This window comes from Equus quagga, chromosome 14 (genome assembly GCF_021613505.1).
Source record: "Equus quagga isolate Etosha38 chromosome 14, UCLA_HA_Equagga_1.0, whole genome shotgun sequence".
Classification (NCBI taxonomy): domain Eukaryota; kingdom Metazoa; phylum Chordata; class Mammalia; order Perissodactyla; family Equidae; genus Equus; species Equus quagga.
The window spans coordinates 29,247,399-29,317,175 of NC_060280.1; the positions used below are offsets into that span (position 1 = coordinate 29,247,399).

The 69,777-nt window shown below is 52.0% G+C and overlaps 1 protein-coding gene and 2 long non-coding RNA genes across 5 annotated transcripts; 2 read left to right on the top strand and 1 right to left on the bottom strand.

Annotated features, from left to right (window-relative positions):
- Nucleotides 1-25,937: 25,937 nt before the first annotated feature.
- CHRDL2 (chordin like 2) lies at nt 25,938-55,708 on the bottom strand. 3 transcript variants are annotated; one of them, XM_046685558.1, is made up of 12 exons: nt 55,085-55,708; nt 45,919-46,031; nt 41,981-42,074; nt 39,957-40,099; nt 37,605-37,698; nt 35,825-35,880; nt 33,870-34,038; nt 32,704-32,898; nt 30,342-30,515; nt 29,453-29,507; nt 26,772-26,864; nt 25,938-26,082 (listed from the first exon to the last, which is right to left on the bottom strand). In XM_046685558.1, exons 1-12 carry the CDS (start codon nt 55,164-55,166, stop codon nt 25,992-25,994), a joined length of 1,359 nt encoding a protein of 452 aa, XP_046541514.1. In that variant the 5' UTR covers nt 55,167-55,708; the 3' UTR covers nt 25,938-25,991. The 3 variants fall into 3 exon arrangements, with proteins under 3 accessions (XP_046541514.1, XP_046541516.1, XP_046541513.1); XM_046685560.1 differs by lacking the exon at nt 29,453-29,507; XM_046685557.1 differs by lacking the exon at nt 25,938-26,082 and having other exon boundaries at nt 26,164-26,864.
- Nucleotides 29,752-34,018, top strand: LOC124252282 (uncharacterized). Its single transcript, XR_006891940.1, has 3 exons — nt 29,752-29,858; nt 30,025-30,157; nt 33,892-34,018. It is a non-coding gene; the product is annotated as an uncharacterized LOC124252282 (long non-coding RNA).
- LOC124252281 (uncharacterized) lies at nt 34,038-39,527 on the top strand. The gene is made up of 4 exons (XR_006891939.1): nt 34,038-34,145; nt 37,957-38,095; nt 38,198-38,281; nt 38,610-39,527. It is a non-coding gene; the product is annotated as an uncharacterized LOC124252281 (long non-coding RNA).
- Nucleotides 55,709-69,777: the final 14,069 nt, after the last annotated feature.

A 69,777-nucleotide genomic window follows, 5' to 3' on the forward strand; every position in this document is an offset into this window, starting at 1 on the left:
TGGCCAATAAACACAGGAAAAAATGCTCAGCATCATTAGTCATTAGGGAAATGCAAATCAGAATTACAGTGAGAAACACTTTACAGCCACTGGAATGGCTGTAATAAAAAGGACAATAACAAGTGTTGGTGAGGATGTAGATAAATTGGAATCTTCATACCTTGTTGGCAGGAGTGTAAGATGGTGCAGCCATCTTGCAAAACTTTTTGGTAGTTGCTCAAAATGTTAAACATATAGTTACCATATGACCCAGAAATTCTACTCCTAGGTATATACCCAAAAGAAATAAAGCATATGCCCACAAAAACTTGTACACAAATGTTCATAGAAGCATTATTTATAATAGCCAAATGTATAAACAACCCAAATGTCCATGAACTGATGGACAGATAAATAAAATATGGTATGTCCATATTGTGGAATATTATTCAGCCATATAAAGGGATAAAGTACTGATACCTGCCACAACACAGGTGAATTTTATAAACATACAAAGTGAGAGAAGCCAGACACACAAGATTACATATTATGTAACAATGGGATGCAGAGTAGACTGGAGAGGTCTACATACAATCAGTATTTCCTGGATGAATAAATTAACTAAGTAAAATACCCAAGACCTGGCCAACTGGATTTAGAAGGTGAAAAAGAAATGAAACTAAGGTAATCCTGTTTTCTAAGCTGGGCAAGTGAGGGGCGGGTGGGAGCATTAAAGAGGCCTGGAAAGGCAAGGTAGGATCTGAAGCTCTCAGGTCCCAGAGGGAAGCACAGATTTAAGAGACATTGGCTCGGAGGTGATAGTCAAGGTGAGGCGATGGTTAAGTTCACTAAAGGAAAATTCAGAAATAAAAAGAGCAGGGGGGTTGGGCGCTGAGCCTGCTGCCTTTTCTTGTTCTTGGAAGAGGGTGTCTCAGACTGTGGGATTCAAGAGACATGAGGGGTGTTTTGTGCAGGAGAAAGAACTGAGGACTTGAGTCAGAGGACCCAGCTTCTTTGTTTTGGCTCCATCTTGTTGTGTGACCTTGGGCAGCTGATCTTACTGTGTGAGGCTCAGATTCCTCACCTGTAATCAGGGACGATAATGCCAGCCTGCTCTCTTTCCCCAAGCTGTCACATGGACCAAAAGGGAGAATACACAAGAAAGTGCTTTGTACACTGTGAAAGACTCATCAAATGTAAGGGATTATTATTATTGCAGTGGGAGATGCAGAAGGCCAATAAAATGGATTTGGTTGCAGTAAGCACAGGGGCTACTTTCTGTTTCTTAAAAAAAAAGAGAAAGAAAGAAAAACCAGCAGCAGCAAGTACTGCCAGGTGCACAGCGTGGTTTTTCCAACTTTGGGAAGCAAATAACAGAAAGGGGCCAACTGGCTCATCCCAGGAGGCCTGTCTTCACCAATTGAATCTGAAATCATGGCCTAGGGAATGGCTGCAGGCATGGACCCAGGACACAGGCCCTGTCCTGATGGGGTGGGACCCAGGAGCGTGGGGCCAACAGAGGTGGTCCATATGGGCAGAGACCTGGTCCCTGGGCCCCTGTGGCTTTGAGCTTCCTTCAGGCCCTGCCCAGCCAGATGTACTCCTTAGAGTCCCAGGTGGCCCATGAAGGATGCTGCTCAGCCCCCAGGCCACGTTCAGGAGCATCACCTCAGAGTTAGGCAGAGCAGTGACCATGGCTTCACCACAAAATAGGCCAGGCTGGGTTTCTATGGCTCCCCAGGTGGCCAGCCTCATTAGAGCTGAGGGCAGCATTGGGTTTGCCAGAACTGTGGGACAAGGTCCAGCGCAGGAGGCTTGGGCAAGCTACTTCCAGCTTTTTCCAAGTCAGAGACACATCTCCCCAATGCCTGGCTAGATGTGAGCCCCTGCCATTTGTGTGCCAGCCTAGAGACAGTCCTCTCAAAAGGCACCTTTTAGGCAGCCACACTCTTCTCAAATCTTGGCCAGGGCTAGAGAGGACCTCAGTGACCACCTAGTCCAGCCCACCTGTCCCCATTTTCAGTTGAAGAACCTGAGGCCCAGAGAGGCAGGAACTTGCTGAAAGGTCAGATCAGGGGAGCTTCTCTGAGGCTGCACAATGGTGCTTAGAGCAGAAATCAGGTCCCGGCCTCCCAGCTGTCCACCACCCCACTCCCGTCCTTCTCTCCTCATTACTGGTGTTTTCCAGGCTCTTGCCCTTGGGACTACAGTCCTCCCACCTCTCTGAGCTTCCTGGCCAGCCCTACAGGCCCGAGGTCTCCACCTGAGGCTAAGATCCTGCTTCCCCGCCTCTGCTCAGCACTGACCAGCTCCAAGAGCTTGCTGGCTGCCCTGAGCTGCCTTAGAGATGCCCCCTGGGCAGTGGGGCTGGGGCAGGGGGAGATCAAGGCGAGGTCAGGGGCTGCAACACCAGGTCCAGTTCTGCCACTAATGGGTGTAAGTGGGCATAGAGAGAATGTCAGCTTTTGAAAAATGACTCTTCCACTGAGACCATATTGCAACTTCTCCTATCCTTCCTTATGCTGCCTCCCCCACCATTGGTTTTTCCCTTCGACACTCATTCTTCATTCCCTGAAACCCTGCTGAGGAATTAGACTCAGTGCCCTGCCTTGTGCCCGGCGCCAGGACCAAATAGTACTTACCAACTCAGCCCTGCCCTCAGTGCTCCAAGTCTGGTGGAGGAGACATCAGAGTTGGCACTGGTATGATCAGCATATGATAGAGGGAAGCACAGGGGACTCTAGAGGCCCAGAGGATGCCCCCTCTACCCCAGCCTGGGTTCGTCAGAGAAGGCCTGGAGCTCAAAGGGAGCCCGAGGAGACATTTCCTGGGCACACAAGGTGGGGAAAGGCATCTGGGGATGCCCACACTGAGGTGAGGAGGTGAGAGGGATGACAGGGCACAGTGCTGGATTTCGTGTGGCTTAAACCACAGACTCTGCAGGGCTGAGGGTGGGTGAGGCTGAGAGGTTGGCGGAGGCCACATGTGACAGGTGCTGAAGGCAGGTCTGATTCTGACATCACTGTCTTCCTGGAGATAGCATCAGATCCCACAGGTCAAGTGCTCAGTCCCACAAGACTGCCCCTGCCTGTGCTTCTGACCAATTGGCTATAAATTGGAGCTTCCCCTCACCTCCTCCTCAGGTTCCATTAATTTGCTAGAGCAGCTCACAGAACTCAGAGAAGTACTTACATTTACCAGTTTGGTATAAAGGGTATCATAAAGGATACAGATGAACAGCTAGATGAAGAGATACAAAAAGCGGTGTCAAGTCCAACCCTCCCTTTTGCCTCATGTCCTGGGCCTCCTGGAAAGGTGCTGGGGTGGGTCCAACCAGCCCACGTCCTTTGTGCAGTGCCAGGCCAGGTATTTCTTCTCCTTACTGAGCCTTAGGCTTCCCATCCAGCAACAGGAAGGATGAAACCCAATCACATCTCAGGAGATTTCACCTCTAGATGAATCAGAATCAACCATGGAACATTCTAAATGACAAACACGTGGCCCCATCCCAAGCTTACTAAAGTATCCCTTCATTCCACAGATAGTTGTTGAGCACATACCACGTGCTGGACACAGCTCTAGGCAGTGGGGATCCAGCCATGGGCAAGGTCCCTGCCCTGTGCTCATGAGCTGACACCCTTCTCTGGGGAAGGGCCCAGACATCTGTATTTGGAAAAGCTCCACAGTGATTCCAAAGCCCAGTGTTGTGGGCTGGATTGTGTCCCCCTCAAAATTCGTATGTCGAAGTCCCACCGCCAGTACCTCAGAATGTGACTGTGTTTGGAGATAGGGTCTTTACAGAGGTAAATTGAACGAGGTCATTGGGACAGGCCTAATCCAATAAGAGGAGGAGATTAGGATGCAGCCAGAGAGGGAAGACCGTGTTAAGACACAGCAAGAAGGTGGCCATCGACAAGCCAAAGAGAGAGGCCTCAGAAGAAACCAACCCTGCCAACACCTTGATCTTGGACTCCAACCTCCTGAATTGTGAGAAAATAAATTTCTGTTGCTTAAGCCACCCAGTCCGTGGTACTTAGTAATGGCAGCCCTAGAAAACTAATACACCCAGCCTCGCCCAGGAACCACTGCTTGAAAGAACTGGCCGAAGATGCAGAACACAAATGGGAAGCATGTCTAAGCAGTGTGAGCTAGGTAAGTCAAAGCTGAGAGTTAGCTCTGTAGGTCTGACCCCGGCAGAAGCCAGTGAGCTTCACATGCTTCCCAGAGGCATGACTCTCCGGGAAGCGTGGATGCTTCCGAGCGGCCTACTGCTGGAGCCCTGCCTCAAACCCTGATAGGCCTGGCATAGGCTCCTGCTTAGCCACAAAGAGCCACATCCACAGGAATGACCAGAGAGCCCCAGGTTCTTGCCCTCCACAAGGAGGCTCCAGTGGGACTAGGCCTTGGGAATAGCACCAAGTTACCCATGCTGTCCAGAGAGAACCAGAATGCGCAAGGACCTGGCCTGAGGTCACACAGCATGATGGATGGCAGCCAAGCTGAAATCTCACCCCCTGCTGGTCCCAGCTGCTGTCTCCTCCAGCCCCGGCACCTTGCCCAAACCTGCTGCCACCCACTCTGATTTCCCACCCTCTCCTCCCCACCTCTCTGGCTCTGACTAAGGCCAGGAGCATGATTTCAGAATGATGAAACCCATCTCCTGAGGTCACGCCGGCCTCTTTGCAGTGGCTGTGATTTTGCATGGCCCTGTCCCCTCCAGGAGGCTGGGGAAGCTGCCAGGCCTTTGGCACATGTCTAGGGGGAATGTGAGGATGAGACAACCAGAAGGGATCACTTGAAGCCAGGTCAAGAGGAATTGTATGTTACAGATCTCCTGACCCAGTCCTGGTCTGGGGACACACAGACCGATAATACAACTTTATGCTCACATCGTGCCTCTGCGCGTCATCCCACTTAATCCTCATAGCATCCCCTTTACACTCAGGCTTTCTAAGTCAACACCACCAGGCTGCTTGTACCTCTGTGCCCCACGCCATGCTGATTCACATCTCTGGGGTCTTCCTCTGTCTGAATTGTTCTTTCCTCCTCCTTCCCTACCCTCCTTTGCCTGGCTAACTCCTACTCATCTTTAAGGACCAGCTCTGGTGTTACCTTTTCCAGGAAGCCTTCCCTGACCATCCCCCCAGCAGGTGGGCCTATAGATTTGACAAATAAAAATGGCATTCAATAGGATATATTGGAAAATATGAGGAAGCCATTTGGTATAAACCTAATTCGGCCTGACCTTGTCTTTCCAAAAGGGCCTGACCGAGGCCGTTGAGCATGCATTGTATATCTGCTTTAGAGATTCCCTATGGCAAGAGCAAAGGCCCTTGAGATAAAGATGCAACTTCCCTCCTTGGCATTTCTTTAAGGATTAAGCTCTTTCCTTAGGCTAGAAACTGATTGCTGCGCTCACCTGTGACCACCCAGCTCAAGACAATAGACTTGCCTCCTGCTACGCCCTCTGAGAGAGCAGACCCACTACCTGCTGGCTGTGTCCATCAAGTGCTGTGCTGACAGGGCAATCTTATGACTATTGTGGGAGGGACATTTCAATCACATGTGAAACGTCCTGTATGGGGGTATATAACCACTCTGTATACCTCACTTCTTTGGTGCCCTTTCTTCCTTTGGGAAGAAAGGCCCCGGGCCATGCTCCTCAGATTTCAGCTCAGAATAAACTCACCCAAATTTTCATTTATAGATTGGTTATGGATTATTTTCGTCGACAGATTTCTCTCTGTATACTCATAAAATCTATCCTTGTGTTCATCACATTCTATTTTAATTACCTGCTTACACGTCGGTCTGTTTCCCTGTCCAGAATGGAAGCTTCTGAAGAGCAGGGATGGGGTTGAGACTAGGTCTGTTTCATCTTGGTGTCCCAGCCCCCAGCACAGAGCACAGCCTAGAATGAGTCACTGAATGTTGGACAAGCCCCCCGATCCGCCAAAAAGATGGATGAGGCAGGGAGTGTTAGCTCCCATTTTACAGAGAGAAAATTGAGGCCCAAGAGGAGTTACCTGACGTGTTCGAGGCCCCAGGGTGAGTTAATATCAGAGCAAGGTCTAGAATCCAGCTCTCCTGAAGCTTAGAATAGCTCTCTTACACTCCAAGGACAGCATTCGTGGAGCAGCCAGCCAGAAAGACCCACTGAGCCACACTGGGCGTATTAGTCTCCTATTGCAGCTTCAAAAAATCACCACAAACTTAGTGGCTTAAAACAACACCTGTTTATGATCTTTTAGTCCTAGAGGTCAGAAGTTCAAAACGGGTCTCACTGGGCTAAAATCAAGGCATCAGCAGGTCTGCATCCCTTTCTGGAAGCTCTAGGGGAGAATCTATTTTCTTACCTTTTCCAGCTTCTAGAGGCTGCCCACATTCCTTGGCTCATGGCCCCCTCCCATCTTCAAAGCCAGCAACGTCTAGTCAAGTCTTTCTTACACTGTGTCCCTCTGACACTCCGTCTTCAATGTATTAGGATCCTTGTCATTACACTAGGCTCACCCAGATAATCCAGGATAATCTCCCCATCTCAAGGTCAGTTGATCTGCAACCTTAATTCCTTTTGCCATGTAATCTATGTAATCTAACATGTCCTCAGGCTCCAGGGACTAGGAAGTGGCCATCTTTGAGGGGGGCATTATTCTGCCTACCACACTGGTGGGCAAGGAGGTAAGGGATCAGTCGAGAGTGGAATGACCAGACTTCCCAGTGAGCCCAGAATTGTCTTCGCTTAAACCTGTCATCCTGAAGTAATTATGGATAGCATCCGCTTTCACTCTCAGAAGTATTCTGGTTTGAAGGATTAATGATATGGTTACTATAATCACAGACTATTTGAGCAGGAAGTCCAAGCTTACCTTATTGCAGATGAGGAAACTGAGGCACAGAGAAGGGAAGGAACTTGTCCTCCTTGTCACACAGTTAGTGACAGAGTTGAGACTAGAATCCTGATCTTTTGCCAGGAGGAACAGGCCAGCCTGATGCCCAAGTCAGACTGAAGTATTTCTTTCATCAAGTCAAGGTTTCCTACAGGAAGTGGTAGGCAGCCATCGATGATGATAATGAGAATGATGATGATGACGATGACAATTTATTAAATACTTCCTATATTCCAGGCACTGTTAATTAATGCTGAATGCTTTATATGTATTATCTCATTTGATCCACAGGAAAATCTTGGATCATTGTACAAACAGGGAAACTGAGATTTAGAGTAGTTAAGTGACCAACTGGTAGGCGTGGAAGCTAAGTTTCAGACCCATGTCTTTCTTATAAATCTAATGTCTTTCCTTGCCACTTGGAGGGTTACTGGGCTTGAGGAACTAGGACTGGAAGCTTTGCTTTGGAGAAGCATCAGCTTCAGAGTAGAGATGGAGAGGGTCAGAGGGGCCAGGGATTCACCGAGCCTGTGAATCGAAGAGGAAAAGGGTCTAAGGATGAGGTGGCTCGAAGAGTTGTGTTTAATTTCCACTGAAGATCAAAATTATCGTCATAGCAGGAGGAATTTATCTATTTATTTTAAGATGTTTAGTTACTTTTTCCATATCTGCTCACATAGAACATTTGGAAAATACCAAAGTGAAAAGAAGATAATAACAATCATGATAATTCCATGCTCCCAAGGAACCGCTGTTAAGGTTTTGGCAAATTTCCTTACAGGGATATTTTTCAACATATGAAAAAGTATAAGAATAATATTATCAAACACCCACGTAGCCACCCTCCCCTTAAGAAATAAGTAATTACATACATAATTGAAGTGTGGTGCACCTGTTTTCATTGTATTCCCTCCCTCCCTGACAAGAGATCCTTCCAGGCTTTTCTCTATACATATTGCTTTTACTTAGTTGATGTCACTGTGATTTTACAATTTTGTACCAGAAGAGTTCAGGAGAGACATCAGAGGGTCCCCAACCCTCCCACAGTTAGTGGTTCCAAATATTTTTCTCATGAAAAACAGCAAGCAGCTTTGGACTGGTTCCAACTTTCACGATCTGGCTCTTGGTGGCCCAGCGATGTCACTCCACCCTTGGCAGTTGCTGGTCCAGGTGTGCAGCTGTGGACCTGGTTCAGCGTGGCCTCTCCCTGCCCACCCCCCGCCCCACCTGTCTGACCTGTGTGCTCTCCAGTCTCCCTCTCCGTTGCAGCCTCTCCCTTTTCTCCCATTTCAGCCTCACTGCCTTCTCCTGCCAGTCCTTTCCCTCGTCATTCCCGTCTCCTCTCGGGCCCTCTCCCTTCCTCTAAGTGTTGCTCAGCCAGGCCAAGCAGCTGCCCCGGGTGGGGAGAGCAGCTCTGCTTCCTGTCCTAAGGCCCTGATGCCCAAGGCTTATAAAGCTCCCCCCCATCTTCCCCGCTGCCGATGGATGCATAGAATTCCTCCATTTCAGCTAACTCCTTGATATCAGGACTGGAAGCACACTTAGAGACTATCTAGCAGGCCCCCCCCCCCCCACCACCACCATTTTACAGCAGAGGAAATACGCTGAGAGAGAGGGTTTATCTGCTTGATGTCACTCGGCAGAGTGGACGACAGAGCAGAACCAGACCCTGGGGTCCTGCCTCTTATTCCACTGCTCTTGAGACCCTGCCCACTGGATAGCCCCTGCCAGGGCTGGATCCTTCCTGAAGCCTGCTTCCAGAAGCCTGGTGTGTGGTGTGGTGTGTTGGGTGGGTGGGTAGGGTGTTTGTCACTGCCACTGTCCCATCTGGAGCAAGGGAGATCTGCTGGAGGGACATGGGTGGGGTGGTGAAGGCCTGGCAGCAGCGTCCACTCAGGGGAGATGCTGGCCTCTTTTCCTGAGTTCATGTGTCCCCTCTGTCTTGTTTGCTGAGACACCTTGCTCTCCTCCCTCCCTCCCCTCCTAACTCTCCTCCTCCTTACTCCCCTCCTCCTTACTCGCCCCTCTTTCTGTGCTGGAGTTCCTCCAGATGGAGAGGAGTGGGGCGGGGAGGGGGGCAGCTCCAGCTGGTGAAGGGCGTGAACAGTGGTGGGAAGGAGCAGGCCTGCTCGGGTACAGTGGGGAGGGAGGCTGGTCTGGTCGATGGTTGGAGGTCATCCTGCAAAGTCTTGAATGCCAGGTGAAGAATTTGATCTTTACTCAAAAGGCTGTATGGAGTCAGGAGGCGGGATCGAGGCCCAGCTCCATCATTTGCTAGTTGTGTGACCTTGGGCAAGTCGCTAAACTACTCTGAGCCTCCATATCCTCATCTGTAAAACTGGATAATAACATTTAATGTGCAGATTAAATAAGGTGACTCAGGGCGAGCACCCAGCCGAGAGTCTGGGGCACACATTTAACTACGGCAAATGGCCACTGTGTGACTCCTGCAGACGTCCTGGGCTCACACTGGGCTGCTGTTGCTAAGACCCTGAGCTGTACCCAATTCCTTAAACCCCGAGGGCCTGAGCGCATGGAGGGTCAAAGGTGAGGGGGATTCCTTCCTCCAGCCTGTCGACCATAGAGCTCACGGTCTTTCTGAGGAGCTAGTGATGTGTACACACAGGAGCTGCAGCTTTCACTGGGGAGGGGCCAGATGTGCTAGGGTAGTGGCGGGTGTGCTGGGAGGGCCACCGGCAGATATGGGGCTGAGAGGCAGTTCTGGCCACACCACGTGTTTTTCAGCTCAAGATTCTGCCCTGGATGCCAGTGCCCAGCACTGGCCAGGCCAGCACAGACTTCAGGGAGAGACAGGGGGCAGTCCCTCTGAGTACATCCAGACCCCTGTCAACAGCCTCCACAGGCTGCCAGGGATGTTGCAAAGACCACAGGCCTCAGAGGCAGCTTCTGGGTTCTAGCCCAGCTTCACCACCACTAACAGTGCAACATTGGACAAGCCTCCCCAGCAGCCTCCTGGAATCTCAGGTCCCTTATCTGTAGACCCAGGATAATACTCTCCCACCTCCATGGGTCCCCTATTCAGTGGAACCATGCAGAGGGCACACCACACACTGCTGGTGTAGAGTAGGTGCTCTGGTGGTGATTATGTGTTGTGTGAATCCCATCTTCCCCGACAGACTGTGAGCCCTCGGAGGGCTGTGTGGGGCTCTTGAGCCCCCCAAGACCCAGATGGTGCCAGGCACCCAAGGGAGGCTTTTTCTGGATCCATTGACCGAAGGAGTGAACACTCTGCTAACCTGAAGGGAGGGAAGAAGGTGAGGATTTGCCATTTGGTGTTTTCACGCTGGTGAGGTCATAAATGATGAATCACGTGTAATTGGATGCCGAGTCTCCGTGTGGTTTCCAATTTGTGATCTCATTTTATTCGCACAACCCCCGCCCCCTGCTAACATCATGTCTTGTGGGAGGATATGGAGAAACTGGGATTGGTCTCCCCAATTTTCAGATAGGAAAATTGAGCTTAGGAGAGGTTGAGTGACTTATCTGGGTCACCTGGCAGTAATGCCATGGTTGGGGCTTCTCCCTTCCAGGCCAAGAGTGTTTGCAGGAGGCCAGCAGTCTATCTGGGTTGCTCAGGTTGCAAGGAACAGAGACCCACTGAGGTACTATGGGGATGTGCGGGACGGGATGGTGAGAGAGCACAGGACTTCCCAGGCGGCACAGCCTTTGTGATATCTGTGTCTAAAGTGCAGCTCTGCTGGCCCTGCGGCCCCTCCAGCGCCCTCCAGGGGCACATCCTCTGCTCCACTCTTAGCCTCCCCTTCCCACGACTCAGCCTCCTCTGCTTCTCTTTCCTGCCCACTCTCTGGGCCTCCCGTTTAAGCCCATAAGAGACAGAATCTATTAGCTGGACCAGTGTTTTGGTTGCAAGGAGCACAGGCTCTCTCAGGCCATCTTAGGGATCCGTTTTGGGTCTTGGGGAGGGGTACTGGGGGTGGTGGGAGGAGGACACATGACCTGGAACTGGGAAGGGCTCAGACAGCAAGGCAGCCCCCTGCATGCTCCATCCTCCTCCACTTTCGTCTGCCCACTCCTCTGGTCACCCCAGTCCAGATCCCTGAAGGCTAGCTATTCACCCCTGGTGAGCTAATCTCCTCACTGGGCAAACTTTTCCCAGAGGCCCCCGGGAGCATCCAGGGAACCTGTGAGCTGGTGCCCTCCCCAACTCTGGTCCCATCAGTGACCTTCCCTGGGCAAACGCCTGCCTAGCACTGCATCCTCGAGAGAGGGTGGGGTAGCATAGCTGTATGACTAGAAGAAGACGTTGGACAGGGAAGGCAGGGCTGCAAACATCCTTAGCGCCTTCAGATTGTGTTTGCCTCTACTTACCCTGGAGTGCCCCTAAGGGGCAGTATTCTGGAGCCAGGCCCCCTCATAGAGCACTAGTCAGTGTCTCTTAGATCCAGCCTAGAGATGGGTGCCTTTGCCTTAGGTGTGGCTTGGGTGGAAGGGGCATATAACTCAAAAGTGGCAATTTATGTGTCCAGAGTGGCCATTTTCATCAGAAGGCGCTGTGCTGGTAGCAAGTTCTCCAGGCAGGGGATCCCAGAGTCTGTGAGCAGAGTGGGACAGCCAGGTACTCCCCAGGCCCACGGTCAGGGCCCTGTGAGCCTACCAGTTGTGTGATAGATGGGGACTCAAGGCAACATTGCATCATGGTGATCTGGAAAGTTCTAGGAAGCAAGTGGGGAGGTGTACATGTGGTGAGGTGCCCCTGCAGGTGTGGGGGAATGGCTGGGGACAATGTGCAGGCCCCAGATCAGCTCACCTGGAATGAGCCCACTGCACAGTAGAATTCACTGCATCAAAAGAGGAAGAAATGGTGCGCAGGTCCCCACCCAGGGTGAGCCTGGGGATCTAGAGGCCACGGAGGGGCAACGCCCAGGGGCTGCTGTGAGGGAGCCAGCACAGCCAGGTCCCCTCGAGGGAGGTCACGTGTGTTCACATCGGCTGACCACCACTTCCCCTGCCCCGCTACAGAACCTGACTGGGCCTGGGAGACTGCAGCTCTCACTTCCTGTCCCGTTCCAGGAATGAGCGTTTGTGTCTGGTCGGATTGATCCATTTGGAGGACTAGGGAGAGCAGGGTATGGAGCAGCCCGGCTTCCCATGAGTTCTCCAAGGACCGGGGTCCACCCACGTCGTGTGTCCAGGGGATGCCACGGGATCTAACCGACAGTGAGGCCCTGCCGGGCAATGGGCGTTTCTGGTCATGGGGCCTCCCAGTGCCCTCTTAGCTCTCATCCATGGGGGCATCCAGAACAGAAGGCTTCCCCAAGGAGCAAGTGACTGGCCTCCTACAAGCCATCCCCACTGACAGAAGGAACCCAAGCCCTCCTGAGGCAACATGGGGGAGGCTCCAGTCCCAGCTTTACTGGGTGACCACAGACCAGTTGTTAACTTCCCAGCCTCCGTTTCCTCAACTGTAACCGGGAAACACAATATGTATTCTGTCTTGTGAGTTTATGTGAAAGCACCGTGACCACAGCAGAGCTCTGTGCACACCTGAGCAGTTCTTGCCATTAGACTGTAATGGAACATACCAGAAATTAGGAGCCTGCCTGTCCGGTTCACCTTTGTGTACTCAGCATCTGACACACAATAGGTGCTCAGTAAATCTTTTCTAAATAAACCAACGATGGAAAAGGAGCATTCTGAGACTCATTATTAATGATGGCCATTCCATCAGCCAGCGGGGAGGGAGACCGAGGGGCCTGCTGGAAAGGGCATCGGGTCAGCAGACCGGAGTTCCACCCAGTCCTGCCACTGGCCTGCTGAGGGACCTGGGACAGGTCACATCATCATGTGGGCCTTAGTTTCCTTGTTGAATGAAAGGGTTGGACAAGACGAGCTCTCAGGTTGCTTCTTGGCTCTGATGTCCTAAGCATTTGCTGGGGGATGACCATGTGCCCACCCCCATCTGGGCCCATGATGACCATGGCACCACTCTCCTGGCTCTGCCCTCCTCGCCTCGGGTTTCTTTCTTCATCTTCTTTGAGTTTTTCAATCTGATCGGGCTATTTTTATTTGCAGGAGGTTAAACCCTGCTCTGGTCTTTTTGTACATATGTGTTCCCCCCGCCCCCATTTGGGGGGCTCCCTTGGACAACTGTCTCCCCCACCCACCATATAGGCAAGGCTGTCTTCCCCCTCATCCTGCACATCCCCACCCCTCTTCGGATTGAGACAAACCTCATCTTCTCACTGGGTCTCCTCCCTGGATGGGACCCAGGGCTGTGGCTGCCCTCACCACGGGTAGGGGGAGGGCAGAGTGACACGCTTGCTGACAGACTGAGGTGGTGCTCCAAGGGGAGCAGGCCAGCAGCCGCAAAGGTATAGCCTGTGCCAGGGGGGCCTTGCCAGCCGGAGCTATTTTTAGAAGCCATGTTTGCAAATTTTGTGTTAATAGTGTCTCTGTCCAGCTCTGGCTCCCAGGGCTTAGGGAGGGGGAGAGTGAGAAGCCCTCCCGCCTTGTTCTCCTCCTCACAGGTGGCTGGGATTAGGGGAGGACTCCCATCCACGTCGGAGCCCTCTCCAGCCAGCCATCTGCAGACACAGGGCACATGGGGGTGGGGGTGGGGTGGAGGGAAGTGAAGGGGCTTAGAGCTCGGGTCACTGGAGACCCAGTCTCAGAGGGGCAGCAGGACCCCCAGCCACAGGACACCTCTGTCAGTGCTCATGTCATTGGATGGGAACTGTCAGTTGCTTTGTCTGTCACCACCTCCCCCCGGCAATGAACCTGGGCCCCCACCAGGGTTCTGTGTCTCTCTGACGACGTACCCTCACCCGAAGTCTCCCAGCCAGTCCTGGACTGAGCCTGTTCTGGGCTAGGCTGAGCTCTGACCCAGAGGTACCAGAGGAAAGAGTACTCAATGCATCTTCCCAGCCCAGTTCAGCAAGGGATTGGACTGGCAGGTGGCAGAGAGGCGAGCAAGGCCTGTCCAGTCCCATCCTCAGGGGCCCTGGTCTGGCTGAGAAGACAGTGGCCTTGAGCACATCATTACCACTGCGATGGGTATTCTGAAGGACAAATGGTGGGCGCTGAGAGAGTATAACTTGCTCTGAGCTGACAACTGAAGCATGAGAAGAAGTCAGGTGAAAGGTGGGTGGAAGACAGATCCATCTGGTGGAGCAAGTTGTCACCACAGGAGGCCTGAGACTAATGCAAGAGCATGAGCCTGAGGTTCAGCGATTCTCTGACCATGGAGGCCAGGGGTTCCTCCAACCGTGGGGGCTCCTAAGGAGGTGGCTCCCATCTTTTCCTGGTCCCCACCACCCACACAGACCTGCACCCAGCCCACCCCGAACGCCCAGTACAGCCTGGGATGGAAGGAGCCTCCCCTGCAGGGCAGTGCCCTGTGCACAGCCAGGGATCCTAAAGACCCAGGCTGGAAGGGCCCTCGGAAAGCCACCGCCAGTTGAGTTTAGGGCTGTGCTTGAATATCGCAGCGCTGGGAAGCTCCCTCTAATGAGCAGCTCCACAGGGAGCGAGCAGGCTCTGACCAGGAAAGCTCTTCCTGCTGAAACCCATCTTCCCGTGACCTTCCCGGCTGGCCGTAGCCCGGCTCTCCCTCTGTTGCGAGGAGCCTCTTGCAGCTTCTGGAGTCAGTCTGGGATTCCAGGCCTGGCGCTTTCATTGGGAACCTTGGGCAGGGTGCTCGACCTCTCAGGGCTTCGTCTGTAAAATGGGTCTATTAATAAAGTCGGGAGAAGTAAATCCAATGAAGAGGGAAAAGCCTTAGCCCTGGGCCTGGAATACAGCAAGCGCTCAGTAACGATGACTTCTTAGGCATACTACCAGGTTACCGCCATCACCGTGAACTGCATGGGGAAACCGAGGCCCGGGGCAGCAGGGACTGGACCACGGTCGCCCGGGAGGGAGGCGAGGCGGGTGCGCGGGGGCAGCGGGGGCGGCGGCCGTGGCCTCAGGGGACCCTCTCCGGCTCCGGCCCCCCCGCCGCCCGGGCACCGCTTTACGAGCGAAAACAAACACGGCCCACAAGCGGCCCCTGTGCGCGCCGCCCCGCGCCGGCCGCCACCGCTCAAAGCCGGCTTTGTGCCCGCCCCGCCGGCCCGCGGCCCGGGCGATTTAATTAGCGTCTGGGTCTGCGCCCTGCGCCGGGACAGGGAATCAAAGCCCCGTTCTTCCCGCGCCCCCGCCGCCCCCGCCCCGCGCACCCGCCGGCGGCCGCGGGGAGCGCAGCGAGTTCGAATCTCGCCTGTTCCAGCGGAGCGATTATTATTGGCGCTCTGAGTCTCAGTTTCCCCCTTAATAATGGCACTCCGCTGGGTCAGCCAGCCCTTAAGATGTTGCTGGGAGCCGGGATGAGGACTGACTCGGGCTGAGGCAGCCGGCAGAGGAAAAGCTGCATGGTGGGCAGCGTTTGACCACCGAGATTGTGACTCCTTATGCTCTTTGATGAGGGTCAAGGCTGCCCCTGCCCCAGGGAGAAGCCCAAGGGTCCCGCCCTACGTACTCATCTATATCATCCTCCGGGAAGCATAGGACTTCCTGACTTAACCTGGTCTGATTCTTATCTAAAGTTATAAGACCACCCAATAACCAGACCCCACCTGCACTGATACCATTTTAGTGATTTGTTTTATCTTTCCTTTGTCTTGTAAAGAAATAACTCACATGCCTATGCCTTATAAATTTAGCTCTAACCCTCAACACATTGCAGCTCTTACTGCCCGTGGGTCCTGTCCCCATGCCTGCAGCTCTTACTGCCCATGGGTCCTGTCCCTATGCTACTCTATGCTATTCTCTGAATAAAAGAGCACTACTGCCAGACCTTGAGAGTCCAAGAAATCTTTTCTTTCAACTTCTTGACTCACCGAACCCTCATCACTCTTAGGGATTTCTTAAAGGGTGGCCTGGACCTTCGCGTCCGCCTGGGGTGCTTGTCCAAAATGCCAAAACCTGGCCTCACTCCACACCTGCTGAATCAGAACCTTTGGGCTTGGGGCCCCAGAATCCGCATTTTGAACAGTCCCCAGGTTGGTTCTGGCGCGTGGATGTGGGATGCGCAGAGGGTGAATGAGTCTGTAGGAAAATATGTAGTTCCTGGTCCCCATGGCCCCAGCACCGTGACTGAAGTGGGACATTTGGCCCCACTCCTGAGCCTCATTCCCCTCATAGAGCAGCATGTCCTTCAATGGACCTCAGTGTCATTGCCCAGAAAATGGGCACAGCCTCGCTCACCACCCCCCACCTTTGGACTTTAGGAGAATCAAAGGCCCCCTTGAGTGGGAAAGGCCATTAGAGGTAGGAAAACTCTAAACAGTCCCCTCTCCCACAGACTGCTATTAACCCCTCTAGAGGCATTTTTGTGCATGGCTGCTGCTGCTCAACACCCTTCTATGACTCCCAGTTGCCTTCAGAATAAGACTCTGACTCCTTATCCTGGTGTTCCAGATTGGCTCCTGGCCACATCCCCAGCCTCCTGTCTCACAGTCCCTCATTTTGGTCTGAAACAACCCTGCAGTCCCACTGCATCCCAAACACCGTGCATTCCTGCTTCGGTGCCTTTGCCTGGGCTGTCCCCTCCTTGGAAATGCACTTCCTCCCTTTCCCCCTCCCTCATTTTCAAATAGCCGAATTCGGTTATTTCCTTATGACCCTGTTGAAATTCAGGCTCCCTCCTCCATTCCTGCCCCACTCCTGCCCCGGGAGGAGTGATCTTTACTTCCCACGAACTCCTTCAGCACTCTCCTGTCCTCTGGTAAAGCGTTGACTGCCTTCTACGCTGGTTAAAATCTTGGGTTTGAGAGTTTGATAAACCGGTTTGTTGCCCTGACTCCACCACTGAGTGACCCTTAACCTCTCTGAGTCTCTATTTCCTCCTCTTGATTCCGGAGGGATTCGGGGACATAAGGAAAGGGGAAGGACTTGGGGCGGGGCCCGGTCAGTGCCGGGGTCACGGTTAAGAGCGCAGGCTCTGAACTAGAGGGCATGGGTTTGAGACCACGCTCCCCCTCCACTCATTGGCAGTATGGCTTTGCGTAGGATTACTAAACCCCTCTTTGCCTCAGCGTCCCCAACTATACAGTTTGGATTGTAATAGTCCCTGGGGTGCCCCGGTGATGTTCACCCCCTGTGTGATCCCCATCTTTAAGTGTGGCCGGGCCCTGTGATTTGCTTCTGGCCAGTGGAATACGGCAGAGGTGAAGGGATTTTGCAGATGTAATTAAGGTCCCAAATCATTTGATTTGAGTTACTCAAGAGGGAGATTATCCTGGATGGGTCTGATTTAATCAAGTAAAAGCCCTTAAAAGAGGAACTAGACCCTCCCTGGAGTCAGGGAGGAACTCTCTGTTCCTGACTTTGAGGAGGTAAGCTGTTATGTTGTGAGCGGGCATATGGAAAGGCCATGTGGCACTCTCTAGGAACCAAGAGAGGCCCCTGGCTGACAGCCAGCAAGAAAACAGGGACCTCAGTCCTATAACCACAAGGAGATGAATTTTGCCAACAACCTGAGGAAGCCTGGAAGTGAATCTTTCCCCGAGTCGAGTCTCTCATGAGACCACACCCCTAATGATACCTGAGTTTCAGGCTGGTGAGACCCAAAGGCAGAGAACTCAGCTAGGCTGTGCCCAGGCTTCTGACCTGTATAAACTGTGAGATAATAAATGTGTTTTAAGCTGGTGAATTTGTGGTAATTTGTTACTCAGCATAGAAAACTGATGAATATCGTATCTACCTCATAGGGTCCTGGTGAAGATTCAGTGAGGTCACTTAGTCCAGTGCTGGCTCGTGGGAGATGCTCAGTAGTTGGAAGTAATCCGCTGCCCTTGTTATTATATTTAGAATATAACACTTTACAAAAATAAGTTTTTAATCATCAGCTTATTAATTAGCATGTCTTAAAAAAACCATAGGATTTGCAGGCAGGAAACCTACATTTGAGCAAACTTACTATGAGACCTTCCCCTCACTGGGTTAGGTCTGTTAGGATGAGTTAGACCACGAGTACAGAAGGCCTGCCTGATAGGGGCTGTCTTGGGTTGGGATTCCTAGGAGCAGAACTTGAGACGAGGTGTCATGTGAAAATGATGTTTCAGGAAGTGTTTCTGAGACAAATCCATAGTAAGGAAGTGAGGACGTTGGTCTGGGAGGGGGAGTGTGACATCAAGCCGAGTCCCACAAGGGGGAACTTTGGCCCCATCTTGCAGAAGAGCTGTGGGGACAGTGCAGGTCACTCCTCAGAGCCTGTCCAGATCAGTGCAAGGCAGCTGGAGAACTGACACCTCCATACTCATCTGTCGTTGGTTAAGGGCCAGCCTTGGGGTGGGGTGGGGGGTGTAGATTCCCGGGCTCTTCTGGCTTTCCATGCTCCCAGGCTAAGTGGGCTCTGGCAGCCTAAAGGCGGTCCCCTGACAAGGAGGAGCAGAACGCAGGTGCTGGCTGTTGGGAGTGAAGGCACAGTGGGAGCCAGTGTGTATGGAATTGTTAAAGGGATGAAAGTGTTATTGGCAGTGCTGCTACAGTGGCATAAGCTATAAAGACATCTGTTGTTTTCTTTTTTTTTTTTTTGAGGAAGATTAGCCCTGAACTAACTACTTCCAATCTTCCTCTTTTTGCTGAGGAAGATTGGCTCTGAGCTAACATCCATGCCCATCTTCCTCTATTTTGTATATGGGATGGCTGCCACAGCATGGCTTTTTGCCAAGCAATGTCATGTTCGCACCCAGGATCCGAACCAGCAAACCCTGGGCTGCTGAGGCAGAACGTGCGAATTTAACTGCTGTGCCACCCGGCCAGTCCCATCTGTTGTTTTCTTAACAAGAAATGTAGGTGGTCCCCAGATCGACTCAGTGTGAGTCATCAATGTCATCGAGGGCTCAGCTCCTTCAGCCTTCCTCAGCACTGCTCGCTTTCCTAATCTTCAGCCTCATGGTCACAAGATGGCTGCTGCAGCTCCATGTCTCATGTCCTTAGCTGATGGCATCTGAAGTAGGAAGCAAAGGGATGGCAGCAGCAAAAAAGCTTTCTCCTCATGTGACTCTCTCCTATGAGGAGAAGCGCCCCCCAGCAGACCCCCATCAGAGCTGGATCATGTACTCAGCCCTAGACCAGTTGCTGGTGGAGGAGAGTTGGGTTGCCAAGGTTGGCTCAGGTCAGTCAACGGTTCACCCCAGGTGCTGAGCGCCCACCGAAATTGGGTTCTGTTAGCAAAGAGGAGGTAGAGGAGGGGCTGCTGGGTGGCCAGCCAGCAGTGCCCGGCGCAGGGCATCACTTTTCCTCATTTGCAAAAGAGGAGCATTGGTGCCTGCCTCTGGGATTCGTAGTGAGGCTCAAAGGGGCTGATTTTAATTGCTCTGTCTGTCCACGCTGTTTCTCTTCTCTTGCACTGAGCTCATTGAAGGCAGGGGTCATGTCTGACTCACCCTTGCTTTCGTCGGTTCTGCCCTCTAAGGAGCGCTGAACTCGTCCGCTTCTCTCCATCCCTGTCGCCACACCCTAGTCCACACTGCCGTCAGCTCTCACTGGTAGCTGTGCTGACTTACTCGCAGGTCACTCTGCTTCCATTTTTGGCGCCCTCTAAGCCTTTCTTCCACAGAAGCCTGAGGGATCCTTGTAAAATACAAATCTGATTGAGTCACATGGCTGCTGAAAAATCCTCCCAAGCTCAAAAACTAGGGGTGATATTCAGAAAAACTGCTGGCTTGGAATAGGCCCTGGGCCATCAGGATAGACACGAGCACTGACGGCCATGCCGGCGCATTCTCCCCGAGCAGCTGCCTGTTCTGAGGGCCCCGGAAGACCTGGCCTCCGCCTACCTCTCTGGCTTCTCTCTCGAGACTGTTCCCCCGACTCCCTGCTGCCTGCACCACCCGCCTCCCCTGCCCCGCTCCGTTCCTTTGCCAGGCTGGTCTGCTCCTACTTCCCCAAATGTACCACAGTTACTTGTCACCAGGCCTCTGACACACTGTTTCCTAGGACTGGAGCATGTTTTCACCCCTTTCTCTGGCTACTTCCTTAAAGTCTCTGTTTGCGTGTCCCCTCTTCCAGGATGCTTCCTCTGACACCCGTCTCCCCACACCATGTTCTCTACGGCCCCCTGTGCTTCCTTCCATCAGAGTGCTTGTCGCTCTCAGTTGCCGTTGTTGATGTATTTCCCCCTTACCAGACTGGGATCTTTTTGATGGTGCAGTGGGACAGAGGACCGTTGCATCACGAGTGCTGGTGGTGAGACATGCTGTAGTGGTGCTGATGATGGTGGAGGGTGGGTCCACCCTGAGACTCGGGCAGGAGGGACCCCACCCTGGGCCATGCCTTCTAGAAGACCCCACTCTGACCCTCTTTCAGCTCCACCCCTACCCATAGCACAAGGAGTCCATGGGTTCAAGGGGATGTGTGCGCCCACCCCTCTTCTGGATCATACTCTGGGAACCTAGGATCCTGGAGTTCTCTGCTTCAAACAGCCCAAATCTGCTTCCAGGACTGCACAGTCCTCTTCCCAGGTCTGTTCTCTAAGCCTGAGGGACAGTTTGCCCTGGGAACAGGGAGGAGGGAAGGGGGGTTGGATGAAACTTGGACATTGTTCCAGTGACTATTGCTACATAATAAATTACTCCAAAACTTAGGAGCTTAAAACAACTATTTTTTAATGCTCATGATTTCTGTGGGTCAGGAGCTTGGACAGGCCACAGTGGGAATGGTTTGTCTCTGTTCCACCATGTCTGGGGTCTTAACCTGGAAGACTCAGTGGCTGGGGGCTGGAACCATCTGGGGGGCCTTTATTGGTATGTCTGACGGATAATGCTGGTGGTTGCCTGGGAGCTCGGCTGGGGCTGCTGACTGGAGCGTCTGTGTGTGGCCTCTTCATGTTCTCTGGGCTTCCTCACAGCATGGCGACCTCGGAGTAGTTGGACTTCTTACCTGGTGGCTCAGGGAGCCCAGAGCAGGTTTCTCAGGATGCTGACCAGTGCACAGTGTGTTGTCTGCTTCTTGAAAGAGTTGGTTGGAAAGAAAGTGCTGATATGCAGGGGGCAACAGAGAGAGAACATTCTGATGGTGTCAGAGTCCATGATCCAGGTCTTCCTGGAGCCCAGATCCATCCCAGATGGTCAGGAAAGGCAGCAAACTGGACGCGGGGGTGCTGCTGGGAGACACAGTGGGGGAATTGGGGCCAAGGAAGCAGCAGGAGCTGGATCCTAAAGGGCCAGGAGAGGGAGCTTTGATGATATCCTGAGGGCCGAGGGAAAGCGTGGAAGGAGGGGCTTAATGAAGGAGAGGCAGGGTAAGATTTGTTTTGTTTTGTTTTTAAAGGAATCATCTTTTTTTTTTTTTAAAGATTTTATTTTTTCCTTTTTCTCCCCAAAGCCCCCCAGTACATAGTTGTATATTCTTCGTTGTGGGTCCTTCTAGTTGTGGCATGTGGGACGCTGCCTCAGCGTGGTTTGATGAGCAGTGCCATGTCCACGACCAGGATTCGAACCAACGAAACACTGGGCCGCCTGCAGCGGAGTGTGCGAACTTAACCACTCGGCCACGGGGCCAGCCCCATTAAAGGAATCATCTTTATTTATTTATTTATTTTTTTGAAGATTAGCCCTGAGCTAACTACTGCCAATCCTCCTCTTTTTGCTGAGGAAGACTGGCCCTGAGCTAACATCCATGCCCATCTTGCTCTACTTTATATATGGGACACCTACCACAGCATGGCTTTTGCCAAGCGGTGCCATGTCCGCACCCGGGATCCGAACTGGCGAACCCCGGGCTGCCGAGAAGTGTTACATGCGAACTTAACCTCTGCGCCACCGGGCCGGCCCCAGATTTGTTTTTGAAAGATCATTCTGGGTTGACAGGCAAGACTTGCTGGGAAGGGGAAGGGCAGGAGGGGAGAGGCTGGCGGCCCAGGAGCTGGTGCGAAGGCTGGTCTCCTCATCCTCAGCCCGGACATCCTGAGCAGAGGGCGAGGTGAACTTTAGAGGCAGACCCTGTGGGTTCCAGTCACAGCCCCAGCTCCTGGTTGCTGTTTGACTTTGGGCAAGTTCTGTGAGCTCTGTTCTCTGTGGGGGGAGGATAAAGGTGGGCCTGGGGACGGACATCAGATGTCACATGGTCATTCAAACAGCCTTGAGCCTTGACAGAGATCCAGGTCCTAATTCTCATTCTAGAAAGTCTGAGATAGCTCCCTGTACATAGAAACCCAGGCCACCCCACCCCCTTCCAACCTCAGCCAACCTCCCACAGCGCTTCCTGTTCATCTTCTGTGAACTGACCCTGCGGGAGGACATGGCAGGCAGGAGGTGTCTTCCAGGGAGCAGGGTGAGGGGAAGGAGGGTGGCTGGGCCTGCCCTGGAGAGAGATGCCATTGTGCCTGGTGGGCCCCAGGCCTTCCCTCACCCCCAGGCCAGCCCCAAACCACAGGCCACGTCCTGTTTCTCAGAAAGACTGCCATTTCCCAGAGCCCAGGGTTCGTGGGGGGACAGGGGGAGGTGGCTTCACAGCCGCTGGAGGAGGAGGAGGAGGAAGCCGCCCCAGGAAACCTGGAGGCCAGGCTTGGCGTCGTAATAGGATGATCAAGTTTGGGGGCCAGCAATCTACCTGGAAAGGTTGACTCGAGCAGAGCCCAGGTCGGCTGCACCTGCCCCAGCCCAGGACCTGGCCCCTCCAGTTCTCTGGGTCCCATCAGGGCACAGAATCACAGGGCCTAGCTGGAATCCCACCCCTCCATTTATTAGTGTGTGATCTTGATTAGGTCACTTCCTCTCCCCGAACTTTAGTTTCCTCATCTCGTAATGTGGTTGACAATCCCCACCTCCCTGGATTGTCCTAGGGATCGGATAGGACAATGGATTTGAAGGTGCTGTGTTAACTAATGGCGAGGTATTACTTCATCCCGAGCCCGGGCTGTGCCAGCCTGGCCACCAAGCAGGACAGTGGATCCCACAGGACTCCCAGGACTCGTGGAGGGCCCCAGGAGGGGAAAGCCGGGCAGCCCGCGGAGACCACCCCTTCCCTCTCCCTCATCACATTCATGGGGAGACCAGCCCGGGCCACACAGCGAGTTAGTGGCTGAGGAAGAATGGATTTTAACTTGCCCCTAACCTTCTCCTCCTCCATCCTCTCTCCTGTATCTTCTACTTTTCCCTCTCCTGTGAGATCTCCTCATCGCCAAGACTTGTTTAAATCGCTCCTGTGTGGAAACCCCTCTTCTTCCATCCCATGCCCCCTGCCAGCCGCTGCCCTGCCTTTCTCTTCCTCTCCACCGTCAAAGTTCTTCAGAGACTTGTCTGTGTCCTCACCTCCCCAGCACCTGCTCCTGCCTCCCAGCTCTCCTGATGTGCGCTGCCACAGGCCCCAGAAGCCCCCTTGTCCCCGTGGAAGGCCCTTTCCAGGCCTCATCTTATTGGACTCTCAGCTTCACACTCTCCCGGGTTCTCTCTTGCCTCCATGGTGGTTCCTTTGCTGATGCTCCAGGGTTCTGTCCTACTGCCCCTTCTCTTTTCGCTCTACAATCTCTCCCACGCTGGTGTCTCCCGTCTCCTGGCTTTAGTTACCACCTACAGGCCAACAGCTCCCAAATCCCCATCTCTGGCTCGGCCTTCTCTCCATACCCTTCATACCCTCAAAGGGCTACGGCTATCTCCTGAGACTCAACATGCGCCAGGCCGAAATTTCTGGATGCTCCCCCTAGTCACCACATGAGACACCAGCTACACACTAGACTCTTCTCTCTCCCTCAGCCCTGCGTCTAGTCCGTCATCAGCTCTGCCTTCCCTTCCATCCCCATCGCCTCTCTCCTGCCCAGGCCATTGTCACCCCTCACGTGGATTCCCACAGCAACCTCCCACCTGGTCCCTGGCTCGCTCCGCCGTGCCCGTCTTCACCCAGCAGGCAGAGCCAGCTTTCGAAACCACAGATCTGACAGAAGCACTGAAGCCCTTTCAGGGCTCCCTGCCGCCTTCAGGGTGAAGCCAGAGCTCTCGGCTGGGCTTTCAGTCCTCCCACCCCCTCGCTCTTTGCCTCCAACTTTATTATCCAGCAACAGGGAGCTGTCTGTGATTCTCCCCATAACGTGCTGTTTCTCATCTTCCACGCAGATGTTCCTCCCGATGCCGTCACCCACCGTCCTCTCCCTCCCTCCTCCTTTCTTCTAACTCCTGCTCACCTTCAGAGCCTGGTGGAGTGTCCTCAGTCTGGGCAGGGATAGTGCTCCCCTCGGCCCTGATGCCATAGCTCTTAGCATGGGGCCGTGATGCCCCATCTCCTCCTCAAGACTTTGGCTCCCTGAGGATTGGCAGGGCCAGATTGGTTCCTGACACCCTGTCAGTCGTCTAGCATAAGGCCTGCCCTGGAGTAGCTCATGAAGTGTTTTATGAATAAATACATGGAAGGGGAAGATACAACTCAGAGACGTGTATAATCTCGGGAGAGCTGCTCAGAGATTCCCAAGACAAGTCTTGTGTTTACACACGCAGAAGGGGCTGGACCCAGTGAGGAGGTGCTGCTGTGCTGAACACGCTTTCACAGGAAAAGGTTTGGGGTGAACCTCGCAGGTTTCAGCTAAGCCAGGAAGGCAGTTGGCCCGCAGCACCAGGAAAAGTATTGAGGGAAGTCCATTCTTGTCCTGAGGCCCCGGTGCCTTCTCTGATTACAGAGCCCGGCCTCCAAGCCCATTCTCCAGCAGAGAGAGGGGCCGCTGTGCAGAGGGCAGGGTGGGCTGGGGGCGGCAGGGACAGCTTCACTGAGAAGAAGACTTCTGAGCTCAGTTGAAGGATGACCAGAGTTCAGCACGCGAATGGCTGAGCTTTCTTGTGCTTTAGACATAGGATGCTCAGAACCCATCCCCAGAGTCCAGGCTCACCCCCCGTGGTGAGCAGGTGACGGGGGAGCGGGTAGCTGTGAGGAGTTGATGTCTTCTGACTCAGGGGAGGAGGGAGAGATTCCAGCCGTGTTCCCCAAGCCCCAGACCCTCAGACCAGGCCCCCGGGAGCTGGCAGAGAAGTTTGGGGAGGGTGAGGGCCCCTGCTCAGTGAGGTGGCGTTGGTAGGCTGCTTAGCACACTTCCTAGACCTCAGACACCCAGGTACAAGACTGGGGCTCAGGAGACAATGGCCAGGGCCCACTAAGTGGCTGCAGGTGGCAGAACTCCAGCCAAAAGGCCACTTTACATCATCTCCCCAGGGCTTCCAGTCAGGCTTAGGGACGGGGGGCCGTGGCTGTGGGATGACTGAGACCGGCTGTACTGGGGAGAGAGCGTGGTCTGGGAGTCAGCAGGCCTGAGTTCTAGTCCTGGCTGTACCGCTCATCACTGAGGCCTTGGGGAAGATGTTGGCCAACCCTTTTCTCTGTTTTCTCCTCTCTAAAATGGGGGTAATTCCTGCAGTATTCGCCTTACGTGGAATTATGGGCATTAAAATGGCTTTGAAATTGCCAGGAATTGTACATGTGGGCATGGTAAATTATTGGTGTTGTCTTCAGTTGTAACTGTTAGGCTTTCTTCCAGACCATGGTGCCGGGGTTGGCAGTCTGACTGGCACGTCTTGGAAATCCTGAGGTGACAACAATTGGGCTGGTAGCATTGCTCACGGTGGACGGTGGACGGGGCAGGGGTGCTCGCCCGGAGCAAGAGACCTGGCCTCCAATTCCCCATCTGCTGCTATCCTGTGCTGGCTTCAGGCAAGTTACTGCTCCTCCCCAAACTCAGCTTCCTCATTGTAAAGTGTGGCTGACAACTGTAAGGAGCCCTGGAATATTTGCTGGGAAAGCTTTGAGGCTCCATTCACCCCTCCGCTGGCTAACCAGAGTCAGTCCCCCTTCCTAGGCTCAGTGCCAAAGAACTGTGAAAGGGAGGCTGCCCATAAAAGCAGGAGGTGCCGTAGCCGGGGGCCAGGGCCAGAAGCAGTACAGAGCAGGGGAGAGGCCTCAGTGGCAGACAAGGGCCCGGGCGGGGAGGCTGGGGCCAGTCTCTGCCCCTTCCGCAGCTCAGTTTCCATCTCTGTGAAATGGCGACACCAGGCCTGCCTTGCAGTCACTGTGAGAGCACCCAGCGACAGGGTGTAAGCTCAACAGGCAGGGTTGAGAGGTAATGCAATTTCTTATTTATTCATATATAATAACAAAAGTGATAAAGCTCATCTCTGCGACTGTTTAGGTCTTCGTTATAGGGTCTTGGTCACTTTGTCTGGACTGGCTGTGACCTTCAGCTCCGGGGTCTGGGTTAGGAAGACGCTCCAGTGACCTGCATGGAGGAAAGCAGAAGAGATGCGTGTGTGTGTGTGTGTGTGTGTGTGTGTGTGTGTGTGTGGTGAGTACAGGGGTGTGTGTGCACATGCACACAACAGGGGCAGAGTGACTGGAGTGGGAAAAACTTAGGGCAAGGAGGACTGGGTGGGCCTGGGTTTGGAGCCCACAGGGAGGAAGGGGGTGGGTATCCCCATCATGCCCCGTATCCCCATCAGTTCTGGCGCATGACCCTGCAACCACCTTTGGGGGCTGGGCTGCTTTCCTGACACCTGCTGGTGAGGCTCGTATCTGTGCCTCCCTCTCCTCCACCTGAAGCCCCCCCTGGGTCCCTCTTCCTCAGAGTCGTGTAGAGCACAGTAAGGGCACTGGGAGCACAGTGGCGAGGAGAGTTCCAGTACAGAGGGAGTAGGCAGCTCCAGGTTTGGGGGCTCAGACCTCCCTCCTCTACAGCCCCGTCTCCCCCACCCCCAAGACCCAATCCAGCTGGCTCTGCTTCACCCTCCCGCTTCTGAGCTCCGAATTGGGAAATCTCTGGCGCAGACGCCCACTGGATTCCTGTGCCGGGAACTGACGTCTGTGCTGACAGCCCCCCCTCCCGGCACCAGCAGCCTGGAACTCTCCACGAGGCCCCAGCCTCTCGCCCGGCTCTCTTCCCAGGCCCCAGTCCTCAGCCCGAGGTCCCACCTTCGTGGGTGTCGGTGAGCAGCCGGAAGTTCTGTGCCTCTTTCTGGAAGTCTTGCTTCCTGACTTTCTTGATCTGAATCAAGTGGAAGATTCCTGAGGGCAGAGATAAGGGCGTGAGCAGAAAGTCAGGGCTGTGCAGTCAGTGACACAGGGTGACTTCGACTCGGAAGGGACCCAGTCACCTCCCCCCCCTCTCCTAGTCTGATCAGACACCAAATCCTGGGGACTAAGTTTCCTAAATATTGTGAGTCTCTTCTCCATCCCCACCACCACCTTCCCCGTTCAGGCCCCATCATGTCTTGCCTGGGTCACTACCCTAGACTTCTGACCTCCTTTTCCCACCCAATCTCTGATCCTAACTATGGCCGTTCCAAAATATGCATGTTACCCTGTCACTCTCCTTCCCTGACCTCCCACTGCCACTCTGCTGACCCTGCTCCTGTCACCATCACCATCCTGCCCTCACACCACTCACCTGTCCCCAGTGTAGAGAGGAGCAGGGAGAAGGGAGGGAGGAGAGGCAGGAGTCTGCCAGGCCCGTATGGACTGGTCAAGCTTTTCTCTGGGCAGAGAACGGATGATAAAATCAGTAGACGTGCTTACTCAGACACCAGAGCAAGGGCAAGTGTCAGAGTCGTGGGCCGCCTTTCAGCACAGGGCTCTGGGCAGACCAACCCGGGGGGGCCTCACCTGTGCTCCAGCTCAACCCACTGCCTGAAATGCCCTGAGGGGGCCAAGCCTTCACATATGCCGCCCCCTCTGCTGGAACACCTTCTCCTGTGGCCACAGGGGAACTCCTACTCATCCTCCAAGCCTGAGCTGGAAGTCTTCCTTGATTCCCTTCCCTGCCTTCCCCTGGCCCAGGTAGTTATAACTTCCTCCTTGGGGCACCCACAGCTCTTGGCATCTGTTTGTGATCGTCCCTATTTCTAATGTGCTATCATTGTGTCTATTCCTGCCTCCCCTACCAGCCTGGGAACTCCTGGAGTGCTTTCCTCTCTGGGTCCCCTAAACCTGGCCCACATTAAGTAGAATGAATGAGTGAATGAATGGATCCCTGGATGGAGGATGTATGTATGGATGGATGGATGGAAGGACGGAGGGATAAGCAAATGTATGTGAACCCAGTCTAGGCCAGGCCCGAGGGGGAATGAGGGATTAGCTGGACCTCCTGATGTTTGCGTTCCATGGGGAGCTGGCCATGGCACCACACGTGATGCTGAGGCCCTGAGCACATCGGCCGTGAAGTTGCACCAGCTGTTACCACCAGGGTCTGTGGCCAGAAAGAACAGATGTGACAGCAAGGCCTCTGCGAGGCCAGCACCGTCCTCAAGAAAACCAGCACTGGCCTTGCTCATGGGAATCTGAGTGGGATCCCACTGAGGTGAACAGACAGCACTGGTCCTGGGACAGAAGTCCAGGAGGCCAGGAATGTCTAGCACTGTCCTTGGGACCCCCCGCCCAGATGCCAAGGACCAGGATGTGAGAGAGACTCGCTCCAAAGGCCCAGGCTGGAGCACAAGCGTGAGATGGGGACGGGTCCTTCTGCCCCAGGCCTGCCACTGCACCAACCCCCGAGGAGGTGACAGGGAGGTGGGTGGGTCCCCACACTGTACCCTGTAAAGCATAACCAAAAGCTTTACAGGTGACTTTGAGCAAGTCATCGTACCTCTCAGACTCAGTTTTCCTATCTGCAGAATGGGGCATTAATACACACCCCTCAGGTTTCTCATCTGGATTAAATGAAGCACCTTACACATAGTGCCTGCTACACAGCACTCACAGAGCGCAGGGCCACAAACCTGGGTCGAGGGCCAGAGTTTGAGGCCGTTGCCACCACCCTGCCTGCAGTGTGCACCTCTTGCTTTTCTAAGTCCTGTCCAGCCCCAGGCCCATCTTCCACGGAGCCTCCCTGACCAGCTCAGCTCCCGGGGAGCTCTTGCTGCACCCGGGTCACATAAGGCCAGAGGCTGGGGTCTGCTCTCTGAGTCCCAGCACCTGCCAGAGGTGGGGAAGCCAGAGAAAACATGCAGCTGGCACCCTCCAGGGCCGATGGGATCTCAAGGCACAAAACAACTATAAGGGTTAGTGAATCTAGCTCCCCAGCTGCTGGCAGAATCCCCCCAGCCCTTGCTTACACGCTCCTGTGAACGGAGCTCGCTTGCTCCCTTCCACTAGAGGAAGGCTCTAACTATGAGAGCTTCCTCTCATTGGCGGACACCCGCTTCTCTGCAGTTCCAACCGACTGATGATGTGGGATGAGGACACTAACATTGTTAGCACCTACTATAGGCCAGGGACTGCACCTATGTTATTTCATTTAATCCTCCAGAAACCCTCCTCCCCAATTAACAGAAGAGAAAACTGAGGCCCAGAGAGGTCAAGTGATTGCTCAAGGCAACACAGCTAAGAAACGGCAGAGCTGGGATTCAAACCCAGGTCTGATTCCAAAGCCCCTGCTTGTTGTTCTGACCCTTGCGGTCACTCAAACACAACTGCTCCCTCTGCCTGGGGCAGTGCTGCAGAGCCATGAAGCCAGTCCTGTCCCCCTGAGTCTTCTCTTCTCCAGGCTGAACAGCTCCGCTTTCTTCGTCCATTCCTCTTACGACAGGGGGCAGAGTAGAGCAGGGAAAGAGCCGCATCTGACGTCACAAGACATGGGCTCTAGCTCCTCCACTTACTGGCTGTGTGGCCTTGGGCCAGGTACTTCACCTCTCTGAGCCTCAGTTTCCTCATCTGTAAAATGGGGATAATAATACCTAACTCTCAGGATCGCTGAGGATCAAATGAGATAACGAATGTGAAAGCACTTCGTAAACTCTGAAGCGCTTCACACATTGGTTGTTATCGTCATTGTCATCATTATTAGCATCCCCTCTTCCACCCCCACCCCACTCCCAGCCAAACCCACTGGTAGGAAAAGTGACTTCAGAGCTAATCCACACTTAAAGGGTTTCGTTTCTTTTATCCCACCCAGGGGATTTCTGTTTCACGAGAAGAGCCAGAAAACGGACCTCTCAGCAGTTCCCTTCTCAATGAATCTCCTGCTGACCCTCAGTTGGTGATATGAGCAGCCTGTTGAATACGGTGAGTTTCTCACGGTGTGAGAAATATCTTCTGATGTTAACTTACCTTGGAGGGAAAGAACCCACCATCTAGAAAGGGCTGAAGGGGTCTAGCCTCAAGGGCCTCCTGCTCTGAGGATGCTGGTGGGGGGGGGGGCCCTCCTGCCTGAGCAGCTCTCCCCTCACAGGTGCTGGATTATACCCAGAGACATCTCTTTGCTTCACCAGGACAGACTTCCTCGGTCCTGCCTCCCTGCAAGGTGCAATGACCCCTTCCCCCCAGGAGAGGGAGCACTTCCAGGCCCCGGCATCTCAGAGTGGGTGAGCTTATCAGAACTGTCAGTCACAGAATCATGTCTCCTCTGTCTTGGGATCAGGGCCTCTTGAACCTAGAAGGGCAGCCATAGGCCCTTGATCAACCAAATGCCCCTAAGGCCCCTGGGGGCCCAGAGCACAGGAAGGGGACAGGCAGAGGTACGTCCGGCTGGGATGGGCCAATGCTCACCTTCTACCAGCTTCCAGAGGTAGATGTCCACCTGCTCAGAGGCCTCACGCTCGAGGGCAAAGCGACGCAGGTTGTCTGGGCTTGGGGATACTGACGTGTGGACAAGGACTCGGCCCGGCACCTTCGGACACCTGGTGGCACTGATCTCACTGTGGCCAGGGTCTGCCTTGTCCTCTGGGAGAGACAAGGAGCTTGTGAACGCTCTGTCTCCCACCCTTGGTAGGCCCAGGAAGAGGGGCCACCGGTCTGACATCCCCCTCAGGGTGTCTACAGTCCTTGGGGAAGTTCTGGTGTCCCTGGGAAGAGAAGGAGGTCTCTGGGGAAAAGAGAGGAGCATCTCCCCCATCCACCTCCCACTGATTAGCGTATCAGAAAACTTCTCGCCCTTCAGGGCCCGGCTCACCTTCCACCTCCTTCAGGCAGCCCGCTCAGAACAGCTTAGCCCACCCAGTTTCCTCCCACCCATAGCTTTTAAAACCCTTTCTGCTTCTGTGTCCCGCTCATGCCCTCAGTCCCATGCTGCCTTGCATTGCCTTGTAATTGTTTTACTGGGGTATGTTTTCTCACTAAAAGAGACTCACAAGGTGAAGGGCAGGAATCATGTCCTCCAAGTCTTTGAGTCACTCGCACGAGCAAGCACAGGCTCTCAATGAACACACAGAGAATGAAAGGTTTGGGAAGCATTGAGGTGATGACGGCAGCAGTGATGATGACGGTTGTGATGGTGGGAGAGGTGGCAGCAGTGATCATGACGATGGCGACTGTAGTGGTGGTTGTGGGGGGACGATGGGGATGGTAGAGACGGGGGTAAAGTTCTTGGTGCCAAATTGGATCCAGTCCTAAAGCCTTTACATGCTGGAATTCTGAGGACATTCCCCAGGACTTGCCATGTCCCCACAGTCCCAGGACATTTTTCAGGGACTGGAGGACTAAGTCTCACACATACCTCCTTCCAGACTCATGCGAGTTATGAAGCCCTTCGAGCTGTCCAGCTAAGGGCTGTAAGGCTACAGTCTCAATATTTTTAAGGGGAAATAGACTGGGGTCTGGCGGGGGAGCCCAAGACCAGGCGTGTTTGTGAAGGAACCCAGGAGCGAGCGAGAATTCAAGTCGAACCCCTACCCTTCATGAGTTCTGGGCACCACCTGTCCAGCTCCCTCCCTGGCCTGCTCCTAATAGCATATAACTCTGAGAAATAAGAGCTATCCCTGATGTTTGGATTTTGATTTACAATCCATAAAGCATTTTCATCACCTGGGGCTCAGAAAGGCAAAGTGAGTTGTCTGAGCTCACAAGAGTACGTTAGGTGAGTCGGTGAGGAAGCAAGCCAACGCAGAGCAAACTTCCTTAAATCCTGGGGGAGGCGGAGACTTAGGATAATTGGAGCCACTCAGCAATCGCCTTAGTGAAGTAACTGAGCAGTTAGGGTTAAAGGAAATGTGTGAGATCAGAGTCCATACCCGGCCCTCGCAGGTTCTCCACTTCTTTTTCTTCCCTGTTCCGCTCCTTTCGGTTTTGCCACCCGAGCTGTCTAAGCAGATGTGTCAGGGCACAACCTCAGCTCGCACCTTCTACCCGCCTGCCTTCCTTCCAGGCTTGAGGGAATGGGCCCGCCCCTCCAACAGCTACTGTCGACTATCACAGGCTGCTCTGCTCAATGACATGCTGTGATGTTTTGACGTTGTTAAAAGAACTCAGCCAGCAAGTCTGGAAGCCTGAGTTCTAGTTCCAGCTCCACTACTACTTTGCTGTGTGACTCGGCAAAGTCTCTTCTCTTCTCTGGGTCTCAGTTTTCCCATATGTAGGTGATGGTTGAATGAAGACAACAGAGGTCAAGAGCATTGTCTTGGGAGTAAGACAGGCCAAGGTTCCAATCCCAGCTCTGCGCTTACAGCCGTGTGACCTGGGATAAGGTACTTAGCTCCTCATTCTGTACAATGGAGATAGAGAGCTGCCTGTCCATTGTATTGTGGTGAGGGTTACCTGCTTTCATGCATGCAAAATACCTACCTGGCACATGGTAAGTGCTGAGTAACCCTGGCTGTTCCTCTTAAAAGTCCTAATATCTCAACATTTTATGACTTCATAGAATCCAGAACATTAACTGATTCTATGTACATGTCTGAGAGCCTCCGAATCTGTCGCTGTAACATTCGATGGCTTCATAAGTCCAATATTTTACAAGTCTGGCATTTTCCACTCCTGTGCTTCTAACAGTCTGTGCATCTAAAAACCCTGCCTCCCGTGGCTCTGAGTCCATGCCCTGTGCACAGGGGAGATGTCCCAAGTGTCTGTGCTCTGGGGAGAGAGACCCAGGGCTCACCCCAGCCAGTGCCCTCCCTGCCCTCAGCGCCTCTTGTACCTGGGCAAATCTTGCAGCACTTCCCGGGCACTTTCTCCGGGTGACGGCAGGGGTACTCGGTGGGGCAGGTCACCCGCTGGCAGTCCTGGCGGCCGTCCTGACAGGTGCACAGGATGCAGGGCAGGGGTCCGAAGGAGCGGAAGGCTGGGTGCCACACCTCCCCATGGGAGTACGTCTTCCCACCATGCACGCAGGCTGGGCCAAGGAGGGCGGGAAGGGAGGAGGGTCAGTGCCCAGGCCCCAGGCCAGAGTCCAATAATGGGTGGGGGCGGGGCCTCGGGGAGCCCCTGCTCCACCAGTGTGCCCCAGCCACACTGCCTGCGAAGTGGAGGCCAGGGAATAAAACAGATCCCCTGTCCCTGACTTCCCCCACTCAGCACTCAAGGCTGAGACGTGCCCAGTAGGTTCTTGCTGAAGATGGAGAGCCCTCCGCCTGCCCTTCACAGGCCCCTCTGGTGGAGCATGGAGAGGGCTGGCCTGGCCAGGCAGAAGGAGAATGGAGATCAAGTTCTGTCACCGCCTGGCCATGTGAGAGCTCTGGCAGGTCCCTTCCCCCTTCTCAGCCTCAGTGTCCCATCTGTACAAAGAGGGGTGGGGACAGATGCCTCCACAGTGGGAGGAGCACTGCCAGTGGGTGTCCTGCGGTGAGGCCTCTGTCCTCCTGCTCTGCTCCCGCCAGGCCTTGCCTGCTCCATCCCGACTGTCCTTCTGCAGCCCAGCTCTGCTCCCTCCTTCCTTTGTCAAAAACTCTCCCTTGGTGCTTCCTTATATTATAATAATTTATTTACGTGCCTGTTTCCACTACTAGTCTATGAGCCCCCAGAGGACAGGAACCATTTTTCATCTCTCTGTTCTGTGCCCCTCAATTCCCAGCAAAGACATGGCAGATGCTCAAAAAAGTATTGTTGTGCTGATCCACAGTCCTGGTTCCAGGACTAGTTCTGTCTCTAACTCAATACTCTGATTCTCAGTGTCCTCATCTGACAAGTAGGGGTTTAGACCTGATGCCCTTAAAGGGCACCTTCAGTTTTTATGTTCTATTAGTCTACGAGCTCATGGCCAAGTTGAGATTGGGAAACCACTGAGTGGGGGTGCCGGGATGGGAGGTGGGAGCAGTCGGGTCCCTCTTTTCCACCTCATGGGTTGGCGGAGGTCCCAGTCCTCACCTTTCTTATGTTTTTCCTTCAGGACAATCTTGACTGTCGTGCTGCCTGCCCCCTTGGGTCGGAAGTGGCGGGGGACGAAGCCCAGAGGGGAGCTGAGGCCAGTGGGGGCTGGGGTGCCCAGGCCTCTCTTTCTCCCGCTGTCCCCTGAACACGGATCCTGGGAATGTCTCTGCAAACAGTAGGAAGGATGAAGATCACTGATGGGCCACTGCCAGTGGAGGAGCAGCGGGAGCCCTGAGGGCAGACACCAGCATGACTTCCGAGTGGAGGGCACAGGTTAGGGATAGAAGGAAGATCTGGACGGAATCTAGGATGTTCTCAGAAAGCATCTTTGAAAACTCTCAGAGGAAGTGGTTTGGAAATCCAGCCTCCCCCAAGCCCTTCTCAGGCTGTCAGAGCCGAGGCCTTGGGACTGGGGTGGACACAGGGTGCTGAGGTCTTGATCTGGGAGCCTAAGTCGTCAGGGACCTGGGGAACTTAATATTTAAGAAATAGAAGGTGAGAATGTAGTGCAGAGGAGAGTCAGGAAATTCTCCTTTGTCTAAGAAGACAGGTGGTGGGACAAGGGGACCAGCCTCTGACGCTCCCACCAGGCCCAGAATCCCACGGAGCAGGAAGACTAGGAGCAGGGCCCATCTAGAGACAAAGGGTCTCCAGAGCCCCTGGAATCCAATTCCCGAGAGCCTGCCCCTCCAGACCAGGCCTTGGGAAGGCTGGCAGTGCCAGCAAAGGGTGTGTAGTGAGGACAGCATGAGAGGGCAGGAGGCTCGCAGCTCCTAGTCTGGGGATTGGGAGCTCAGGCCGTGGGAGAGGAGCCAGCGGGCTGGGGGCAGAGCTTATTCCCTCCCTCGCTGACCCTGAGCCACTCTCGCTCCTCCTTCTACTGCCCCTTCCTGCCCTCTACAGTCTCAGTCAGTCCATTGATGGCCCGGAGACTGAGCCCACACGAGCTCCCAGAGTGGAAACTGTGTCCCAGGCTCCAGCACAGGCCCAAGCATAGAGGGCTCCCAGGAAATGCTTGTTGAGTAAAAGAGGGGCAAGAAGGAATCGAAGAGCCCAACCCCCAAGTGGTGACTTGCCCACATCATCCAGCAAGTTAGCAAGGAGCTGCCCAGGGCCTGGAACTAAGCCTGGGTGGGCGTCACTTAGCACACTGCCTCCTGGGCAGAGGATGGGAAGGGAAGAGGATGGCATGGCTCAGACCCTGCGGCACAGGTCCCACCTGAGAAGGTCCAGCCTGGGAAGGGAGGATGAGCTGGGAGGGGAAGGGAGAGCTCATTAGCTCAGAGCCCTGGGGAGTCTCTGGGAAGGGGAACCTAGCCTCCAGTCCCCCAGGGCCCAGGTGACCCAGGCTGAAAGAGCAGGTGAGTTGTTCACACTGTAAACATAGCAAGATGGTGGACAAGGACTTGAGTCAATGTGTCAGCACATCTCCCACCTCCTTCCTCTCTGACCAAAGAGAGCTGAGCATTTTGGCCCATCTTACCTCTAGACCAAGATCGACAGGGGCCAAGACAGAGAGGGGAACAGAGAGGTAGCCCCCAGACAAAGAACCAGTACCTCAGAAGCCAGGTGGGGAAGGCTGACCCAAGTCAGAGGCCACTTCTCGGGGAACGTGCTGCCCAGAGGTGGCCTGAACTAAGGAAAGACACAGGCTCTTGATGGAACAGTGTCAAACAGTTTCCCAGGAGGGAAATCAGGAAGATTGAGGCCTGCTCCTGCCCTCCGTGGTGCTTTTCCCCAGGCCCCTCCTGGCCCATCAGCCATGATGGGACCATGATGGGAGGCTGGGGAGAGGGGCTGGCACGTGGGGGGGCTAATGGAGCTGACCTGGAGGACAAATGAGAAATGAGGACAATAACTGGTATTGCCTGCTCCAGAGTCATGGAGATTTAGGCCCTGGGTACCGCCCCTCCCCTCCTCGCCCCACCCTGTCAGCAAAGCTGTGCACTCACCACCCCACGGTGTGACTGCGTGGAGTCCTCTTCAGTTGATATCTCACTTGACCCATCTGGAAACCCAAAGAGAAGTCGGGTCAGCCTCCGCCTCCTCAGCCTTGCTGGCTGGAGCCCTGCAGGCCTCCACCTCTAGGCTCTGCCCCTCCAAGGCCTAGTGCCACTTCTGCAGCCCTCACTCACCAGCATGTCCCTTTGCCCCAGCGGGGACTTATTCCCACTTCTCATTACAGCCTCTCCTCATCTTTGGGTTAATGAAATCCCTACAACTGGGTTGCTGACTCAGTTTCCCCACACTGACCTGATCATTGAACTACTTGGCTGGGCCAGAGTATCTTGTTCAGTGCCCATGACGGATGCCAAGGACCCAGAATCCCATCCCTGCAGCCTGCTTAGCTGCAGTCCCCTGGGTGGCCACTCTACCCAGCCACACTTGAAGTCACCAGGGCTTGGTCTAGATTATACACTCCCAGGGCCCCATGCTCCAGCCCCTCCGCCCCTCCAGCTGGAACACTCTAGGACTCCTCCACCTCCCAGCCCCTGGGAGCCAGCACACAAGGCCCTTTGGAACTTCGTGGTTTCCTAAAGCCCTGAGTGGGATTCCATCTCCCTAGTCCCTGCCTTACACACAGCGTGGCTCCTTCTAAGCATTCCTGGTTGAAGACCAAGAACACTGGAATTTGACTGTCCATCAGAAATCAACAAGGCCAACCTCTCAGTGCACACACAGCACAACTGAGGCCCAGAGAGGGGAAGGAATCTGCAGGAGTTATCTGGAAGAACAAGGACTAAACTAGAGTCACCTGGCTCCTAGTCTAGTGCCCTTCCATGACCCCAACATCTGGGGAAGCATTCTACAGTGGAGCACTCCTCTCCCTGAGTCCTGCCTCCTCCAGGAAGCTTTCCTGGACTACCCCGGCCCACAAGGAACAGTCTGACCATCTGGGCACTTCATTCTGCTCAAGCCATTTGCCTTTCACTAGCCAACGTGTTGGCCTCTCTCTGTTCTATATAGAGACGCTATCTAGATTCTGCTTGACACACGTGCTCTGAGCCTCGGTGAGCCCAGACCTGTGCCCAGCTCTGCTGTGAGGACACTTGGTCCCTGCCTGTATAGACCCCTCTGCTGTGCCTCTTCTGATCCTCTTGGACTCATCTGATTGCGGGGACTTTGTCCCCTCCTTGCAGGCACTGCCACAGTGCCTCCTCTGCACTGGCTCCAGCGACTTCCCTCAGGTTCAGCCCGCCAGCACCTGCCCTCACGCCCCTGCCTCCTGGCCATGTCTCCCCCTCCTGCAAGTTCGGACCCCACGGCACTCCTGGCTCCTGCTCCCCAGGCGACACATGCATGTACAAGAGGTGGCATGGGGGAATTAACACCCTTGGGGTGAACCTTTGACCAATGGGTGTTGGTGGTGGGTTGACAAATTCTCACTCTTCCTCTATCACCCCCAGACTTTTCTGAGAAGCAGAAGACAGCTTGGAGCCATAGGTCACACTTGAATCGAGCAGAGGCAGCTCCCCAACACCTTCTTGCGTTGCTTCTCCCTGCTTCCCTCCCCCTTCCCCTCCTTCCTGCTCCCTGGGGTTGCAATAAAGAATAAGCACACATCAGCCTCTGAGACAGGCTCAGCTCTCTGGGGGCCCTGTGAGCCCCACCCTTGAGGAAGGCATGGTCTGCCACATGCTGGGTCCCCTGAGGCTCCCCTGCTCTGACAGGCCAGGGCCAGCTCCCCAGGGCAGGGTGCGTGGGCGCTGCCAGGGCTGCAGACAGACTCACCGTTGCAGGCCTGGCAGCAGGAGGCAGGCAGCGGGAGGGGCGCGGGGCAGCCGGGTTCCGGACAGGTCATGAGGCCGCAGTAGATCTGGCCCTCCTGACAGACAGAGCAAACAGGAGCTGGGAGATGAGCTCTGACGAGGACCAGCCTTGGGGCTAGGACAGTCCCCTTCTCTGGGGGCAAATGGCCTTGAGGTCTCCCCTGAAGTAGAGGAGGGAGCAGCAGAGTGTCCTGGGCAAGGCCCAGCCAGCTCAGAGGAGGGGTCCCCTGTATACTCCCTGCTCCCACTCCAGCCCCTGAGGGAACATTCGCCCTTCAGCATCTAAAGCCTTTTCACACCCAGTCTCTCCCTAGGCTCTCACAGCAACTGGTGAAGTGAGATTCTCCCATCCTCTGGATGGGGAGAGCCCTGAGAGGGACCTGGACCACCTGAAGTCGGAGGCGCAGCCCGGCGCATGAGCTAGAGCCCAGTCTTCAGGCCTTTCCTGCTGAGGTCAATGTCCTTCTCCCCTGGCCTGGAACAGGGGGCCTGCATGGGGGAGCAGGGCGGGTGGGTGACCCCTTAGGCTCATCTTGCTCTTATTGAAAACCCCAGGTCCCCAACTTCAGGACCCAGCCTTGAGAGGCAAGACGGCAGGAGAAAAGGCCTTCTGGGAGTCGGGCAGTCGGATGGCCTTCGGTGAGTCACTTCTCTTCTCTGAGGCTCAGTTTCCTCCTCTGTGAAATGGGGGCACTCCCATCTGGGTTGTGAAGATCAAGTGAGGGAATGGTTGTGAAAACCCTTTGTAAAGTATGAGGCACACTGTACCCAGGAGGCCTTTCCCTATTCCTTCTCCAATGAGTCTCAGAGGGAAGGATTCTGATTCCCCAGATGAGGCCAGGAAGTCAAGCCCGTCCCATAGCAACAGGGACAAGAAAAAAGAAGGGGAGACCCAAGTATCCAGGGAGAAGGGACCAGAAGAATGCTCTCACCACCCCCTCGCCATCATTTCCATCTCTTCCCACAGGGCCCTCCTAACCCAGGTGCTCGTCCCTTCACAGGAAGCAGCATGAAGCAGGGGAAGAACATGGGTTTTGGAGCCACGTGGTCCTGCAACTGAATTCTGGCTCTGCCACTTAACTAACTGTGTGACTTTAGGCAAGCTTCTTAACTGCTCTGAGCCTCAGTTTTCTCATCTGAAAAATAAGACCAGTGCCATCCTTCTCCTAGGGTCGTTGGGATGCTATACATAAACACAAGGCATTTCCATGAACCTAGTAGCACAGTGTACCGGACCACTGCCAGAGGCTCAGGCCCGGCAGAAATAATCGCTCTCCAGGTTGATGTATAAGTGGTCACTCTTGATATTTGTAAACTGTTGGCTCTGTAGCACACAGGCTTTAAGACTCAGAGCCTCGGGGGGGATGGACTCTCTCACTGAAAAGACAGGGAGGCAGGCGAGAGAGAAGTGACTGGCTCAGGGTCACAGACGGAGCCACGGCAGAGCTGGAGCTCAAACGTGGGTGTGCGACACGTAGTCCAGGCCCCTCGCCCTGCAGCCCTGCTGAATCAGATGATTATCTGAAGCAGGGAGGACACTGGAGGCCACCTGGGCGGACTCCCTCAGCACTCAGAGGAACTGAGGCCACAGCGGTTTGCTGACCAGGTGGTGAGGACACTGGGAAGGCAGGAAGTCTCTCCCACCAATGCACAGACGAAGAGCTGAGCCCAAGGGTGAGGAAGCCATGCTGAAAGCCACCCACAAACCTGTAGCGGGGCCACGCCTAGAACCCCCTGAGGAGGAGGATGAACTTTCCAGATCAGGCCCTGCTTGGCTTCAGTCTCTGTCCCCTGAGAACACGCAAAGTCGGCGCTGCCTGTCCCTAGACCCAACTCTGACCACAGGCCGGGGGGGTTTAAGTGCTTCAGATTAAATTCCATTTGCTTCCAACAGTCTGGCCCTGTCTCTGTGCCCCAGGACTGATAACTGATCATTTACTCACTCAGTCACTCATTCATTCATTTATTCATTCAACAATCATCACACACATCCTCTGAGTGCCAGGCCCTGGGCCAGGAGCAATGGAGGACACAGAGATGAATTGGGGATGTTCCCTCTTCCAAGGAGTGCAAAGTCTACTGGGGGAACCAGAAACAGGCAAACGTCAGTGTGAAGTGACCCGTACTATAATAGGCAGCTCAGGAGGGTGTGGAAGCCAAGGGACGGGCAGGATGTTCAGAAGTCCCTTCCTCCTGTGCCCGCCCATTCACTCTCACTTTGCTCTGACCAGAGGGAGCAGCTCCCCCCAGTGCACACCACTGTGCTTCGCAGGCCCAGCCCACTGCTCTGCTAAAGGGAAGTAGAGGGGCTTACGGTACAGCTGCAGAGGACACACTGGTTGGGCAGGCGGGAAGGGAGCAGCTCATGGGCACTGAAGATCTCTCCGTGTTGGTACATGGTCCCATTGTGCTGGCAGGACTTTGGGGAGGCCCGGAGCCCAGAGGGAGTATGAGGTTCTGCAGGTGGGGAGAGGCAGGAGGGAGAAAAAAATGAGGTTTTATGTAGATCTAAGAGCTTCGCCAGAATTAACTGGGCCACTTTCCTGAAGATTTTGCATTTCATCCCATGATTTAAACCGAGCTCTCGCCTCAGCCTTCTCAGCCAGTCCCCATATCAGCTAACCCAGAGGTCCCGCTGACACCTGTATCTATCTGACCATGTCACTCCCTCCCATGGCTTCCCACTATAGCCTTTCAGCCCCTCAGTCTCTGAGCTGGCCCTGACCAGAGCAAGAAAGCAAGGCCAGAGGCCTCAGCTCCACTGAACCCCACCGAGTGGGGACCTGCATTAGCTCATTCAACACTCAATGAGTGTCTGTGGAGCAAGTCCTAGTGAAAGCGCTGTGCTAGGTGCTAGGGCTACAGCAGTGAACAGAACAAAGCCCCTCGTGATGTTGCATTCTAGCGGAGTCAGCTGGGGTGACCCAGCTGGCCCTGTGCTTGGCGTAAGCTCCTGTCATTCACTGGCCATCAGGGCCCTCCTCCTCATCACCTGCCAAGTAGCCAGTCCTCATCCTGCTGGGCAGAGGGGTATGCCTCCAGTCCTGAGAGAACCCACTCGTTCTTTCAAGACACCTTTACTAAGCAGCTTCTCTCTACCAGGCACCATGCTACACGCTGGGGACAGAGTGCCGGATAAGACGCAGCCCCTCCCATCTAGAAACTCACAGTCTAACTGGGTAGAGACACATGGCAAGGGCTAGGGTGATGGAAGCATAGTTGTGGCAGCACAGAGGAAGAGACCCTAACTCAGCCGGGTTGGGGGGGTGATCAGGAAAGGCTTCATGAAGAGGCTGATGGCGAGCTGAGTCATGAAGAACATGTAAAGCCAGGTAGGCAAAGGGGCAGGGCCCGGAAAGAGAGAGGGAGAGAGGAGCACGTGAGAAGAAGGGGCCTGGGCAAGGCACAGTCCGCAGGGAGCAGTGGGGACTCCCAGAGTCAGCCCCAGCCCGGGAGGGTGGCTATGTCTCCTCATTGGGCAGGAAGCTCAGAGGCCCTTTCCCCGAGGATCCTAGAGCCAGGGATCTCTACAACCCATGTCAGAGCCACCGTCAGCTCCCTACGGGGGTCCTACCTGGAAAATGAGCCCCTCTGCATACATACTCCACACAGGCCCCCAGCTCACCAGGAGAGCCAGGAGCCGAGGACACAGTCTGGAAGGCCCCTTCATCACCTTCTTGTTGCTTCTAAACCTTGATTCTCCTCTCAGTATCTCCCCCTCCTTCTGAGTTGGCCTCCCCACTGGCTGCCCCTCATCAGCCACTCGGTTATGGCAGTTTCTTCTTACCTCTCCTCTCCTCTTTCTTACCTCTGCTTCCTACAATCCCAGTCTCAGAATCTTAAGATCATAGAACCATGGACATTTAGCTTCAGGACACAGAGAGTCCCTGGACCTCGGCGCTGGGAGGAATCTCAGAGGGCGTGTTCTCCACCTCCTCTGGTCAGTCCCAGCCCCAGGGCGGGAATCCTGGGGTCTCCGTACAGGGCATCCCAGCCCCGGCTCACCAAGCCACCTACACAGGGCCTGTCCACTCCTCCAGCTCTGGCCAGAGAGAGGCTGGAGCATGTGTGTGCTGTCAACGCACCAAGCAGCCCTCTTTCCTTCAGCTACTTTCCACGTCTCCCTCCGCCTGCCGTGCACAGCTACTTCAGAATGAGAAGTTTGCTACCCCAGTTCTCCTTGAGGATCTGGGATGTTTCTTCTCCTGAGCACCTTGGTGTCTCAATACCTCTGGTGGCTAAGGACTGCCCCTCTCACTCCAGGGTCCCCTGAGCCAGAAGCCTGCATCAGGAGTAAGAGAGGGGCCAGCAGGCAAGGGTAGGAGCAAGGCTACTCACCCACACACCGGGGACAGCACTGTTGCGGCTCTGTCACAGGCTGCGGGCAGTGGACAGGAGGGCAGTGCAGGCGGTAACAACTCACGTGGGCACTCTGAAGGGGACACAGGGGTCAGTCCTGGTTCCAAAGAGCCATTGCCTCCCATGTGAACCCATGCTCTCCCAAAACCCCATCCCACTGTGGGATACCGCCCTTGTTAAACAAACAATATAATAAAAATGATAAACTCCATTTGTCCACCCTCTCCCCTTCCCCTGCTTACTTGCAGGGCTTGCCCATCCGCGTCTCTCCACCACCATGGAGGAGGGCACAGTGTGCATGGATTTGAGCAGACTTTGTGTCCCCTTCATGGTGTTTGAGAAATACAAGCAAAAGGCCCGAGTTATTCTGACACTGATCTGGACTGTGTTATTTTAACTCTGGGGCTTTGTTCTTTTACCTCGGGGCCTAAGCCTCATGGTTAAGAGAAGAATGTGACAGGAATGGGGACACATCTAGAAAGCTGATGTGAAGACTGGGGCTTTGTGATGCGCTCCCTAAATCTCCGTGGGGTTTGGGAGGCCCCGGCCAAGGCCTTTGGAGGTGGCACCAGAGAAGGAGGGGCCTGAAGTGCTTATGCTTTCTGAAGTGCAGCAAATGAAAGAGAACGGGGCAGAGAAACACATGGAAAGAGAGAGACGAGCAGACACAGAGGAGCTGGAGAGAGAGGCCACCACCCCTTCTGGAGGTTTTCCCAGCTCCCTTGGCAGTTCGTCAGCCCGTCCTCGGCAGCCCACACTCTACTTTCCCTCGGTCATAAGGGTCACTGCGTGGTGTTGTAACGAACCATTCACATCTGTCTCATCTATTCAACCACGAATTCCAAAGAACAAGGACCAAGCCTCCCTCTATTCATCTCTGAATTGTCAGCACAGGGCCTTGCTCCACCTTCGTGCCTGCTAAAGTTTGAACAAATGAATGAGCGAATGAATGAGAGGCAGGAGAGGAGGGAGAGATGCTCTCTCTCTCAGGTGAATGCAGCCAGCTTTGTTCAAACTTTGGAGTTGGCAAGTTTGTTCCTAGCCACCTTGCCTGCTTGACTTTCCCGACAGCACTTCTCCCAGAGCAGCTTCTTGCCCCATGGAAAACCCTGGACCACGCTCTAGTCCCTCTGGAGCCACCGCTTCCCAAGATGGCCAGAGGTGATCATAAGGACTGGTCGGTGCTAAGGGGCATCCTAGAATCCACAGAATTTGTCTGGGCTCCAACGGGGGCCTTCTAGAGGCCTGGCACACATGGGTGCTTAATAAATGTCCAGAGGGTGAACTGAGCCCCTCAGATGAGGAATGAGGGTGGAGTGCGAGGAACTGTGTGGCCTGAAGGGTTAGAACCACTCCTTAATTCCAGCCTTGGAGGAGCCGAGGGATGGAGATGATCAGCAACATGTGCAGGAAATAAGATGGAGACTGGCTAGGGGTTGAGAGGGCAGGGGGCAGGCTGGTGGCCTTGCAGCCAAGGTGTGCCTCTCAGGGAAGTTGTAACTACCATTTATCGAGTGGCTACTAGCTAGGGGCTTTATGTTATATAGAAATGCATTGTCTCACTTCTTCTTAGAGGTAGGTACTATCATCCACACTTTCAAAATGAGAAGAGAGCCTTCGAAAGGTTAAGTGGCCAAAGATCACACAGCAGGTAAGCACTGTCTCCAGGTCTGTGCGCTTCCCATGATACCCAGCTGCCTCTGGTGGATGGGGCAAGAGCTCATTCATTCTCTCAAGATTTCCGGCATGACTACTGGGGGCCAGGCCTTCTGCTGAGCACTAGTGATGCAGCAGTGAGTGAGAATGACAAGGTGTCTGCTCTCACCAAGCTCACCTCCTAGTAGCAGGAGACAAGACTATAAAAAATAAAGAAGTAGGAACAAGATCATTTCAGATGCTAAACTGATAATAATAAAACAAGATAATGTGATTGAGCTAACAAAGTTAGACTATTTTAGAAACGGCTGTTAGAGAAAGCGTCGTAAGGAGGTGACATTTATGTGATGAGCTGTGAGATAAGAAAGGACCATTCATGAGAAGATCCGGGGGAAGAACATTCCAGATGGAGGAACAACAAGTGGGAATGAGTTTGAAGTGCTGGAGCAGGTAGGAAATGAGGTTGGAGAAGAAGGCAAAAGTCAGATGCTGTCCAGCCCACAGCAGGGAGTTTGAATTTTACTTTAGGTGCAATGAAAAGCTATTGGAGGGTTTTAAGAGCTTCCGGAATGACACGATCAGTTTTACATTTAGAAGAGATCCTTCCGGCTGCTGTGTGGAGGACCCATTTAGAGAGGGGGTTTGGGAGACCCACTGGGAGGCCTGTGTAGCAGCCCAGGTGAGAGATGAAGGTGGTTTGGATTGGGGGGAGTGGTGATGGAGACGCGGGGGATTCAGCGTATGTTTGGGGGATCTCGGCTACAGCCCCCTGGGTTGAGGAAACTGTATGTGTGAACTCTGGGGAGGGAGAAATGAATTAGCTCCAGTGGATCACAAAACTTGGACTTTGTCAACTGGACCGCATGATATGTCTGGAATTTTCTGTTATGGTTTCCTTCCTGTCCTTTGGCTATATTTCACGAAGTTCTTTTTGAAAAGGTTGATTGGCCTCAGATGTGCTAAGGAAAACCAAGGCGAGGCAGTCACGGGGGCCTGTGCCTCCACCGGCATCAGAGTTCTAGGTGGGGCCAACATGGTTGAAGCAGTGGGGAATCGGAGGGACAGGCTCCAAGAGGAGGGAGATCCCAGTGGTCAGGGTCAGGAGAGGGGCTGGCTCACACCCCTCCACCTCCCAGTGTCTCCTCAGAAGCTCTTCTCTGCTCCCACCCCGAAGACTGTTTTAACAAGGGAGGCTCTTACTGGCCTTCTGCATTCCTCTCTCGGCTTTGTGCAGGGAAAGAGGGCCTAAGGGGCTGGCTCCAGCTGGGAACTGGGTACCCCGCCTCCGCAAGCACCAGCACCCGGACAGAGAGAGCTGAGGACACCCCACCAACCAGGCTGGGCCCCAGGCAGCTGAGCTAAAGCCAAGGGGGTTTCACATCATGCCTCCTTCCCCGCTCCTCCAACCTCATATTGGGCCTGAGAATTCTGGACCACATGGGGGTCTCATTTATGCCAGCCAGTTGACTGTACAAGGCCCTGTGGCGGGTGCAGGGGTGGGGTGGGCCAGGAGCAGACAGAGGTGAACAAAAAGACCTGGTCTCTGCCCCAATTTGTTCAGCCTTTGGCAGGACACCAAACTGGACATGAGTGAACATCCAGGAAGACCTGCTCTCAGGGGCTCCGTCTAGGAGGGGCAGTAACGGACACACACAGGGAACTACTATAGCGACCAACAGTAGTCAGAAGAGAGGGACAGAGAAACTTATGTGGCATCCCAGAAGAAGAAAATACTCCCAGGTGAGGCATCAGGTTAGGCTCCTGGTAGAGGTCGCAGTTGGGTGAAGCCTTAAAGGATAAATATTTGGACCAGTGGCATTGGGAGAACGTATCCTAAGGCAGGTTGGCAAGAGAGGTGACTGGAGGAAAGAGGACAAGGAAAGGAAGGAATGGGAGGTCAGGTCAGAAAGGGTCTGTCTTACTGCATGGGAGACAGGGAGGCTGGCACCAGCAGGAAAGAAGGCTGGCATGAGAGGAGGGAGGGCCTGGGTCCTCATCCCAGCCCAGTCACTGATCACTGTGTGACTTATCTCTGGGAGGTGCACAGAAGCCGTCTACTCCTATGTACTGAGTACTCACTAGTGAAGTGGCGTGGCCACAAGTCCCTCAGCTGCTGCTGACAGAGCAGGATTCTAGGGGGCCTGGTTCTAGAGTGCCCCTGACCTCCAGAGTCAGGCTGTCCTCCCTCCCTCTGGAGTGACTTCTCTGGAGGTCTCCCAGACATACCTGTGGCAGGTGGCAAGGTGGCCAGAGGAACCTACCTCAGAGCAAGTACAGCGCAGGCAGTACATCAGGCCCTGTGGCTCCAAGTAGGGGTGCCAGCTCTCGCCGGGGGAATATCTCTTCCCGTGGAAAAGGCAGAACATGTCTGGGCCTGGCAAACCAACCAGCGCATTGTCAGTCCCAGAGGGCTCCAGCCCAAAGACGCTGCCCCACCCCTCCTTCTTTCTGACTCTAGGAAGGATGTCATCAGGACCACTCAGGCGGAAGAGTCCACTGGACATGCTCTCCCAGTCAGGGGGCCAGAACGCCTGAGTTTGAATCTCAGCTTGACCACACACTTGCCGTGTGACGTTGGGCATGTCACTGCCCCTCTCTGAACCTTAGCACTTCTCTCACAGGGCAGTCAGGGGATCAAGCAGTGAAAGTGCTTTCTGGATTTAAATTGTGGTATAAATGTTAGTTACTATGATTAGATGAATAATTGAGGCCCAGAGAGGATAAATGACGCCTCTGAGGTCACATAGAGAGTGAGTCACCAAGCAGGGATGACAGCCCATCTCCTGACTCAGCCCAGTGCTCCTCCAGCCCTTATAATCACACTTGCTTCCTTCTCCTTTCTCCAGTTTTGTTAGTTTACTTACATCTCTGCACCCTCCCCTCCCTTGCCCTCTGCTGCTCCCCTACTGCCTCACACGTGCATGCACACACACACACACACACACACACACACGGCCTGTCTCTGGGTCCTGTGACCTGCGTTTTGCATGAGACCGCTCACAGCAGCTTTCTCACTTTTCTACTCTACTGTGTCCCTGAATCCCAGCGAGCCGTGTAGGAAAGTGCTTGCACTGGGCAAAGAAAGTGCTGCTTGGTGAAAGATTCTTAGAAAACTGACCTTTAAACATCCTGAAAAATGGTTATTGGTACCATGTGATCGCCCAGTCAGTTGATTATTGTGTGTGTGATTGCACATCAATGGATTACTTTTGTAATCTGCATATCAGTCGTCGACATGTACATGAATGCCTCTAAGATGACTGAAGGAGTTTGTTTCCTTCTGTGGGTTAGACATCTCTCGGGCAATCCTCCTTCCTGACCCCTCCACCTCTCTCTCACCTCCCACAGCCAATCAATCACCCAGTCTTTCAGGCTCTCTCTAGAACATTCCTGCTCTCACTTCTTACCGGCTCACCACCCAGCCCTGGGTCAGGGCTCGCATTCCACGTGTGTTGCAGCCCCAGCCCTCTGCCTCTTGCCCTCTCCCTGCCAACCCTCTTCCATACAGGTACCTGGGGATTTTTACAACCCAGAAAGGATGCTATCATTCCCATAGGAAAACTCTCCATTACCTAAAGAACAGTCTGAGCTCTTTCAGGGATGAACTGGGAGGCCTAGCACAAGCTAAGCATCTCCGAAGTCTTGTTTAATTAAATGAGATTGAAATATGGAGAAAGGAACTACCATTTCTTGACTATCTTCTCTTTACACGAATTACTTATCTTATTAACATTATTGTTTCAAGAATTAAATTGGATAATGCTTATAAAGTGCGTACTTAGTTCAGTTCCTGACACTTAGTTGAATCACTATTCAAGATGATAATGTTGGTTTTGCAGGGTCGTTGGGATTGCTACCATAATCATGAGAGAACTGGGGATCACCGAGACAAAGTGACTTGCCTAAGGCCATCCAGCTCGTGACTTGAACCCAGGACTCCAGGCTCCCAAGCAGAGCTCCCTTCAGTTCACCTCACCTGCTATGGCTTTCTGCCCAATCCCAGGGCGTCGAGTAGAGGTTCCTCCTCTCTCTGCCCCACCGGCCACCAGCCCCCACTCCCTCTTTTTCTTTCCTGGTCCCCTATTGGTCTGGAATCTAGAGGTTGCCTTTCATGCCTCCTGTGGCCCACTTTCTAGAATCTCATACTTTCTGAATCATTCTCTTAGACATTTAAATTCACAGAATCGTGGAGCGTTGAAAGCAGTACACTAGCAGGGGCAACTCATGCACAATGCAGGAGTTCCCTCAGTGTCAGGGGTGGACCGGAGCACAGTCCAGGCACACACCTCCAGAGCAGAGAGGCCCCGGGGCTCCTCCTAACCTTCAGTAAGCTTCCTCTGTAAGAAACTGAATTGGGCCCCCCTCCGGCTCCTCACACTCATGCTCTGCCTCCTGCGCCTCCCAGAGCAAGGATTTGAGGCCATGGTCATGATGCCCTCAGAGTCTGTGCTTTGATGGCCCCTGGGGACTGTAGGAACACACGGCTTAGTTCCCTTCTTACCCCCTCCTCAGCTCCCCAAAATAGAGGGGGGATCAGGCAGCAGATCCCGTTCCCAGCAAGGCCCGGCTGGCCCGTATCAAATGAGCTGTGTTTATCTCTCAGCCTCTGCTGGCCGAGAGGGCGGGACACAGGCCCAGCTGGGGTGCTTGTCAGAGCCAGCCCAACTCTCCAAGGATTGAATAACGTCTTTCTTCCTCAGGCCCCTCCCCCTACCAAGGAGGGGGTGATTGCAACACCACCGCGGCCTTAGATCTCGGCCTTGTTGCTGAAGAAAGCCTGTCCCCCCTTCCTCGGGGCGGCCCTGTAGCCTGGCCCCTGTGCCAACTGGCACCTTCTCCCCGTCACCGCCTGCTCAGAGCATGAAGACAGAGAGAACGTCTCAGCCCATGCCCAGGCCAGGAGGCCCCTCCTCCACCAACAGACCTGGCAGTGGCTGAGAATGTGGGGGGCCTGGCAGGCCATTCCTCAACCCCAGGAGGCCTCCTGTGGCCACCATCTCCACCCTACCATGCCCTCCAAGATGAGAGACACAAGGAAGGGCGGCATGGCTGGAGCTCCCTCTTCTTCTAGGGAAATGAGTGCCCAAGGCCATGCCAAGACCAGGCGGGAGAAGGAACTGCCAGGCCGCAGGCTGCCTCCCTCCCTGCAGTCCTGGCAGGAACCCCAATCCTTGCACGTGGCTGGTGGAAGGAGCTCTAGGTCCTTATGCCACAAATTCACTGTGTGACATTGAGGGAGAATTTCTTCCCTTTTCTGAGCCTCAGTTTCCCATCTGCAAAAGAAGAGGAGGTGAACTTTGATCTTCAGAGGTTTTCTGCACAGATAGTTTATGAATCCATGATTTCAAAATTCTAAGACTCCAAGATTCTAGGTTTCTAAGATTCTAGAATTCCATGTTTCTAAGAGCCTACATTTCATTCAAACATGAAGCTTCTAGCATTGTACAATTTTTTGGTTCTAAGATTTGACCATTTCAAGCTTCCATGATTTAGGATGTGTTGATGGTCCCATATACCCAGGATCTCAGGGGCTCCAGGTGGGCCAGGATTAGGTTCATGGAGCCAATGGGGCCAATCCTGAGTGACATGGAGAAGGAGGCAAAGTTTGTCTCTCATATCCCCTCCCTTCCCATCTGCTCCCTTTGGTCCTCAGTTGCCTTCCCACTTCTGCCCTGGCCTTTGGCCTGCCTTGCTTCCTCTCCCCATCCACCACCATATCACATCCCACCCACCTGTGCCCATGTCTCTTTCCCCAACTCGGGAGGGCCAAGTGGGCCTTTTCTCAGGGATCTTTAGGAGTGAATGGCCCCTGGCAGTGATGTCTAACCCAGGAAGAAGACGTTAGTGGAGGGGGTTTTTGTCTGAGGAGTTCAATAGGAGGGTAGGGGTGAGAGGTCAGCGATTAAGCTGGAGAGAGAGCCTCACCAAGGGCCTCAGAGCCCCGAGGGCAGAGGAAAGCCATGGAAAGTCTTTAAACTGGAGCATGCCTGTGATGGGGTTTTGCATTTTAGAATCACCACTGTGGCCACAGGAATGGAGAATCGATTGGAGGGCAAGACTGGAGGTAGAGAGACCAGGAAGAGGCTGTTACTGTCATCTGTTTTGAGATAATGCTGCCCTGGACCAAGAGAGAAGCAGTGCTGATGGGCGAAAGTACAGGTTTGAGAAAGTGGGCAGTGGGCAGGCTTTGGGACAGGCTAGATATGGGAGGAGAGACCTGACCTGAACAAATAGGTGGACATGGGAGACTTGGCACAATAAGCAGTAATTGTTTTCATTAATTATGATATGTGATCATCATTAGGAATAGTAACATTATGTCCGCTATTCATTCATTTATTGAGCTTGTTGTACATCAAGTCTTATCCACGTCCGTGGGACTGGTACATGACTTAATAAGACACAGCCTCCACCCTCAAGGAGCTCACAGCCTAATGAAGATGGATAGATAGAATGCATAGAGTTTGGCAAGTGCTATGATATGGAAGCATAGGCTCTTCAGGGAAGGCTTCCCTGAGAAGATGCCTGAGCTGGGTGTTGGAGGAGTTAACAAGGTGCAGGCGCGCAGCAGGAGCTCCATGCAAAGGCACAGAGGTGGGGTCTGCCTTGAAAGTCCCACAGTCTGCCTTGAAACTCTCCTGTTCTGAGAAAGGTCTCATAGCGGGTCAGTTAGGAGTGGATAGTGTGGTTGGGAATTTTTCCAACAGGAGGCAGAAAAGACAACCAGAAAGAAGCTTCTGGGCTGCGGGGGAGGCTGGATAAGGCCATGAAAATGGCATCAGGCAGGGCTGCGGTGAGAGGAGAGAGGGCTGGAACTGTGGCTGGCCTGTCCCCAGCCTGCAAGAACTCAGGAAACCTGAGTGAGCCAGGCTGCACAGGAATGTGAGACCGTTTACATCTTTCCCCTCACGCCCACACAGCCATACTTTCTCTATTTATTTATAGTCCCCTTTTCACACAAACAAACTTGCTCCCCTCGGAGACATAAGCTCTGCTCTGGGCGCCAGCACCCGATGGGGGAGGCCTCTTCAGGGAATCAAAAGTGAAAACCTCAGCTCTTCAGTGGCTGAGCTGTGCACCCTGGGGACAGGGCCCTCACTTCTCTGAACCTGACTCCTCTTCACTGGCACATTACAGATGCTTGGGAGTATAGAAGGACCTCAAAGGAGAGTCTCGTCAAACCAGGAAAGGCAGGTCTGTTACCTGGCAAAGGCAGAGATGAGACCATGTCCATTCTATTCTGCCTTGGACATACACACTTAGATCCACAGAATCCTAGAAAGTTAGGGACTGAGAGATGATGTGCAATCCCTATTTTACAGATGTAGAAACTGAGTCCCAGAGAGGGACCAGGACTTGACTAAGATCACTGATTGATTCCAGCACAAACTCCACTGCCAGTCTTCAGATCTGAGGTGGGGGGTCTTATAGGGACACTCGTCCCCTAAGGGACAGGACCAGACAAAATGGCTTTAAACTGCAAGCAAATGGATTCAGGTGAGATATAAGGAAGCATCCTGACTACAAGAATGGCTAACAGAAGAAGACTGCGGAATGGCCGTCTCTGGGATGGGACCCCGCCCAGAGGCAGGGGAATGCCAGAAACAATCTCGACACTGCACCTCCCAGGGGCACGGCTCTCACGCCAGTCCTTTTCTTTGGGAGTCCAAGGGATTCAGGGTCCCTCTCTCAGAGCCCGGCGCCGTGGCTGGCGGCTAGGGGAACTTGAGAGGCCAGTCCCGGAACAGGTGCAACAGCTGGAGCAACTGCGCAGCTGTTGCCCTGCCCTGGCTCAGCAGCCTGCAGGCGAGTGAGTGAGACAGAGACCTCTACTGGTGGGAGAGAGGAAGTGCAGAGCCTCCTAGACAGACCCAGAGAGGTGCGTGACCGGAGCCAGATGTCACTCAGGTGCCCCCCACCTCCTCACGTACATCTGGTCTGGTGGATGCGGATGCAACTCAGCTGAACAGCAGGACAGGGTCCCCACTGGCCAGTCTCCCAGGGCCTCCAGGTACTTTCTCCTGGTGTCTGAGGGTCTGTCTATCCACTCCTCCCTGGCAGGCAGGAGTACCAAGCAGCAGACCCACACTCCCCCAACTCCCATTCCAAAGGTCAGAGTGGGCTCAGAATAAAGGCAACAGCATCTTTGGATCTTAGAGTCTTAGAATCACTGGATGTTAAAGCTGGAATGGTCCTCAATGATTATCTATTTGTGTCCAACCATCTTGCTTTACAGCTGGGAAAGCTGATGGGCAGAGAAAGGTGACTTGCCCTGGGTCACAGTTGCAATTGGTGGCAGGGCCAGGGCTGGAGCCCTGACTTCCTGATTCCAAGATTTCCCTCTGCACCACATCGTACCAGGGGAAATCCCTTCCCACCCTGTCTCTGATTCTGGGGTTTGGGATTCTGTTACCTGGAAACAAACACTTTGAGTCCCACAGTACACATAACACTTGGAGAAAGAATAGAGGAGTCGATGTTTTTACCTGTAACTGACTCTGCTGAAAGCAGGATTGGCTGGAGGGAGAGAAGAGAAAGCAGAAGCATGCTGGACACCTCAAGTGGGGAAGGGACAATTAGTAAGGGAAGAGCAAAAAGGAGAGGAGCTGACATAGGGGAAAGAGCACTGGAGAGGGAGTCAAGACACTGAGCAGGTTGTTGCTCCATAGAGTGGTGGGGGTGCCCAAAGTGACCAGCATCACACATGTATGCGGCTCAGCCTGGGGCTGTGATCAGTCCTGGTCAGTGAGCAGGTCAAGGATCTGGCCTGGCTAAAGGTTCTAGCCCTGGGGTAGAGTTGGGGTTCAATATACAGTCAGGGTTTGAGGATCAGAGCTCAATCTGTGGCTGGAGTTGAGACTCAGTCTGGGCTGGGATCAGGGCTCAGTCTGTGGCTGGAAATACAGCTGAGGATAGAATCACCTTTGTTTGAACAGCCTTGCGCTTTAACCGAGGAGCAGGCTGCCACACGTGCTCACAGCCCCTTGGCATTGGGCAGGACTGGGCCACCTCAGGAGCCTGATGCCATGCAGACTTGAGAATTTCCATCTGTTGGCACCACTTCTAAAAGCACCTAAGCTGTCACCAGGAGATGTCTCACCCACAAGAGGCCTGAGATCTTACTTAAACTAAGACAAGGACCTTCGTAAGAAATCTTCAAATAGGACCCTGGCAAATCCAGATCTACAAATCTAGACTTATAGATTATTAGCACTAGACAAAATGAGGCTCAGAGAAAGGAAGTGATTTGTCCCAGTTCTCACAACCAATAAGTGACAAATCAAGGACTAGGATCCAAGTCTCTGTTCTTTAATAAATTCGCAGTGTGACCTTGGGCAAGTCACTCCCCCTTTCTGGACTTCAGGTTAATTATAAGAATTGGTAAATTGAGGGGCAGAAGCAGATGATTATCAAAGGTTCTCCCAGCTCTGACAACCCCTCTGCCTACCAGGCCACTTCGCCTTAATGCAACAAGTCTGCTCCAAGTTTTTTTCTTGCGTGTCTGGAGCTAGGCTCCAGGTTGTAGGGGAGACGGAACACTGGCAGCACCCAGGGAGAGGTACGGGCCCGAAGGCCAGTGGAGGCACAGAAGGGGGGAGATCAGAGTGGATCAGGCGGCCAGGGAGAGTTTACTGGAAGCGATGTGACCTCAGCAAGGCTGTACAGAGGAGGGGTGGGTAGGACATGAGCAATCCTGCATAAAGATCTGAGATTCTAGAACGTCTTTCTAAGACGCATCAAGGGCAACACATCTGGAGAAAACCCCTGGAGGCTAAGAATGATCTGCCAAGTGGAAAGGAGGCAGGCATGGAGGGCATCCTGCACTAACTCTCTTTTAAGAAACGGCAGGTAGGTGTTAGGAGGAAACCTCCAGGGCTCAAGGAGGGGGAGGAGCATTCACTGAGTAGTAGGCATTGTGCTGGGCACTTGAACAGTCACCTCCTTTCATCCTTCCAAGAACCCTTTGAGTTCCAGGTGATTATGTGTCTTGGACACATGAAGAAACTTTCAGAGAAGTTGTGATTTATGAAAAGTTGCACAGCTACTAAGGGGCAGAGTCAGGACTTGAACCCAACACTGAGTTCTTTCTATTACTTGCTGCTAAGGACTTCTATGAGTCTCATGCTGCTGGCAGCCCAAGACAACCAGACACGCAGCCTGTCCGGAGGAGCAGAGACAAGAATGAAACAAAATCCAGCACTGCCGGCTCCAGACAGTCACATGCAAAATAAAGGCAGAGATGGAGTAGCTGAGCTGTGGAAGGTAAGAGCACGAGGCTGACAGCTGGGAAACTGGGGTCTTCATCCCAGACTCTGCCCTGTGAAACCGGGAGCAAATCACTGCCCCTCATCAGCCTCAATTTCTTTATCAGGTATTTTGGGGTTTGAACTAAGCTCCTTCCTCCTCATTATGAGAATCTTTGGTTTTGTTCTCCAAACTCATAGCATTCTAAGAGACTGGCAGGGGACGGGAGGTGGTCCACCAGCCTATTGTGGGGCAGTGAGGAAACGGAGGTTCAGAGAGATTGTATAAACTGTTTGGGGTCACACTGTGTCTAAGTGGAAAAGCATGAATTAGGGAACTGATTTTTTTTTTTTAACCACCCTACCATGTACCAGCTAGTTGCTTTACATATTTTCTCTAATTTAATCCTCACAACAGTCCAGGGATTTTTACTCCCATTTTATAGATCAAGAAACTGAGGCTCAGAAAGATGTCCTCCATGCCTGCCTCCCACTGGTTGGTATTCAACAGATCTGGGATGGTGAAGACCCTGGTCTCTCTCACTGTGCCCCGCTGCCTCCCAGAGTCTCACAGCTCCAAATCAGGGTTCCTTCCAGATGCCGTGGGGCAGGGAAAAAAGCATGGGCTTTGGAATTGGAGAGTTCTGGCTCTGGATGGCTTACAACCTCTGTAAATTCGAGCAAGTTTCTTCTCTCGGCTTAAGTTTTCTCATCTGTAAAATGCAAATGATAACACCCATCTCATGGGAGTGTCCTGAGGATCAAGAGATCAAGGAATGGGAAGGTTGTTCTAGTCAGATCTTCTTTCTTTCCAGGCTCTGTTTAAATGCAATAGACTTTTTGTCTCCTTCACACCGTTGCAGCCACACATACCGGACTCTCTACTAGGAAAAAGCACCCCCCTCCCCGGAAAAGCACAGTGCCCTGCCCTCTCCCACTGCCCTCAGTCCCCCATCCTCAGGTCCACGCAGCAGCCCCTTGGCTCTGAGTCTTGCCAAGTTCCCCATCTCCCAGACTTATCAGCCCAAACTGGTCCGCAGGGGAGTCTCCACGTTCCTGGCGCAGGTGCTGCCTGGATGGCTGTCCGAACAATTTGGGGTCCCAAGTCCTGACACTTTCCCACACATCCTGGGGACTCGCATCCCTCTTCTGCCCACCCAGCGCCTCCCACCCCTCTACTTACGGGCTCGAGCGTGGGAGTCCAAGGGGAACCAGAGCAGCGCGAGTCCCAGCAAGGAGGAGAGGACCCTTACCTCGGGAACCATCCTTCTTTCCCCCAGGGCCAGGCCGCCAGGCGCTGAGCCGGGAGGGGAGTGGGGAGAAAGTGAGATGAGGGGGACACTGAGGCACAGGGGCCACAAAGCAATCCACACACCCAGGGAGGGCTGCCGCTACAGTGGAGAGTCAGAGAGGGGTCGAGAAGAAGGTGGTGAGGACAGAAAGGGATGTCCAAGGTGGGAATAAGAGGAAGGTGGAAAGAGAAAAAGGAGAAAGGAAGGAGAGGGAGAGATGGAGGAAGGTACAGCAAGAGGGAAAAGCAATAAAAGCAAAGGAGAAAGTGAGAGAGGGGAGGAGAAGAAAGACGGGAGAGGACAGGGGTCTGCAGAGCGCGCAGCGCCGGGCGAGGCGCGCAGAACCAGCCGCCTGTTCCGGGCGCGCGGGCTAGGAGCGGCCGGCGCCCCCTGCTCACTGGGCTCGGGGTCGGGCCGCGGGGTCCTGGGGCCCGGCTGGGCGGCGGGACCGGCGGCGGCGACTGCGCGGCGGCCGCGGGGGCTGGCTGCGCGCGGGCCGGCTGTGCACGCCAAGGGCGCCAGGCGCCGCGCTCGGGCGCATTTGTACTTTGCCGCGGGAAGCAGGCAGCCCCGGCCTGACGCTGGCCTCGCGCTGGCGCCTCCTCTGTGGCACCACCGGCTTGGTGGATTGGCCACCCGAGAACCAGGCCCACTTTTCCCCCTCCTCTCTCGTGTCGGCTCTGGGACGGACGCTCCAGGCGCGGCGCCGAGAGGAGACGAGGGGGCTGGGGAGGGGGAGGGGGAAGGGCCCCCCCCCCCCCCCCCGGGCCACGGTCTTTAACCCCTGACTCCCCGCGACGCCCAGACTGCAGGAGGATGGAACCCAGTTAGGCTTCAGGTGGAACTTTCGGGTGAGGAAGGATGAGATATCGGGGTCGGAGAGGGGCAGCCGGCTTCGGAACCGAGAGGTGCTCAGGCTTAGGAGCTCGGCGGCGCGCGCGCAGATCTTGGCCTCGGGATGGAATCAGGACACGTGCCGTTCTTAATTCTGTTGGTGGTCTTGGCCGCTCCACCTCAGAGTGTTTCCCCATCTCCAGGACGGGCATCTTAATATCTTTAGTGTCTTTTAATATGTTTCATATCTTCCCACAATTGTTGCGAACGTGAAATGAGATAATGAACGTCAAAACATGCAAATCTCAGAAAGACGGTCGTAATTCCAGGCGCCGAGAATGCCCTTACCAGTTCTCCGGACCTATGTGCCATGGCCAGGTTGAAATCCAGACCAGCTGGGTCCTTGGTCCTTCCTTCCCTCCTCCCCCTCCCCAAGCAGGACACAGTCTCTCCTTTGCCTCTGCAGGTAAGGCCTGCACCTCTCTGAGAGTGTTGGCCATGTTCAGTTCTCTTCAGTCACAGCTGCTTGTCTTCCACCAGACAAAAAGAAAGTGTTTTCTTTCCCACCAGAAGGCGAGCTACCTGAGTGCAGGGCCCTGCAGCTCCCCACCCTCGGTGCACGGTTGGTGCACTGTACCTTTTGTTGAAGGAGCACATGAGTTAACAGGACCTAAAGAGAGAACAACCAGCTCTGTTCAGACAAACATCCAGACTCTGAAATCACAGAGCAGGATCTTTGTCCTGACTCTGTACCTAGCTTGCTGGGACATTTTGGGTAAGAACATCCACGTCTGCTTTGGAACTCAACTTCCTGCCCAGCTTCTCTTGCAGAGCTGCTGGAAACTCTGGTGAGTATTGGAGGGAAGAACACTGGGAGGAGTGAGAGATGAGATGGCATGCTGAGCCACATCCCACTCCGGTAGGGAATCACATTTCCAGGTTGAAACACTTCTGACTGGCTGTCTGTAAAGACACTTTCCTGGGCTAAGGCTGGGCTCCCCATTCTGCTGTGCTGCCAGTCCACCCTCTCCAGAACAGAGAGCACCAGGAGGAACCCATGATCCCAGAAACAGTGCTTCCCTAGGGCTCTCAGAATCAGGGACAAATGTGATCTGTTTCAGGTGCCCTTCGTGCTTAACTTCTCCCACTCTGATCTGGCCAGTTTCTTCCTCTCCCCTGAGCATACTTTAACAGATAATGAGAGCCACGTAAATCATCATGCTTCCCTTTTTGCCTTGGCTTTTAGAGAGCTCAGAATTAAATTTAGTGCTTAACTGCAGAAATAATCTCATCCCAAGGATCTGGGAGAGATCTTTTCCCTTCTCCATTTTTGTTGAAAGTCTGCTATACACATAAATTCATGTTTCAGGTGTAAGAGGTAGATTAAGATTGGCGTTCCCTAGTTAATTTCCCAAATATATACAGAACTCATACAATTCAACAATAAAAAAGTGAATAACCTGATCAAAAAATGGGCAGAGGATCTGAACAGCCATTTTTCCAAAGAAGAAATACAGATGGCCCACAGGCACATGAAAAGATGCGCAGCATCACTAATTATTAGGGAAACCAAAATCAAAACTACAAGGAGATATCACCTCACACTCGTCAGAATGGCTATAATTAACAAGACAAGAAATAACAAGCATTGGAGAGGATGCAGAGCAAAGGGAACCCTCATACACTGCTGGTGGGAATGCAAACTGGTGCAGCCACTATGGAAAGCAGTATGGAGATTTCTCAAAAGATTAAAAATAAAAATGCCATATGATCCAGTGATACCAGCACTGAGTATTTATCCAAAGAACATGAAATCAATAATTCAAAACAATATATGCACCACTATGTTCATCACAGCATTATTCACGATAGCTAAGACATGGAAGCAACCCAAGTGCCCATCAACAGATGAATGAATAAAGAAAATGTGAGATATATATATATATATATATATACACAATGGAATATGACTCAGCCATAAAAAGGACAAAGTCGTGCCATTTTCAACAACATGGATGGACCCTGAGGGTGTTATGCTAAGTGAATTAAGTCAGATAGAGAAAGACAAATACTGTAAGATTTCACTCACATGTGGAAGATAAACAAACAAACAAACACATAGATAAAGAGAACAGATTGGTGGTTACCAGGGGGAAAAGGGGTCGGGGGAAGTTGAAAGGGGTAAAGAGGCACATATCTATGCTGATGGATAAAAAAGAGACTATTGGTAGTAAACAAGATGCAGTCTATACAGAAACTGAAATATAGTAATGTACACCTGAAATTTACACAGTGTTACAAGTCCATATGATCTCAATAAAATAATTTTTTTAAAAGATTTTATTTGTTTCCTTCTTTTCCCCAAAGCCCCCCGGTACATAGTTGTATATTCTTAGTTGTGGGTCCTTCTAGTTGTGGCATGTGGGACGCTGCCTCAGCATGGCCTGATGAGCGGTGCCATGTCCGCGCCCAAGATTCGAACCGGTGAAACCCTGGGCTGCCACAGGGAAGCACGTGAACTTAACCAGTCGGCCCCGGGGCTGGCCCCTAAAATAATTTTTTTTTAAAGAGATTGGCTTCCCCTGCATCCTGTCCATTCTATTTCAGGAAAGGTCTCTACCATGAGACCAGTAAAGGTCTCAACCCTCTTCTCTATTCTTGTTGTCCTCAGAGTTCAGGCCATCATCAGCCCTTACCGGACTTTCCCAACAGCCTCTTAATGAGTCTCCCATCCCTGGTCTGGGCCCCTCCAATCTATTTTCCTCACATTTGCCGTAAGAATTATATTGATCATTTCTACTGACAAATCAGATCATATCACTATCCTACTTAAAACCCACTAATGGAAGTAAAAAAATAAATAACATTAAATGCAATGTGGTATCCTGGATTGGATTCTTGGGCAGTAAAAGGACATTAGTGGAAAAATTGGTGAATAAAGTCTACACTTTAGTTAACAGTAAGGTAACAATATTGGTTTTTCAGTCTTGACAAACGTGCCATGGCTCTGTAAGATGTTAACATTGGGGGAAACAGGGTGAAAGACATATCGTTCTTAGATAAGAATTCTGTACTATCTTTGCAACTTTTCTGTCAATCTAAAATCCTTCCCAAATAAGAAGTTTATTAAATAAGTAAATAACAGGAAAAAACCCTCATTATTAGCTTCCTATCACTTACAGATTAAAATCCAAACTTGTTGGCATTGGGTTCAAGACGATGCACATTTCGCCTCCTCCTTACCATTGCATCTACCCTGATTTTCACCAACCACTCGCCTCCCCAAACTGACCGTGCATTTTCACACCTCCTTATCTTTGTATATATTTTCCTTCTGCCGGACTATCTTTCTCCTCCTTCATCTAGTGAATTCCTTTTTACTTTTTAAAAGTCAGCTCTGGGTCACTTCCCTTCTGAGGTCTTTCCTGAGTTGCCCAAGCAAAGCGAAGTTTTGGTAGCACTTTGTATTGTAGCTGTTGGCGTGTAAATATTTATTTGCATTTTGGAGGGTAAATATTTATTTGCATTTCTACCCTGCACTGTGAGGGCAGGGGTCTTTTTTCATTTATATCTACATTTCCAGCACTTAGCAAAGTTCCTGTCACAGAAAGATACCGAATAAATAATTGCTTCATGACTGAGTGGAGACCTCAGTGATTTGAAAAGATTGTTCCTTCATGGGAGAGCCTTCAGCAGCCTATGGCCTTCATCTTTAATGAATAAGAAACAAGCACTTGAGGACAGTTTCTGTGTCTTCTCTAGAATTGCTGTTGCAGATGCTTGTCCATATATTATCTATTATCCTTTCAGAAAGGAGAGCTGATAAATTCTTCCAAAATCTAGACAGGAAAAAAAAAGGTATCTACCCATAACAATTTATTGCACCAAGTTTGTCTGGCACCTGCTGTTTTCCCTCTTAGGGAACTTGCTCACTGCCTTCCATGGCAGCCCATTGCACAGCTGGACAGCTCTGTTAGAAAGTTCTCTAACTGAAATCTGATTCTCTGTGACTCCCCGCATTGCTCCTAGCTCTGCCCACAGGGCTAGACAGAATAAGCCAACTCCTTTTGTCTTTTGAGAGCTCCACAGAGGTTCGAGGCAGACAGCCCCTCTTCCCTACTCCCATCCTTGCCAGTTCTGGCCCCTGGACCCCTCATGCCACATTAAACTTTCCCTTTCCTCAAATGTGCTGAGCTCTTTCGCCCCCCATGCCCCTCACAGATGGTTTCTTCTAATGTCCTCCCTCTTCTCACTCTAATCTGTCTGACAAGCTTATTTTTCCAGGGTCAAGGTAATTGCTACCTCCTTCATTCATCCAATAGTTACTGACAACCCTGTGTCAGGCACTGCACTAGGTGCCAGGGATGCAGTGGAGAACAAGACAGACATTGATGCTTCTAGTTCAGGTCCTAGCTGAAGTCTCTTTCACGGCCTCTGAGTTAGCTTTTCTCTCCTCCATGCTTCTGTATCTCCATTATAGCACTTACCACATGGTATTAGCAAAGGTTTTGTGTCACCTCCCTTAAAGTGAGTGCCTTGAGAACATGGACTACTGTCTATCGAATATCTTCCCTAGCCTTCAGCACACAGTTCTGTACACAGTAACTGCTAAATAAAAGTTTGTTGAATAATATCCTTGTTCCTTCAAATAATCCTCTTGTGACATGTTGTTTTGGCTAAAAGGCCTCCTCCTGGGCTGCAGGCTGCTTGATGATGTAAAATTAGCATAAGGATGAGGATCATAGAGATCAGTGTCAAGGAAAGACTTCTTAATCCAGTCTGGTTAATTCTGTAAGTAAGAGTCTAAAAGCAGATTCACCGTAAGCGAGTTAATATAAGAGGACTACATGATAGAAACTCTACACCAGTGCTGTGCTGGTAAATGTTTAACTATCAGCTCGCCAGGGAAAAAAAGCCCTGGTTTACGGCAGTTGCCACTTTCCATGGTGTAAATACTCCCACCATGGCCAATTTCAAGCTACCAATGTGACATCATCAACTGTGGAGTTGATGTGGTGTTTCCACCATACAGATCCAACAGATGTAAATAATTCTAAGAACACTGATAGTAAAATGGAGTAAAATAATTAGGAGGTGGTGAGTTTGAGTGTTTTAAACATAAGTTATTTCATTGTCAATTTATATAATTTAATGTTTAGCAATGATTGTGCTTAACAACCAGCTTGCAAAATTCTCGAAAACTTAACACTGAGCACTCCTGAGCCCTTACAAGCCAGTTTTAGTAAACTGCCTTTACCTTTTTTTTTAAATAGAGGTATAATTGACATAAACATTATATTAGTTTCAAATGTACAACATAAGAATTCAATATTCGTATATCCTGTGATCTCCACAGTAAGTCTAGCTAACATCTATCACCACACATACTTACAGAATTTTTCTTTCTTGTGATGAGAACTTTTAAGATCTACTCTCTTAGCATCTTTCAGATATGCAATATAGTATTATTAACTATAGTTGCCATGCACTGCTTTTACTAGATAATGTCCTGAAAGGGGGGAACAAACTGACTCTTTAAAGCTGGGTCCAATCTAGACAGATGAAGAGGAAATTCTTATTTGAGAAGCTGTCAAAGTTAATTTATTTGTAAAGTTAATAATCCCCACTCTATTCCCACCCTTCAGCCAGGTCAGAATTACTTATCCACGTAACAAATAGGTATTTAAAACCCACTATTAGGAGCCGGCCCTGTGGCTGAGTGGTTAAGTTCATGCACTCTGCTTCTGCAGCCCTGGGTTTTGCTGGTTCGGATCCTGGGCACGGACCTAGCATCGCCCATCAAGCCATGCTGAGGTGGTGTCCCACATAGCAGAACTAGAAGGACCTACAACTAGAATATCCAGCTATGTACTGGGGGGCATTGGGGAGAAAGAAAGAAAGAAAAAGATTGGCACCAGATATTAGCTCAGAGCCAATCTTTAAAAGAACAAAAACCTACTATTATTTTAGGACATGCTCCTTTGGATCTCCAGATAGTGTGCATATAGTTGGCCTAAATAAATGTTTGTAGAATTGATGAATGAATCCTTAACATACCCGAATAGTGCCTGGTACATTGTGTGTGCTCAATACATACATGAGTGAATGAGTGAATGGATCTTCTTAAAGTGAGGCTCACCTGCATTTATTTCTATGGTTCTTATGTGGCTATGTGAATATTCCCAGGTCTTTTTTCTCCTTTGGTGGGCCCTCGCTTCCCAGGACCACCCGCATACAGAAATCCTGATGGAGGAGGTATCAGGAAACCAGGATGGTAGGAATGAAGAGGCACCAGAGTCATCTTTTAAAAATGTAAATCAGGTAATGTCACTTCCTTGCTTAAAACCTTTTCATTGTGCTTAGAACAAAATCCAAACCCTTTACCACATTTTGTAAATCCCTTCCTGACCTGGCCTCTGCCTACTCTCTGACTTCAGAGCTTTCTTTCTGTACCCACTGTGCCCTCACACACTGGCCCTGGGTACACCAAGCTGCCTGGTCCCACTGCAAGGTTTTGCTCTTGAAGTTTCTCCTGCTTGGAATGATCTTCCCTCAGCTTTTCCCCTGGCTGACACTTTATTCAGCTCAAATGTCGCTTGCTCAGTGAGGTTTCCCTGGTCCAACTTATCTAACGATGTCCCAGTCATTTTCTATCATATTGACTTGTTTTATTTCCTTTGTGTCACTTATTATCTAAAATGTATTTCTTCACTTGTGTATTATTATCTGCCTCCTCCATGAGCATGAAAGCTCCATGACAGCCTGGGCCTTAATTCCTGATCACCACTATATTCCTAGCTCCTAGAACAGTGCCTAGTACATAGTAGAGGCTTAGTGAATATTTTTTTTTAAATAAATGGAGGATAGAACACTTATCTGGGTTATCTGATTCATGTGAGGAATGAACCCTAAACTCAAGACTCCAAATCCTTAGAATTCAACCACATTAGTATTTTCACCATTATTATTACTTCCCTCACTTTTATTATCATCTCACAACCATCATTATCAACAACAGTGCTGCATGGCACAGGGGGGTACTTACTGCCTGTTGAATGAATGAATGGACAGGCGTCCAGTTTACAGCTGACCTCAAACTTCCTTTCTGGTCTTATTTACTACTATCTCCTCAGTCCAGCTTCTTATATATACTTTGCTCCAGCAACTCATAACCAGTCATTTTCACATAACACACCATGTCTTCATGTCTCCGTGTGTTGGCTTATTCTACTATTCCTTCTCTCTGGAACTCCCATTCCCCTTCTTTGATGAGTTCACATTCTTCTTTTAGGATCTTGGGACTCATCTCCTGAATTATAGTTGTTTGCTGACATATCTGCCTTCTCTCTAGATAGCGAGCTCCTTGAAGGTGAGACTGTACATTTTCATCTCTGTATTCTCAGGAACCATTGCTGGGCCTGTCACATGGCAGTTTCACAGTATTTGTTGAAATCCTCCATCTGGTATCAAGCATAGGCTGCCTGCAGAGCCGTGTGCTAGGTGCTAGAGGAGAAGATGTACAATGCTGGTCAAAACACGGTTCCTGGTCCAAAGGACTTACAATCTAATTGGAGAGACGAGTCGTTTTCATAGAGAAGATATATTAAAAGCCAGTGTATTCTAGAATTAAATATGAGACAGGAAAAAGCTTGGTTTGGAGGAACACGTACAGGGCTGGAGCAGCCAGAAGGCTTGGTTTCTCGTTCCTGCTTTACCATTAACTCACTATGTGGCCTTGACAAATTACTTCTCTTCTTTAGACCTGGGTTTTCTTCCCTGTAAACGAAGAAGTTTGGTCAGAAGCCTTGGATGATTTCTGAAGCCGATTCCATCTCTGACATTCTGAGTTTGGCTCTATGGAAACTGGCTGGAAAGGAAGGTGGGGAGAGCTCAGTAGTCTCGGCTTGCCCCCTGGTGGTCGCTCGGCGAAATCACAGTCCCGGGAGACTTGGTCGCAGGCTTTTCCCAGGGATGGAGACAAGCAGAGCTCAGAGCCTAGTAAACAAAGAACTGTGGGACAACGACCATTCTAGGAGAGAACCAATCAGGTTTCTCACTGGTCTGTGGCTCTTTGTTATAGAATCCTATCCCCCTTCAGGATGAAAGAACTTGAGAGATCATGCTCTTTGTTCTCCCCAGACAGCCAAGGCCAAATCCATCTCTTATCTGTTTCTTTACAAACCAGGGGAAGTCAATCTTTGGGAGGCTGTCATTGTAGTTCCCCCAGACTTTTCCTTCTGCTCTCATCACAGTGCTCCGTTCTGAGCACTGTGTAACAGTGTAACAATTTATTTATGACGAAATGGGGGTTTTCTCTCCTTCTCAATCTTTTCCTGGAATAGGGCCATGAGTCCCTCTTTCTGGGTCACTTGGCCCAGACAAAGTGACGATAGAAGAAGAATTTCTTTGGTGAGATGAGGAAAAGAGACAGACTCTGCTAGAATAAGACAGGTGATTTACAGTGTCAAAGACGGTCAACGGGAGCAGAGAAAGGGTTGTCTTTTAGGTGTTTCACTCCAAAGCGGGGTGGGGGAGGGCCATTTGCCCATTTACTTCCTTATTCTCTATATGTCGAACCTAAAGGACTTCTTAAAGCCACCTCTATTCCCTCAAAGAAAAGAACAGCTAAATCAGAGAAGGAATTGGTTGCTTGGAATCTTGGGCCAGAGCCTAGCGGAAGAAGAATAGGGGCTCTGAGGCTGGGGAAGAGAGGAAGAAAGAGTGAGGGATGGGAGAGAGGTGCAGAGAAAGAAAGAATGAGACCAGTTGCTGATTCTAGGCGAATTTATGGATACCTAAAGGGAAATTTAAAAAAAATTAAAGAACTGTTTTTCTCCACCAGTATGCTTGTTAAACAAAATTTTTTTCTTTTCTGACAATGCACTGTACTTTGAATCTTGCTAAACATTAAAGGCATAACTAAGGGGATAACATTCATTCACTCCACAGCATCTGCAATGTGCCAAATACTGTACCTAAAGTTAGCCCCACCAAAACCAGCTCAGCGTCCATATCTTGCCTCCCTTTTTGCTGCTGAATTCTCAGCACCCATATTATCCTGCCACAGTGTAGGTGCTCAACAGCTATTTGTTGAACAAATGAATGTTAGCTGCACTATACTTTCTCCAATGATATCTCACCTCCATAGGGGTGGGATGAAGTCTGCTTAGATTATTTTTATTCCTTACTGATAATTATAGGATCGAGAGTTACCCTTATAAAATATAAATCCATAAGTAACACTCCTTTGGTCCAACTATTAAATCTTTCAATGGTCCACAAATATCATGAGTTTATTTCTTTGCAAAATGGAGATAACAGTATACTCACTTCACAGGGTTAATTTAAGCTTAAATGAGATACATACATTATTGCTTAGCATGTGCCTAGCATATGGTAGTTACTCCATAAATTCTAGTTCTTTTTCTTTCCAATTTTCCAGCCTAATGTCCAGCCCAATGTTCTAGCCACATCGAATTCCTTATCAGTCCCACACAGACCCTGAACCTATATACCTGTGTGCCTCTGCTCTTGTTTTCCCTCTGCCTGGAATGCGTTCACCTCTGTCGACCTGGTGAACTCCTCTTCATCCTTCAAAATAGAGCTCAAATGTCCCCTCCTCTGTGAAACCTTTCCCAACCCCCCATCTTTGCTCTCTGCTTCCACAGCACTCTGTATGTGTCTCAGCTATAGAGCTTTTAATTTTATTATGATTCTTTTTTTATGTTATAATTATTTATACTTGTGCCTCTATGTTAGGCCGTGAACTTGAGGGGGGCAGGGACCAAGTTTCATCTGTATTTGTAGAGTGGAAAGATTCTGGAGGAGGCTGGAAAGATGACAGGTAGAGGGTTTACCTTTGCAAAAAGAACTACTTCTTCCTCTGAAGCAAAAGGGAAGGAACTGAAGAAGACTGATAGTAAGAATGTAGCAAGAATCTTTAAAGCAAAAGGGAAGGGGCCAAATCTCAAGGGGAAATCTGGCTCAACCAAGAGTACAGGAAGAAGATGCCACCCAGAGAGACGAGGAGGATAAAGGAGAGGTGGCACTGGGGTGGTCTGAGGAAGTGATCCTTCTCCTTCCTAAATGTGTGAGGTCTCAGGATGGACTCAGCGCCTGGGCTGGCAAGAAGAGGTTCTTGGGCCTGCAGGAAGAAACAGCCTGTCACCACCTGGAACTAGGCTGAATGGCCTTGCTTCACATCTGAGTCTTTCAGTCCCGCAGGGAGAAGCTGGAGCCTCCAGCTGGAGGGAAGAAGAAAGGTTTGCAGTGATGTGGGTGAATACTGAAGGGATAGTGGTGGTATGGAACTGTGGAGAGCTATTTAGGTGGGCACACTATGAGAAGGATGGCAGGGAATTTTGGCAGCAACGCAGTCCTCAGAAAGTATGGCAGCAGTGGCAGAGCCAAAGCTGCTGGAGAGGAAGCAGTGGTAGGTGTGGCCGCACTGCTATCTGTTCCAGTTGGCACCCTTGATGGCTGCATTAAAGTGACTCTGTGAGTACCTCCTCCCTTGGTGGTCTGTGGTACAGGTGGGGGCTTAGAAAAAAAGCAACACATACAACTCTTCTACTCTAGATTGTTGGACCAAGCTCCTTGGGTCGTTTTATAACTTACAAAGCACCCATGACAACCATTTTCAGGTGACACTTCAAAAACAGCAACGAAGGGGCGGCCCGGTGGCACAGCAGTAAAGTGTGCACGTTCTGCTTTGATGGCCGGGGGGTTCGCCAGTTCGGTTGCAGACATGGCACCGCTTGGCAAGCCATGCTGTGGCAGGCGTCCCACATATAAAACAGAGGAAGATGGGCACGGATGTTAGCTCAGGGCCAGTCTTCCTCAGCAAAAAGAGGAGGATTGGCAGCAGTTAGCTCAGGGCTAATTTTCCTAAAGAAAAACAAAACCCAGCAAGTCAATGTCTCAGTCAGAATACTTTGATGCAAACAATAGACACTGTGAGTAATTTAAGAAAAAGAAGAATTTACTGAAAGGATACAGAGAGTTGACAAGGAAAGCTGGAGAGTCGGATATGGAAAATGGGTTGTAACCTAGGAAGGCAAGGCAGCAGGCATCACAACCATCTTTGTACCTCAAGAACATGTGGCACATGTCAGGGCATGTCCACCCTCACTATGGTAGGGACACCATCCCTCACCCCCAACCCCCATCAGGGACCCAGTACAGGTGGACATCCATTGTCTCTGTTGAAACTTGTCAATATGCCTTTGTGTCATTCTCTGAAGATTCAAAGATCAGAGAGGAGTGGCCAGGTGGCCGAGCCTGGGTCATATGTCATGCTGGGGGAACGGAGCAGAGTATTTCCCTGCTTCAGCTCCCCAGTCTCAGTAATACTGCTTAGAATGGGGGCATTCCCACAAGCAGGAAGGAGGTTTGGATGCTGATGGTAATCTAAACTAAACAAAATATCCACCATGCCCTCATCTTCCAGACTGGTTTTGCTTTCTAGTTATTCTGTTTTTGTCAGTTGTCAATTGTGATCATAATTTCAGCGCCCTAAGCTTGAAACTTTAGAATTATCCTCATCTCCCTCATTTCTTAGATTTGCCTTGCCTTCTGTCACTGCCACTGCTTTGGTAAGATTACTTTGGCAACAGCATAGAGAAGAGAAGAGACTGGAAATTGGGAATAAGACTTGTGGAATGTTAGAGCTAGAAGATTCCTTCGCATTTATCTGTTGTAGTGGTCTTATCTAGGTGTAGACATTAGAATTCCTATGGCATTAAAAAATATACATGCTGGCATCCCACCTGCAGTTTTGGGGTTCAGTAGATCTGAGGTGGGACTTCAGGGTGTGTGTGAGGTACATCCCAGGCTGAATACTGCTGAATTCCAACACCCTCATTTTAAAGATGAGGAGGTTGAGGCCAACACAGGCCAACAAAGACCTCTTTGAAATCACACAATGAGTTAATGAAGGCGGGGGGAAAGGGCCAGGAACAATCTCAGATATCCCAGCTTTTGGTCCAGGCCTACTCAGACCTTTTGCTTTTTCCTTCTGCAAAAGGAAATTTCCCGTCTTTATTTGTATCCAAGAAAGCATGCTACACTTTCGTGGTTCAGCTCCTCCAACAGCAAATAGGTTTCAGATTAAGAGCCCAGACTGTCAAGAGTGAGCAGCCTGTTTCTAGTGGTAGTTGGCTTGATCTCTGGACCACAGGCCTCCCTTGTCAGAATCTGGGCATAGTGTCCTCAAGCACGTTAAGTCGGGAGGGAAATGAGGAGGACCCCGGGATAAAGGACAGTCCAGTCCAAGCCATACTCCTGCGTTTGGCAGGATTCTGACTGTGTGGGCCTCTGTGTACACAAACCCTTATTTCAATTACTCATTGACCCTTCCTCAGTTCTTGACTGTCCTTTAGCCATCTGGTTCTCATCTTGGGAATCCACTTCTTTTTTCTGCTGACTTCCACCAATCACTCCACCTTGGATTTGTTTACCACCAGCTCAGGCACTGTTTCTGGGCAATCTCATGGAAACCCATGTGTTCCATTACATTATGTCGCTTTTTAAAATTTTGTTCTCCTTACAAAACTTGTGTTTTCCTATAAAGATTCCCAACAGGAAATGCCATTTACTTAATGCTTTCCTGCTCCAAATCTACCTTAGTGCAAAAAAGCAAAAGGTGGGAGAATTTTTTTTGTAGAACTATCTTTCTATCAGAGGACCATAGATAGACTTCACCCTCTGCATCCAGAAAGGGTCTGGCATCAAAGTCTAGGTACCTCACCCAGTGACTCGTCTAAACAGGAATGACACAGTCAGAGCTGTCTTTTAGGAAGCAACTCTAAGCTGTGGAGGATGGATTGGAGGAAGAGAGACTGGGCAGGGAGACAATCTGTAGAAGCTACTGAATAATCTAGGTGAGAGACGAGACCTGAATTGGGCAGTGGGAGTGGGATGAAGAAGAGAGGATAGCTGGGAAAACAGACGTTTGGTGAGAGACTTGACAGGACTAAGAAACTGACAGATGTGGGAGAGGAAGGAGAAGTAAAGATTACCAGATTTGGAGCTTGAGGAACTGCGAGGATAGTACCTTTAATAGAATGAGAGAAAAAAGAAGAGCTGTTTTGAAAGGAGGGTGGAAGACAGTGACTTTAGTGCTGTACATGAGTGATGCAGACATCCAAGATGATGTTTCCATCAGGGCTGCACTCAGGAAGTCTGGACTGTAGATATCAACGTGGGAGTTTCAGCTGGAAGAAGTGAGAGGCGGGGGCGGGGGGCGGGGCTCACGGAGAGAGTAAGAAGAGAAGAGGACTGAGGCCTGAGCCTAAAGGAACACCCACATTTAAGCCCAAAACAAGGGGGAGGGCTCAAGGAAGGAGTCTGAGAAAGAGCTGAGGGGTTGGGAAAAACCAGGAAAGTATGGTTTTGCCAGCCAAGGGAGGGAGTTCCAGGAAGGGATGCGGAGAGGGAGCATATGGACACGAGGATGACAAGAAGCTGTTATTTTTGGCAGTTAGTTGCTGGTCACAGTAGGCCTGGTCTCAGTCACAACAGCTACCCTCGCATCCAAGGAAGCGCTGAGGCAGGGCTCTGGATAATTTGCATACTCCCCACTCACTTCAGCTTCAGTTATCAGCGTATTGGAGGACAAATAAGAGTGATTCACAAAGTTTAAATATCGCTCAGAATTTCCAAACAAATCCCCTCAGTTCTCAATTTCACTTGGTTCAATAAGAGAAAATTGCATAGACTGGAGGGCTAGGGTGAAGACCGGATATATAAA

Coding starts and splice junctions, on each gene's coding strand:
- CHRDL2 (XM_046685557.1), bottom strand. CDS start 55,166: ATGGTTCCCGAGGTAAGGGTCCTCTCCTCCTTGCTGGGACTCGCGCTG. Junction 30,516..32,703: donor GTGCTGCAAGATTTGCCCAG/GTACAAGAGGCG, acceptor TGTCTCTCCCAG/AGGACAAGGCAGACCCTGGC. Junction 26,865..29,452: donor GGCCCAAGGCCACACAGCCA/GTAAGTGGAGGA, acceptor CTCTGCCCTCAG/GAATCTTCCACTTGATTCAG.